A 51,670-nucleotide genomic window follows, 5' to 3' on the forward strand; every position below is an offset into this window, starting at 1 on the left:
TTTTAGCTAGGTTTCTTTAGTCCTTCGAATTTAACAAATAACCGTTACTTGGGAATTGAACAAAGAGAGAAATTTTTTTTACAATGACTTAATGATTCTCATCACAATCATAGTATTTATACTCATCATTACACATGCATGTGATCTGTTAGTTACAAGTTTGTTAGAATAGAAGCTTCTATTGACTGAAGACAATAACTAATTCTAGTTTATCTTCATTGTAGTATTTACTCTAATACACCCCCTCAAGCTATTGTGATTGAGCAATGAGCTTGATTAAGAAGCACCCCCTGAATCTGAAAGTTTCTTGACTGAGAGTTGCTTCTGAAGCATTTCAAATCTTGTAGAGCTTAAACCTTTAGTAAATATGTCAGTGATTTGATCTTGAGTACAAATATATTGAAGTTTGAAAACTCTGTTAGTGACTTGATCTCTGATGAAGTGAAAGTTGACTTCGATATGTTTAGATCTACCATGAAATACTGGATTCATAGAAAGTGCAATGACACTTAAATTATCACACCATAGTATTGGTGGTTGATGTAAAAAAATCTGCAGATACTTTAGAAGAGTGCACAACCAAGCAATTTCAGTAGTTGTATATGCTAAAGATCTGTATTCTGCTTCAATAGAACTTCTTGCAACTGTATTCTGTTTCCTTGAACTCCAAGCAATAGGACTAGAGCCAAAAAACAGACAGAATCCACTTGTTGATCTCCTGCTGAATGGGCAACCAGCCCAGTCAGCATCAGAATATGCAGTAATAGTTTGTGATCCTTTTTGTAAATGAATCCCATAAGTGTACCTTTAAGGTACCTGAGTATCCTTTTAACTGCAACTAAATGACTTGTTCTGGGTTGATGCATAAAATGACATATCTGATTCACTGCAAAACTCAAATCTGGTCTTGTCCAGGACAAATACTGAAGACCTCCCACTAAAGACCTATACTCTGTTGGATCAGATAGTAAGTCTCCTGAGTGTAAATCAAATTTCTGAGATGTAAGGCAAGGTGTGAGACATGGCTTTGAATCCTCCATATGAGCTCGTTTCAACAAATCCAAAGCATACATAGTTTGAGTGAGCATCATTTCTTGACTATCCCTTTTAACTTCAATGCCCAGAAAATAGTGGAGATCGCCGGCCTAGATCTTTCATAGGGAATATGGCACTAAGCTGCTTGATAAGAGTATTGCAGTAAGCCATTGAATTTCCTGTTAGAATTATGTCATCCACATAAACTAAAATATAAGTGATATCACTTGAAGTTTTTCTGGTGAATAATGATGTATCAGCTTTGGAAGCAATAAAACCAAGACCAATGAGAGTATGCATAAGCTTTTCATACCAGGCACGAGGTGCCTGCTTAAGACCATAAAGAGATTTATGCAATCTGCAAACAAAGTTTGGTCTGAGAGGATCTACATACAAACCCTGAAGGTTGAGTCATATGCACAGCTTCTTTGAGATTACCATGTAGAAATGCATTGGATACATCCAGCAGCTTGACTCCCCAATTTAGTTGAACAACCAAAGAAAGAATCAGTCTGATGGTAGTGGATTTTGCAACTGGACTGAAAGTCTCATTATAATCAACTCCTGCTTCCTGGTGATAGCCTTTAGCTACTAGCCTGGCTTTATGCTTGTCAATAGAGCCATCTGGCTTATGCTTGAGTCTAAAAACCCATTTGTGTTTAACAATATGTGGTGATGGATGATAAGGAACTAAAGTCCACGTTTGTGTCTGAAGAAGTGCATTGTATTCCGATTGCATTGCTTCCCTCCATTCCTTGGTTTTAACAGCTTGAGAGTAACAAGTGGGAACTTGAATGCTTGATTCAAGCTTGGAAGCTAATGCAGTAGGTAATTTGTGTTTTGAAGTTGAGTAAGTGAAAACTTTGTTGACTGGCAGTTTTGATATTGGTTTATGAATGCCAACTTTGGCTCTGGTTTGCATAGTATGCAAAGGAGGTTGATTAATAACATATGGGATGCTAAGTGTGGAGGTTGATTTTGTATTTGTGGAGGTGTATTTTGGACTGGTGGAGTATCTGAAGAATCATGACTAGATGTATGTGAATCAGAAGAAGTTGGAGATTGAGATGAGAGATGATGGTTTGAATTTGAAGTTTCTAACAAAGGTGGAATTTCTGAAGCAGTGTGTGGAAATAATGGAGGAACAAGAGTATAAGATTTTGATGGGAAAGATGGAATAGATGTATTTGTGTGAGACTTGAATGGAAAATGGTTTTCATTAAAAATGACACTCCTTGATGTGTAAACTCTGCGAGTGGAAATGTCAAGGCACTTGTAACCTTTATGGTTAGCACTATATCCAATGAACACACACTCTTTACTTTTAGGTTCATGTTTGGTTTTGGTGTATGGTTTTAACCAAGGGAAACACTTTCAATAGTGAATAATCAGGAGAGACATTAAAGAGTTTTTGATAAGGTGAAATAGAGAAAACTGAATGTGGTAATCTATTTATTAAAAAAATTGTAGTCATGAAGATTTCCACCCAGTATTTAGGAGGTACATATATTGCTGTGAGCAATCATAGTTCTTGCTAGTTCTAGTTAATGCCTGTGTTTCCTCTCAGCAATGTCGTTTTGCTGAGGAGTGTGAGGGTATGAATATTGAAGTGAAATGCCATTTTCTTGAAGAAATGATTTGAAAACAACACTTTTGTATTCTCCTCCTTCATCACATCTAAACACTTTAATCTTTGTGTTCAACTGATTTTCCATATTTGACTTGAAAGTTTAAAAAACTGAAAAGACTTCAGATTTCTTATGTAATGGAAAAATCCATGTGAACTTGGACCAATCATGGAAACATAGTAAAGAAAGCCATATAAAGATGGAATAGAAGAAGGCCCCAAACATCACTATGTATTAATTGTAAAGGTCTTGTAGTACAAGTGCTTGATGATGTAATTAAAAGGTAACAGTACTTTTTCCTTACAAGCATTACAGAAAGACACAGAACCACAATGACCATTTAACAACATTTTATTTGCAGACATGATTTTATACAAGTGTGAAAAGAGAAGGGTGTCCAAGCCTTTGATGCCATATGTTGGCATTTGTCTTTATTCTAGAGAAAGCAAGAGAAGGAGATGAAACTTGACCAGAAGAAACATTGAAGCAAGTAGAAGCTTTTGGAACAGATGAAATGGTTGAAGAGTTGAACTTTATTGGATATAGTCGATTCTTAGTTCTCCCTTGTATAAGAGTCTTGCCCATGACATTGTCCTTTACCACAAAATGATTTGGACAGAAAATCATAGAACAATTATTATCTTTAATAAACTTTTGAACATATAGCAAATTTTGAGAGATTTCAGGAACATGAAGTATATCATTCAAATGAAATTTAGATGTAGGAGTATGTAAAGTAGTGGAACCTGTATTTGCAATGTGAAGTCCTTGGCCATCACAAACTAGAACTTTATCATTTCCAGAGTAAGGATGATGAAGAGTGAGATTGTTTAAGTCTGCAGTGATGTGATTTGTGGCTCCAGTATCAACAATCCACTGAGATGAAGGAGTATAATCTGATGTGTAGTAGGAAGCATGTGAGTTATACTGTGTGTTAGGAAAGTAGTCTTGTGTATTTGAGTTTCCAGTTGAACTTGAAGCTTTCTGTGTTGCATTGCTTGAAGTTTTGTTTGTGGTTGACGTCCAATATAGGAATGATTCATACGATTATAGCAGTCGATTGCTGAGTGACCAAGCTTGCCACAAATTTGACATTCAATTATGCCATTTGGATTAACAGTAGGATTACAAGTCTTCTGTGTGTTCTGATTGTTTTGAAAATTTCCTACTCCTCTGTTAAAACCACCACGACCTCTAAATCTTCCTCTTCCTCTATAATTACTTGAGCCACCTCGATGAAAGTTTGAAGAGGATTCAAAACTACCAGCATTCCTTGTAGTAGCAAAGACTTGAGTAGAAACTTCATGAGCAATTTTCTGTCTTTCCAGAATGTTAATTTCTTCGCTTAAGAGTAAACCATACAACTCATCAAAGTTTGCTTCTTCAGTTCTAACTCGAAGAGATGTTGCAACTGGATCATATTCATTTGGAAGACCTCTTAGAACATGCTGAACCGTATCACCATAAGTTACTATGATATTTGCAGCAGCTAAACCATCACTTATTGATTTGATCTTCTGTAAATAGTCATGCATGGAACTATTTCCCTTTTTGATCCCTTGTGGTTGATCTTTAAGTTGATGAACATGAGCAGAGTTGCTAAAGCAAAATGCTTTTCAAGTACACTCCATAACTCAGCAGCAGAATCAATACCTATCACATAAGGGAGAATAGATTCCGAGATAGTAGCATTCATCCATATCAGCAAGGTTTGATCTTGTTTAACCCATTGTAAATACTCTGGATTTTTTGTTTGTTGACCTTCATCATTGAAGAAATTGGGGTGGACATTTACATGAACCATTAACAAAGCCAACCAGATTGTTACTTTTGAGGATTGGTTTGAACAATTGTTTCCAAAGTAGAAATTTTTCTTTAGAAAGTTTAACAGGAACGAATTGAGAGATGTTGATTGAGTTCATGTTAGTTGATGATGAAGTCATTGTAACAAGTATGTAATTAATGAGAGAACTTGAATCAATTTTGAGTAATAAGATCGAACTTGATATAAAAGAAGAAGAAAAAAAAAAACTGGATTTAACATAATTCAATTGAAAAGAACTGAGAAGAAGATGATAACTAACTCAATTGATACTTCGAGACAAACCTCCTTCAACGTGCCTCTACCATTGATATAGTTGAGTCATATGAAACACAGGACTCTTTATCACTATAGGACCAAGTGTCTTTTATGGGAGTACTCCTTTCGAAGTAAAAGCCCGGTGGTAGAGGTTTGGGAAGTACTACAGTTTCACTACTCAACATCAACACCACTGATGACATGGTTGGCCTTTGATCTGCACCTTTCTGAACACACAATAGTCCTATATGAATGCACCTTAAAATTTCCTGTGCAAGGCCGCATGAATTGCCCATCGACTCATCAACCAATTCCATGGACCTGTCTTCACTCCATAGTCTCCAAGCCTGAAACAACGAAAAGGTATATACAGTGTATTTATAAAGAGTTGTAGTATTTAGAAGAAGAAGATAGAAATTAATCATCAAATTAGGACTTACATGTCCTAAAAGATTAAGCTCATGGTCAGGATGAAAAAAGCCCCTATTCTTCTTGCCACTGATAATTTCCAAAACTAGAACTCCAAAGCTAAATACATCAGATTTTACTGAAAAGTGGCCATCAACAGCATACTCAGGCGACATGTAACCGCTACACAAAGTCAAGAATTAAGTTAATAAATATAATATATGGCATCAGAAAGTAGTTTATTCATGAACGCGTGATAAATTATTGTGAAGGTAAGATTGTTATTACTATGTCCCCATAACTCTCTCTGTATTTGCTTCGTTTTGATCTCCTCTGAAAAGTCTTGCCATGCCAAAGTCTGATATTTTGGGTAACATTTCACTATCGAGTAAGATATTGCTTGCTTTGAGATCCCTGTGTATAATCCTGAGTCTTGAATCGTGATGAAGATAAAGTATACCTCGAGCTATTCCTAAGATAATGTCCACTCGCTTCTGCTTATCAAGTAGTCTGCTCGTCGTTTCATCTGCATTGAAATGAAATTTTACATTGCTCTCTTCGTTCATTGGTTTGCTAAGATTAGGACACAGAAAATAGCTAATGACCAGTTACTCGTGATACAAAGTCAAAGTAAAGCTATATCAGTTAGGCAACATATGCAGAATAAGAAACAAACCAAATATAAATGAATCCAAGCTTTTGTTCGGCATGTACTCATAGACCAACATCTTTTCTTCTCCTTGCATGCAAAATCCAAGAAGCTTAACAAGATTTTTGTGCTGAAGTTTGGATATTAGGATCACTTCATTCTTGAACTCACTGAGACCTTGTATAGAGTTCTTTGAGAGCCGTTTCACTGCTATTTCTTGTTCTCCTTCCAACTTACCCTGCAGGATATGATAGTGCAATCACAAATAAATTATATTAGACGGGAATTCGACAGCCACTTTGCACATCTTGGCTTACAAATTACAATCAATGGAAGATGTTGAGTTGTCCCCTAGGCAGGTGATATGCTTGTCACCCTAGCATACTCAACTTCACGCAAGGAGAGACTTCCTTCTCCCCCCCCACACACACACACACACAAATGGAATCCTCCCCGTCCCTGACTTCACGACTACACGTAGTTGGATGCACGGTATATAATTTACCTTATAAACAGGACCAAATCCACCTTCACCAAGCTTATTTGCTTCTGCGAAGTTATCGGTTGCATTTTTTATTGTAGCCAAATCAAATATAGGTAATTCAAGGTCATCTTTCCCATGGTCGCCTGCGCAAAAAATGATCATTGTCGTCATACAAAAATAGTGATGTACTTACAGAGTTACAGTGAAGTATTACACCATTCCAAGTGTAAGCACTACTGCACTAGCGTGAACGGAGAACCTCATCTCTTGTAAAACCCCACCCCTACCATTAAGTAAATGAAATGATGTCTAGCTAGTGTGTTGTTTTTGAGAACAATGCATATTTGACTACAGAGATGGTGACTACGGATACAGAACAAGAGGTTTGTTTAAAAGAGACATGTCTTGGTGGAACTAGTAAGAGTTTTATCTGTTCAAAGTTGGGTTTGTTTGTGCTGCGAAATGATTTGGATTTGAACCCAAGAGGGGAAGAATCAATATGAATTTACAAACAGCTAGGGGTGTGCTTAGTCCCTCTCATAAAAAGAATACTTAAAAATAACACGGAAGGAGAAGATTAAGAATATGACATTGCACCTCTTGGACTTCTCTTCTTCCAGATGCTCCAAATGCACCAGCTCCCCAAGCCTAACACTGCCATCCCAGCAACAGCCGTAATGCTTACTATTACTACCACATGCTCCTTCGTTCTTGACTTGCTTTCAGAAACTATAAATACACATTAATCATAAATGTGGAAGATAGCATAAAAAGTAGTAAGAAGTCACAACAATGAAACAAGGTACAAATATTTGTTGTTGAGTACATTACAGAAGTTGTTCGGTTTCTTCCTATTTATTTATTTGTGTGTGTGTGTGTGGGGGGGAGACTACAATGATGAGAGGACAGATCAACGATGGAGACTCTATTTAGTGTGGAATAGTAGGTTTTGCATATACAAGGTGTAAGACAATGTCTGCCAGACTGCCAAGACCTACTGTTTTAACCATAATGTTATGTGATACTTTTTATCTAGAAACAGAGCAAATGCAATGGCTATAAATATCAAATCATAAATGAGGTAATCCTCCTTCCAATGCAGAACCTTAAAAGGGGATTATTGAACCTTAGCCGGACTCCTAAGTCCTACCGAAGGGTTGATGTTTGGAGTTTGCACAGAAATTAATGTAATGGATTGTGAAGTAAAATTGTAAGATTGTTCCTATAGGGCATTAAGCAATAAAATGTTTTGACTCGGCACAGTACCAATTTCTGTATTTAAGGAAAAACAGAATACGGAGATGTTAGACTTTGTAATAGTGCTAGTTATGCAACATAAAACGGAATACGGAATCCAAATTAACCTAGTTCAGAAGCTGCCATCCGAATGTAAAGATCTTGTCCGGCCCCATCCTCATCCATATTTCTTATATCGGTTAGATCCATAAACCACATAACACAACCACTTCCACCATTACTAATATCAGCATTAGTATAAGCCACACATGAACAGTTCGTCAAGCAAATTACCCTGCATTCCTCAAGGTCCATACTCATGTTAGCCCATGTACCAGTTGTATCTGGCACCTTCACCCCTGTAAATTTTAGAAATTCATCTCCCTGACTGCAATTTGTAGGAGTCTTTCGTTCACATCCCTGAGACCAGTCCGTTGCATCCCATTCCAGTGGTGACTTAGGTTTGAACCCCTTCAAACACTGGCAAGCTGGTTCACTCATCACTTCACAAGTACTATAAGCACCACATAGCGCATAGTCGTCACAATGGTCTCTTGGAATTGACACAAGAACTCGCCAACTCTGTGTGTCATTAACCCAAGTGAGACGTTGAAGATGACCCTCAGTACTGGTTTGTGTCAACACCACCCTCAAAGTAACAGATTGATCAATAACTTGGTATGTGTAATATACTTCATCCGCATTGAGGACAACTTCATATTTAAAGACTCGATTGCGCACCAAATTAGGTGCGCCACTAAATTGAAGTCCATCCCATGGTCCGCTACGATAATACTTACTATACCTGTTTCGTATAACTGATTCAGGATATTTTGTAAGATCAATGGCAAAAGTGTAGTCCCCCTGAGAAGGATCATCAGAGTTCCTCCAAGATGACATGTAAGTGTTCCTACCTGTCTTTAAGTTCCACCCAAGCTTCATTCCTGGTAGTAACGTATCACCCGGGTAGTCAAAGCTCTGCCATAGATAGCTCTTAGGGTCTGCATCTTTAACATCTCTTAGAACTAAATTTCCAGAGTCTAATAACTCTACAATTGGATTTTCCACTGCATTTGACGTATTCGATGACCAAATAACACTTTGAGTTCTGTTTAAGATGACTATATTGCCTATGGAGCCTATCTTTAGAGCTCCTGATGTATCATTAAGTGGTGAATCTCTGTTAGCTACCCAAACTACTGTTTGAACTGAAACTTTTTTGTACCAAATTCCCAAGTATCGGTCTTTTGAATTGGAGGGACTGAAGAAACCTAGCTCAAAAATTGCACCTTTGGAGATTAAGGTCTGCCCATCAATGATAGATTGAGATGGTGTTAAAGTGTAGGCTGCAATGTGGATCTCTTGATAGAAAAGAGAGAATGTAAAGGAATAAAACATGACAAGATGAAGGACACCCATTATTTTTCTTTTCCTTCTTGTTGTTCCAAGCAGCCACATCAAATAGCAACCGAGTCTTCAGACAAAAAAATTCCGTTACTGGAGACTAGCCTGCACAGATATCTGTTGAAGAAAAGGATGCAAATCAGAACACACACAAGCACTAGAAGTCTAGAACAAGGCAACAAAGAACAAGTAAAGCGCGCAAGGCGCAATTACCAGAAAGCAAAGAGAGAAGAGATTTATGTTGTTCGGCCTTATTGCGTACTGTCTACAGACTGCAGGTGAAGAATATGCTTATCTCTGAAAGATGAAGGAAACCCAAGAATATGGTGTGTTCTCTCTCAGAAGTTATCTAACTTAAAAAAATGTCAGCACAAGTTTTTATCATCAACTAGAAAACATTCACGTTTGAGTTTTATATCTAACCCATAAACATATCCAAGTCTAAAGTCTAAATTTCTCATGTGTTTAAGCAATTACTTGCACCGACGATTAACCATTTAGATGGTATGACGTCTTTGTCACTGTCTTGTTGAGTTATATTCAGCAGTTAACTTGTAATCATTTTCACAATATAATTAAACAGAATAAGTGTTATCCCCGCGATTAACAATTGAACAAGAAAATGTAACAGTGAAAGTATTAGAGTTAATGGTGCTTCTCAACAGTTTCACGTACGTACTTGAAATGTGTGTTAGATATATCAGTTGTTTTGGGACCTACTTTTTCTGACTTCTGGAGCCTGGAGGACACCAGTCCATGGTCATCAAAATCACAACTCGTGAAGAACTCAGAAACCAATCATTCGCAAAAATGATTAATTGCTAATTAATGAAGTCCTTGTTTATTATATTGACCTTCTCTTCTGTAACCCAATCATTGTCAAAACACACACTGGGTAGAATAATTGCAAATATTAGCGTATTACCAATATCATATACAGACCATATACTTTTGGCATAGATATATTGAATTAACAAGGAATTGTGGGGACTTCCCCACCTATATTTCTGATTGATGTAGCCTGTTTCTTTATGCTAAACCACATTTTAGTTCCTACCATTAAATTATACATAATTCATGGGGTACAATGTCCATGCAAAATAAAGTTTAGAGGTGGTGGACAACGAAAGAATACAAGGAATAGTTATGGCATCTTCCACGTCAGATTGGTCAAAAGTCAAAATAAATATATTGCTGACTTTTGAAACACACACTCACTCACTCAATGAAGAGATAATGGAAAATTTTCCCGTCACCACCACTTCACTATTTTCTCCTCGTCCTTTTTTCCACTTCCAAACATTTGCCTTCTCCTCAAAACACTCTAGAAAACCGGACCCTTCTCTCAACACCAACATTCGCCGCCCCAAAACCCTCAAACCCGCCCCACAAGACCCGAACCATGAGCCCCCTTCAAACCCACTTAGAAACCTCTTAAACCCTAAAAAAATCGAGAAAAACTCGCATAATCTCGATAACAAGCTCTGGCTTTCCAGCAAAATATCACCACCTGTACAAGAAACGATATCGAAAGATGAACCTATGGTATTGGAGAATGTGGGAAATGAGAGTGACCCAAAAGTAGAAAGCCCACTTCCAGTTATTGAGTTTAGACAGGAGGGTAAAATTTTTGTAGGGAATTTACCATTATGGATAAAGAAAAATGAAGTGGCTGAATTTTTTCGGCAATTCGGGCCGGTGAAAAATGTGATATTAATAAAAGGGTATGAGAATCCTGAGAGGAATTTAGGATATGGGTTTGTTATATATGGTGGGCCCACTGCTGTTAATTCTGCTAATAAGGCTGTGGAATTTGATGGTGTGGAGTTTCATGGGAGAGTTTTGACTGTGAAATTAGACGATGGGAAGAAATCCAAGGCTAAGTATGAGGAAAGGAAGAAGTATTTCGAGGGGGGTGATGAGGTGGAGTATCGGTCGGATTGGCATGAGAAGAGGGAGAATGCTAGGAGGGATTTTAAGAAGGTTATTGATACTGAGCCTGAGAATTGGCAGGCTGTTGTTCGAGCTTTTGAAAGAGTTACAAAGGTATGGTATTTTGAAATGTAATGCCGTTGTGTAACTCGTGTTAATTGTTTTGATTTTGTTAGGAGCTGCCTTCTTAGAAGGTCTCGAAACTATTATAGGACTATAGGCACGACACATTATAGACCAGAAGCTACAATGCTCCTGAGCAATGTGGCAACTATCACAGCTCACAAGGGGGCTGGGTATTTTGAACTTATGGTTGAACTCAGTGTTCTATGAAACGGCCGCCTAGGTGGTCCCTAGGCCTAAATCGGTTTGAAAAACGGTGGACCAATTAGTTGGGTCTAGGCGGACTGATTAGCTGGGCTCAGCGGACTAATCGGCCTCTAGGACTAATTCCACAATATTTTCAAATACATTTTCTGACTCCTTAGGTGTGCAAAGTTACTAAATCTATAGAAAGCAAACAAGTTTGCATCAATTAATTTTACGTAAGCAACGGCACAGCCCAATCGTTTCTTGGATGTGACCAATGTTTTCTATTATAGTGTAGCAGACAAATATGGTTGAGACACTGACTTTGGACATTTGAAATAAACCTGTTGTAAGTTGTAACTACGGACACTTTTTCTTTTTTCAACTCATGTTAACATTAGGGCACAAATTCCATCATCCTTGTTTTTTTGCTCGGTAAAAAGTTATATTTCATTAATAAAGGAAAAGTAGGCTGAGAAGGCCTACATTACAAGAGAAAAATCGAAAAATAAATACTTACAAGAGATGAAACAAAACATAAGAAGAAGAAAAAAACAAAAAATCAATTTAGGGCATTCCTTATGTGCTCTTTTGCCCACTACCCACCACATAAATGATAAATCCCTCGCAATTAGTGAATGTGTTATTCTATGCTGTCAAAGGCAGCACCAAGGTCCAAGGTGGTCCAAAGCGCCAAATAGACGGCCCAAGACGACCAATCTGCCCCTGTGCCAATGCGGCAATCAAGGCTGTTATTTTTAGTGAAATTTTACAGTCATTGCCAAAGCCGTTTATAATGAGGTGCCAGGGCAGCCCAAGGCATTAGTTTAGAATCATAACAACTTGCGCCCCACCTCGCCTCTAACAACATAGCTGTTATTAAATTTTACCATTTGGAGATCTATTCATATTCTTGATTGTCTCCCATTTGTCTCTCATATCTGCTCCATCTTTTGGTCCTCAAATTACATAACAACTATAGGGGCCGTCATCATTGATAAACTAAACATAAGACATATTACGATTTTGGATGGTTATGTAATGCCATGCTAATAGTTTTCAAGTGTTTATAATGGCTGATGATTTGTGTTACATGGGTACGCCAATATTTCCTCTGTGTCCCGTGTCGTGTCGACACTGACACCGACACGATACAAATTCATGATCTGAGTAGAAGAAAAAAAAAAAACTTTTTCGGAGAGGTAGAGAGGAGAAATAGAGAGGAGAGGTAGAAATATTGATTGGAGAGTCTCCCTTGCGCAAAGTTATTCTCTTGCTTTGGTCTTCATTCTTCTCTCTCTACCTTGTTTTTTCATGGCGGCTAGATCTAGGGTTATGCAAGACAAAAGGAAGAAGATGTAGTTAAGTTGCTGATGTAAGCAACTTAAATTGGGTGGAAATGGGCGGGCCAGTCTTGAAACAAATAATATGGACTAGGCTTTTTTAGAATGGGTGTTCAAACTTCAAACTAGTAATTAATAATTGGTTCAAACTTTCAGTGCCCAATGAGCCTTGACCTGTGGATACAACCAAATTTCTGACCACAATTTCAAACATTATCATTTATAATCCAAATGCCTTGCCCTGTGTTTTTCAAGATTCAATGTTTTAGAATTAAAATAATTTCTTTATTAAACAAAATAAAATAAATAAATTATAATATTAGCCGTGTCTCCGTGTCTTGATTTTCAAACCTCACCGTGTCCAAATCGCCATACCCGTGTCCAAACCCGACACTCGTACCCGTACCCATGCAACACAGCTGATGATTATTAGTTTCGAAGAGTGAACATGCATTTTGGATTCAATGAGATTGATTTGGCTCATGTACACCATTTGAATATTTGGAGGCTGGTAACCCTGACTATATAGTTTATGTGAATCACATTTGGACTTTGAAACCAGGCTATCTATTTAATATTTTAAGAATTTATAGGGAGGTGCACCATTTTGTGGCAGAGACCACTATAGCATTGTATTAAGATCACTCTCTGCATCAACGTTTCATGAGTATGTGTATATTGTTTCCACAGGCCTGAACAATAATGGCTAGTTCACATTCAGAGTTCTGTGGTTCCTTGGCTAGAGATTTTTTCTCACTGTAGCTTACATCCCATTTGAAGCCAAATCTTTTTTCTGTGCACATTGACAGCCTTCTAGAAAAGAGTTTGGCTTGATGGTAAAATATTATGCAAAGCGAGGAGACATGCATCGAGCGCGCCAAACCTTTGAGAACATGAGAGCAAGGGGAATAGAACCGACATCACATGTCTATACGAGGTAAAGTTTTGCTCCAGGTCATCTTTAATGGTATTTTATTATTATGTATTCTCTTTTCTGATAAACCAACATCTTATTAACGATGGAGTTGGGAGAGGGAGAGATGCTCAGCAATTAGAAAAAGTAGAAGAGAAGTACAAGTGCAACTCGAAGTTGCTAATCAACATTTCCCTAATAAAAATTAAGGCTCTCCAAAGAGTAGTAGCCCACTCTCGTAACTAGTCAAGAAGTCTACGAGCAAAGAAAAGGTGTACTGTGAATAATTAGTATAATCTTGTACTGCTCCTTTATCTTTATAGATGTTGTCATTCCTTGACCGCCAAGTATACCAACCTAGCAATTGGCTCCATGGCTCCATGTTATTCCACCATAATGCCTTACCATATGCTCTTGAATCATTGAAGTAGAATATCGGTATAAAGATTCGAAAGGAACATAGCTAGTATGGAGGAGATCAGTATATCTAATAAAACCCTCGTATTTCAGTGGTCCAAGGTCTTTAAGGAGATTAGAAATTGTCGTTTTGAGTATTTTGTGTTTAGATGGGACCAATTGCTAGGTTTGTAAAAGATGTAATAGGTTTTTAGCTAAGTCACAGTAACACAGATACGCTTGTCGCTACGGAGTGTCCGATACGGTAACCTATACGAAATAGGACATGGGGACACGGCTAAAAAAAAGTGAAAACTATTACTATTCTTTAGTTATGCAACTAATTTTTGAGCTCAAGACTTTACAAAACACCTTACAATTGCAAGTGAATAACTATGAAAGTGGGATATCATGGAGTTGTAATTGTATTAATAAATTATTTTATTAGTTTTTAGGGTATAGAAGAATAGTTTGAATCATATGAACAACATGTCCATGCGTCTGACATGGATTTTTTTACGAATATGAAGTGCCCATGTTAATTAGGGGGCGCGGTATTTACACCCCACTTAATGGGATCGGCACCCCTTTGGCAAAAGGGTAGAAGAATAATGGTTATTCCAAGTATGTCCTAGCTTAAGCACCCCGTGTAAAAAGAGTTACGACAACCAAGTGCCGCGAGAACCAAATTCTCACAATACCTCTTTGCCGCGAGAACCACATTCTCACAATAACTCCTTGCCACGAGAACCACACTTTCACGGTAACTCAGTGCCGCGAGAAATTATGTGATTTTTGTTATTGTTTTGCCTACCCACGGTAGCCATATCCCGCGAGAGCTGAAACCTTGCGGCCAACCCCTACTGCGAGACACTTTAAGAGGGGGTGTTTGTGTATTTAAATTTTTGGGGTGTATTGGCAGAACTGTTGGTTATTTTTGGGGGGGGTACCAGTGAATTTTTAAAAGGGGTGCCAATCCCATTAAGTGGTGTGTAAATACCGCTGCCCTTAATTAGATTTTTAGCCGTTTGGTTGTAATGTTTACTATTGTAAATTTGTAATGTAGGATTTCTCAGCCTACCTGTCCATTGTCCAAACATCGAACAAGAAAAACATCCTCCCATTTTTTCTCTCGTCCTACATGGCAAGTATGACCCTACATAGGCTGCACCCTTACTTGCTATTAACCTGTCCAACCCATTAAGAGAACATGTTGAATCATAAAGTAATTTATTTTTACTTTGCCAAAACAAAAAATAAAACTGTTTTGGAACTTGGGATATATTTTCGATTAATTTTTGGGTCCAATATCTTCTAGTTTCATCACAAATTTTTATTGAGCATTGCACAGTTCTAATAATCTCCTTTTTATCCTTTTTTTTTTTTGTTAAAATCTCTCATTCTATATGTGCTTTCCGGAGTATCCAAGTTTAAAATTCTTTGTTCTTTATTTTTCTTTTTACTTGCAGTATGTTGATAGGAGTTCATTTCATGCAGCCTTATTCATGCCTATGCAGTTGCTAGAGACATGGTGGAAGCGTTATCTTGTGTGAGAAAGATGAAGCAAGAGGGCATTGAAATGAGTTTGGTGACATATAGTATAATTGTGGTGGGATTCGCCAAAATTGGTGATGCTGAGTAAGTGATACGTAGAGTTTCAGTTTTTGCTTCACTTTTCTAACTTATGTGGTTATATAGATTCTCTCCCTGCTATATATCTATTATTCCCCATAGACAGTGTCTTCGTTCGCTAGGATTGTGGAAGCGAATTTTTTTGATAACCTAGAGTCCTATATGTGTGGATGTTTACTCTACTTCTGATGATCACACACACACACACACACACACACACCTTTTTCTTTGATGAATTTCTTTTTTTAAAAGGTTTAGGTTTGGCACCGTTTGATAAAATTAATGAATTTGTGTTTTAGATCTATATCCTGTCTAATACTCTTTCATATTGCTTTGGAAGAGCTGCAGATAGATGGTTCAAGGAGGCAAAAAAGAGGTTGGCGTCCTTGAATGACACAATATACGCGAACATAATCTATGCTCATAGGTGACTGAGTTCCTGACTTCATTTAGCTTTCTATGTACTTGTTTCTTTTTTGGGTAGTTTTCCAATTTATGTAGGTGAGCGACACTCGTGGCTAGGATTATGATTAATCCCTGGATTTGGAAATTCTAAATGCCATGTTGGGAACCGTGCCAATGTTACTTAGCATAATTTACATTGCTTTTGGGGCAGGGTATTGCCTCCAGTTAAGATTTTACTAATTTTTTGGAAAACAAAATGCAGTCAAACCCGCAACATGGACCGAGCGGAGGACTTAGTGAGAGAGATGGAAGAAGAAGGGATTGATGCTCCCATTGACATATATCACACAATGATGGATGGTTATACAAACATTGGCGATGAGGAAAAGGCTCTAGTTGTGTTTGACAGGCTTAAGGTACTCTTCAGAAAGTAGTTTTTGATAAAGCTCATAATCTGTGAATTTTTATGCTAATTGGGATGATTAGCCGATTAGGTATTGCAATTTGGCTCCTCTAGCATCTTGCTGCAGGGTGAATTACTTTTTCTTTGCCTGAAGTGTTTATATTTGTAAATGATAGTCATAGGTCATGTTTAAGTAGCCATGAATTGCTCCTGGAAAAGTGCTTCTGGGTCTAAGAGTTGATAGTGTAAAGTTATTATTTTTGATTGATATATTGCATTCTTGTTATGTTTGTGTTTTCCTATGAATCTTTCAAATGGGGTAAACAGATACAATGATCAACAGTCTTTTCAGTTGGAAGTTAATATCTGAAAGTTAATTACGTTTTAAGTTTGTCTTTTTAGCATTTCTCATAGCTTGTGGTGTAACGGTCCCGTTCTTATGTGTGTTCTGTTGTAGATATTTGAATTAGAATGATTGGACATTCAATAGTCTTGGATGGAAATGATTTTGTGTCCAGAAACTGCTCAATATGTAGGAAGTAGTACAATGTCGAGTAGTAAATGTTATAAGAGGGTAACATTTCACTATTGTCATGGTAAGAAAAAGATTCTTGTCCATAATATCGAATTATTAAAACTGTAAATTAAGGGCATTATGAGAATAATTGCGCCCTTACAAATCACTAATTGATTAAAACATTAACTTGTCTAGCCTTTTAAAAAAAAAAAAAAAAAAAAAAAAAATCCTAATAGTCTATTGCCAGTATTCTTGGGAGGTGTGGTGTCTCAGTTTGGGTGGTTTCTTGGGTGTTCAAGGAGCTGTTCACTATCCTTCATTCAAAGAGTTCAATCTTCTGAGGTGAGCAATTTGTGGACTATCATACCCTCTGCCACTGTGTGGGGCCTCTGGCTGGAGAGAAACAATAGACATCTTGATGACGGAGTCTTAAATTGGTGGAGGAGGTGATTCATCTTGATTAAAGGACTGATATTCCTTTGGGATGAGGGAGGGATACTCCTTTAGGGAGCTTTGTTTTTCTATGATATTTTTCTCAAGGGCACGAGCTAGCGTGTTTACTTGTGGCTTTTTTTGTAAGTTTTTGAAACTTTTCTCACACTTGTACCATAGGATATCTCATCCTATACTGTGTATTCGTTTTGATTGTATATTATATACCTGTACTTTTTACTGATAAAAAAGAATTAAGAGTTGTGTTTAACATGACATATTGCTAAACAGCAATGTAGTAAATTTATTGTCTAGAGTCCATCGCCGCTGCTTGCTATTATAAATTACACGATGGTGTTCTCGAGAGAATGCTTTTCATTCCTTGATATATTTTCCGAATCAATTATTTTTTGTTGACAAAGTCCCATGCATTATTAGTCAGGAAAGTATGCTGTCAAAGAATAGTGAGCTTGATTTGCTAGTTGGTTTGGGTGGTTCCTTGGGCGTTGAAGGAGCTAATTTGCTAGTTATTTCAAAGTAGTATTACTAAATTTCTAATTTATCTGTTTAATTTTGTGGTTTGTTTTTCTGCTCATTTATATGGTTATCTGCAGGAATGCGGTTTTGTACCTTCAGTGGTCAGCTATGGCTGTCTTATTAATCTTTATACAAAGGTAATGTTCGTTTTGTATCTTGAGGTTTATGTTCTACAGTGTTTTTACAATTTCATTGTATTGTTACTGCAATGGTGCATCTTGCTTTCCTTAGTTACAAACTTACAATATCGATAACATGCCTAGGTTTTCTGGGCTATGTAATTATTCAGGTTCCTAGATAACACGCATGCCAGTCAAGCACCTTACGGACTTGGAAAACATTCATCTGTGGTAGTCTAACACTAATCTGTGTGCCATATTTTTTGGGGAATTGCGATTTTCTTTGCATTGCAATATGGCAAGCCATGGAGATCACCATGATAACGCAGCTCAGATCGTTCTCATTGTTTCAACTTAAACATTGGCCATAGATTATGAAGTCATTTTGTCATTGGAACAAATGTAAATAGAACGCGGTGAAGGACGAAGGAACAATGATAGAAGGTACATAACATGTGGCTATAAGTGACTGGTACACATGATATAAATGCCGTAAGTCATAACATTTGTTCCGGAAGTTGGATTTCTACAAAATTATGTTTTTGAACAGCTTTTAACGAGACTTTTCAAAGCAAAATAAAATAAAAAAAAGCTGGGAATAGGTAAGCGGAATTGCGTAGAAAACATGGCCTCCTTTAGACAAGTTGTCTTGAAGGCATGGCCTCCTCTGGGCGTGGTGCCTTGAGGGCATGGCCTTCATGGGTGCTCCTAGGCATTAGCACTGGACGCAAAGGATTACCACTAGTATAGATAAACTGTAGTGTTTGTTCTGGTAGTTTCCTATGCATATGGTGTTCCACATGACATATTACCCATAAAACAACTTTTTGCATGTTGAGCTTTCAGGACACTGCTTAGCAGTCAATATGTGTATACATCCTTCATGAAACTGTCGACGTGCATGGACATGTCAGCATGTCTCTTGCATGTCCCGACGTCCCGTGCCAATTTTATTATTTCCATGTACCACCAAGGCATCAACTGCCAAGTATGACTCATACTTCATCTTGTAGTGTTCTCAAAAACTGATCGTATTCTTTCTTCTCTTGTTTTTTAAGTAGATCTACAGTCTATGAAATTTGAGTAATTTCATTAACGTCTCGAATGTTTATTCTTGCAGATGGGAAAGGTCTCCAAAGCCCTAGAGGTTAGCAAAACAATGCAATTAAGTGGGATTAAACACAACTTAAAGACCTACTCAATGTTGATCAATGGGTTTCTAAAACTGAATGATTGGGCCAATGCATTTACTGTTTTTGAGGATGTGCTGAAAGAAGGCATGAAGCCTGATGCTGTGCTCTATAATAATGTAGTTACAGCATTTTGCGGGATGGGTAACATGGATCGAGCTATTTGTACAGTTGAAGAAATGCATAGACAGAGAATTAGGCCTACCTCACGGACATTTATGCCCATCATACATGGATTTGCAAAAGCTGGAGAAATGAAGAGAGCCCTTGAGATTTTTGATATGATGAGGCGGAACGGCTGCATTCCAACTGTGCACACTTTTAATGCACTAATTCTTGGCCTTGTTGAAAAGCGCCAGGTACACATTTTTTATGAGGAAAGTGATTAATGGCCTTTCTAATCAATATAGAAGATTGCCCTGAAGTCTAAGTGTCTATAGTCAGTAGCGTATTTTGTTACAAAGAATTCATGAGAAAGCCAAATTAAAGGAATATACATGGCTATTCAGCAAAGGCTATGTTGTATGGACAATTTGTATTTTGGAATAATTAAGGCAAGCGTTTGCATGTTCCAGTAAATCCACACGTACATCAAATTTTGTTGGAAGGGTGGGTTGAAAGGACCAAAAAACTTCCCTTCTTCATCTCTGTTTCTTCTACCCTTTATCTCTTTTTCATATTCCCTTTTTGGTCTTGCTTATATTTCAACTTTTCTTTTCTGCCACTTTTCTTCCCCCAATCCTTCATTTCCTTCCGATTTTCCTCTCCTTTTCCTGTAACATTATTAGCAGAGACAAAAAGCAGCTGCAGCTTCTTCTCGCCACCTTCTCTGCTTCGCCCACTAATGTACTAAGAACATTGGTAGAGAGCATGTTGAGGATGGTCCTCAGAAAGATGATATCTTATAGCATGTATATAATTTATCAAAGGAGAGTTATTAGGAAGTCTCTATAATCATTTTCTTTGTTGTTGTCTGCCTGAGCGGAGCGAATTTTTTTGAAGTCTACGAGTCAACTATTCATCCTTTTTTCCTATCCAATCTATGGCCTTTTTCTATTGCTTGTAACCAAGTTTAGAATGGATTTGAGCCATCTTCTTGTTGCTAGAATTCCATTTTGGTTAAACCAGGAATATATTCGTTATAAAATTATTAGAAGTGGGTCACCCCATACAGTGGTCAAAATTAATCTGTTCCTCGTGTTCTTTGCAGATGGAGAAAGCTGTTGAAATATTAAATGAGATGTCGCTCGCTGGCATAACTCCTAATGAGCATACATATACGAGTATTATGCATGGTTATGCTTCTCTTGGAGACACTGGAAGAGCATTTCAGTATTTCAGTAGAATAAAAAATGAAGGACTGGAGCTTGATGTGTTTTCGTATGAGGCGCTACTGAAAGCGTGCTGCAAGTCGGGCAGGATGCAGAGTGCTTTAGCTGTCACAAGAGAAATGTCTTCTAGGAACATGCCCCGAAATACATTTGTCTACAATATATTGATTGATGGGTATGATCTATATAACATTATGGACTTTTATACGTTTGTGAAGGTTGGCATGAATATTGTATTCCTGTATCTATCACTCCAATCTTGAATGGTGTTACTGATTTCCACTGTTCTTATCCTCTTGTTTCCTTACACGTATCATGTTGGTTTCCTTGTTTACTTTTTCCGTCTTCTGCAACTTGTCTGCCTAAAGACTGACCATTTATCATGTAGATGGGCTCGAAGAGGGGATGTGTGGGAGGCTGCTGACCTGATGCAACAAATGAAGCAAGATGGGGTTCTTCCTGATATCCACACTTATACGTCTTTTATAAATGCGTGTTGCAAAGCTGGGGATATGCTGGTATGTTTCATTTGTTTCTTCTGATTAGATTTATAATTTATTGACTAGAAATTTATGTCATGCATGCTTTGACTAAAAAAATTCTTTTGCTCAGAGAGCAACAAAGACGATTCAGGAAATGGAATTTGTCGGCGTGAAGCCTAACATAAAAACTTATACCACGTTGATACATGGGTGGGCCCGTGCCTCACTCCCGGAGAAGGCGTTACATTGCTTTGAAGAGATGAAGTCGTATGGGTTGAAGCCGGACAAAGCTGTATATCACTGCCTGATGACATCATTACTATCAAGGGCTAACTTCAGTGAAGAATATATTTATTCAGGAATCCTATCTATATGTAGAGAGATGATAGACTTTGGTTTGATTGTTGATATGGGAACTGCAGTTCACTGGTCAAAGTGCCTGCGCAAGATTGAGAGGACAGGGGGTGAGCTTACAGAAGCGCTGCAGAAGACATTTCCTCCTACTTGGAATTCGTACAAAATTCTCGAGGCAAACTCCAAACAGGTGGATAAAGAGGATGACATTGATACTGACTTTGATGATGATGTTTACAATGAGGATGAGAGTGATGAAGATAGTGATGGTTATGAAGACGCAGATCAAATTGATGACCATAGATCATGGTTCTGACCATTTAGTTAGAAATTGAATTGGGCATGTTGGCTGTGGATAGTTTAGAGGTGGTTGTTACAGGAACTATCCATTGTGGCTCAAAATTTGGTGCAAAGCTGAAAGCCATGGTCTCTGATTTTCTTGTGAGTTGGTTTTACTCTAACCCTGTTAATTGTTATTCTTTTTAACCTTTTGTTTTGTTTTCTTTTAGAATTACCATTATTTTTCCTATGACCTTAATATAGGCGATGAACTTTTCTTTTCAATATCAGCTATATCAAACATGAAACTAATACTAATGCTAAAATTTTGATATGATGACGCTGGCTGTCTTACTAAAATCTAAGTCCACAGGGCCCTAAGACATAGTCTAATGTTTAGGTCAGATTTTGTTTATAGTAGTCTCTGATATTAACTGCCTCATTGAAAATGAGCTCACTCTGAAGTTCTTAAAGGCTGGAGGTTGAGAACTAAAATAGCAGGAGTTTAATATAGTTGGTGGGAATGTAAATTAGAAGAAGATAGAAATGGCTATAGCTTGTACCCCTATATGACGTCAAACCGATTGATACACTTCTCTGATTAGGAATGGCACCTAATAGTAAGAACATAAAGTAGATGTAGATGGTATGGATGTGTACAACGACGTACCGATGCACTTGTATATCTAGGATGATTAGTTTATGTAGCATATAACAGACAAAAGGGCGACCAAAATTAGTATGGGATGAAGTTAGTAGAAATGATTTTATGAAGTTAACCATAATTGGTGAGATGCCTTATGCTCTAAAAGATTGGAAAAAGAACTCATACGTCGAGCCCACTCACATATGAGTAAGCATTGACGATGATGAAATATTTCTTGTACTGATGTAACAACATAGAAGGTGCCTAAGTAATTATTTTATGGTCGTTATATGTTGGTGTTTTTTCCTAGTCTTCTGATAGAAACAAACAAACAAACAAAAAAATTGTCTCGCGTTTGTCAGTCCTCTATTTGGTAGTGCATCTCAAAACTCATTTTTTTTTTACTGGTGTTGCATAATGCCTATCGTAATGTCAGATCTAAGGAGATATTTTAAGGAAGAGACTGTAGACTGACTCGTTTTCAATCTGCCGGAGGGAGGTTTAAGAGCGGAAACTAATACCTCTAGGAGGATAGGATTGTGGATGTAGAAAGAGGAAAGTTATTCCCTTTTTGGTATTCTTCCTAAATCATTTCCCCGTCCTATATTTGAGCTTGAACTCGAGGCCACTGACAACAACTTCTGAAGCTCTTGCCAGTATAATGTGAAAACTTTAGAATGTAAATACGCTGTTGCAATCTTGTATTCCTGTCAACGTATGAGGAAGTTGTGTATCTCTCTAGATCCTCTTTGAATGTGGAGGAATAAATAATGGCTCCTGGTACAATCTAGCGATCCAGCCACACATGAATATTGGTCGTGTGAGATTTTGAATATTGGTCGTCTGAGATTTGAGCCACGATAAATCACATTGATATTGTATTGTTATTTGGTTGCACCTTCCTCTTCCTCTTCCCTGTGGTTTCTTCAAAGACGAAAATAGTCAAAATACTGTCAATTTACGCACAACTGAGTACTTGGCAATGGCATAACACAGATTCCTCTGAGGAAATTCTTCTTAGCTTCCCAGTTAAAGTTTTCTGGTACATCGATTTTATTATATTATCATTTAAACAAATATTACATTAGTAAGTATGGGCGCTCATAAATTCAAATTTTATAATTTTTGGTACTTTTATTCTTCCCTTGATAATCATTCATTGACCCGGAACGGTCATACCTTAAAATTCTAATTAGTATCAGTTTATTGAAAGTAGAGCAAGCAAATTAAAAGGTGGAATCATACTGATGAGTGATAACTAAATCTTGGAATTTTTTTTTTCCCCATAATACCATTTCATTTCTATTAAGTTTCAAAATATGAAAGATTACATCTTAAGAACGATGGTGAGGCTCTATACTATTAAAAGTAGATGCCCATTTGGCTAATGCATGAGCCTCTCCATTACCAGTTCTGTTAATCCAACCGTATTTTACAGAAAAAGAGAGATTATTACAAATACTTATAATATTTCCTAATATAGAGTTACTAATCCATTCAACATCATTTGAACTGGTCTTCTGCAGAGAGTTGATAACTGAGATAACCTTAATCAATGATAGAAAATCGGTAGCAATCAACATTTGTTACGGTACAAGTGTACAACGGCTACATGCCCACTAGATTTCAATGGTAGTAAAGATTGCATGGATCTGGCGCATTGTGGTTGAGTCAACAAACTTGAACATTTTAATAAGAACAGACTAACATCTGGAAATTAGATTACTACATCTCTCCTACAATCCAATTTGTATAGCACTCAAAGCTCTCAACTGATTGAGATACAAACAAATAGTTAAAGTGAAATTCAAAGTGTTCTTTAATTTTTCACTTGGTTTTGTTGACACATAAACACACCGACTATGTAAGCAATGAATGAAGAAGCCCTGTACTTGTAATGGATTATTTACTCCAATTTACTCCTGCATGCATAATCCTTTGGAGTTTTTCCACACAATTAATACAATTTCTGGTCTCAATTACGCTCATTTTCAACCAATTCTTCAATTCCATTCAATCCCCTCTTTAACTTTTTCTCTCTTCATCTTTATATCGTCCACCTCTCCCCATTAATAAGCTAAAATTTAAGGAAAACCCATCCATCTCCTTCAATTCCCCCTTATATAATAATGGCCTTACGGGATCAACAACACCAACAACAAGTTCATGTTTGTGGTGGGGTTACTTCTGGTTTGGGTACTAGGAATCACAAGCCTGTAAAGGTTTGTGGGGATGTTTTCTCTGGTTTTAGCCTAGTCCATGTTTTTCAAACCGCCTCATTCACTCTTGAACACATTTTGAAGTCTTTTCATTACCAGTAGAAGTTGATGGTACATGTCCTCTGCCTTTAGGTTGGCAAAGGATTCTTGACCTTAAAGGTAACATATCAACTTATACTGTTGTTGCATGTGTCTGCAAAGTGTGAATATCTTTTTATTTCCTTATTTTAATTCTTAATATAAACTTTACTGTTTCGTTGATATTATTGTGTCTTACAGCTTCTCTTTTTTCCCTTTGTTTTTGCAAACTGATATAGAGTGGATCAATCTGCTATCAGAAGGATAAGCAAAAGGAGTGCAACAAAACCATGAGTCGAAAAGGAAAGCGACGTGAGCTCGACTTAAGGCTGAACTTGTCACCACCAAGAGCAAACCAAGAAAATGAATCACCAAGAAGATCACCAACTCCACCACCAACATCGTCACCAAGTTCATGTGTTTCTTCGGAGCATACTGATGCAAACAGTCCCGAAGCGACTTCTATGATATTAGTCGGATGCCCGCGTTGCTTAATGTATGTGATGTTAGCAGAAGAAGACCCCAAGTGTCCAAAATGCAAGAGCACTGTTTTGCTCGACTTTTTGCATGAAAGTAACACCAAGAAGTCTAGGAAGAATTAGACATCTTCTACTGTTGGTTTAGGATCTTAATTGTATTGCTATCTAGCTTTAATATGGTATGTTTTAACTGTTTCTTCAGAAAAAAGATCTATCGTTCTGTTTCATTGTACGTGCTTCTCTTTTAGTTTTTGGATTTCATCGCTTTAACTGAAAACAATGTTAACGATGCTGACTTCCAGTCCATCTGCCTTTTGTGACACAAAATCTACAATAAAATATTATTCCAACATATGCCCCTAAATAATCATATGCAGTAAGCAGTCCGCAGAAATTACCCGGATTGGGAAAAGATAAATATGCAATGATTTGTTCGAGTTCAGAATTTTCATTTGTAGCATATTTTTCTGGTAGCTATATACTAGAAAAGATATGCAAGGAACTGGTGCCGAGTTTTTTCTATGGCAATGAACTCATCAGTAATTCAGAAATGAATATTTGTCTTGTCAAGTACTCAAGTTGTCATATTAGCATTCTTATATGATGATGATTGAACAGGGATTAAGCCGGTCTGTCTAAAACTTGAAGGATCCTTTGAAACACAAAGAACCCTGGATAGGAGTTATCTACTTTTTTGAATAATGTGGAGTGTTTACGCGTCTAGTTTTCGGACAGGCAGTGATCTATTTCTTGTTCATGTTTCATGATGAAAAATATCATAACATTAATTCTCTGAAATCTAAGCCAAACGTACACTTGAGTTTAAGCAAAACATTTAAAACAGCATTCCTTCTGTTGTTTTCGATCATTTTGAAATAATAAAGACAACAATTTAAACTCTGTTTCTTAAAAAAAAAAAAAAAAAAACACACTCTGCTTACAAGGACATGAGTCATGAGTGGCATCAGTCGAGAGCATCACTTTGGTTCTGTGAAGCTCGTGCACTGGCATGTTCATGCCCTGTATTGTATGGTCTCTTGCTCTTGATTGTTTATTGTGCCCTTCTTTGTATATCATTTCATAGCAATACCGTCCTAAGCTCCTAATCTACTGAAAATACAATTATCTAGGTACTCCGCTGCAGTTTGATATGCGTATATAGTTAGGAAAATTAGAAAAATAGGTGGAAAATAGGCACACTAATATAAGTGCAAACTCAAAATTACAAAACTTAAATATTAGAAAAACCTAGGAAATATTTCAGCCACTTTATACGTCGGAAATTGGCCAAAATTTCGAAGTTTGAAGATACCAACCGTTTGCCCTTAAACTTCCCTTTGTACTTGGTCGAAAGTGTTTTGGATTAGCTATAATTAAATTTGCGCGGAATGGCCATGGGACCTTGTTCGAGCACTATAAAGAAGGGACTGTATTTGGATTGAATTTACAATAAAAACAATTAAATGCAAATAGTAATTGAGACAGTTGAGAATAATTAAGGATATTCCGTCAGATGATAAATACCAATTTATTTAGACCTCTTTCGTCACTATATGTCATCTCTCTTTGCCAAATCTTTATTGAGTTTGAATATTCCCCGAGTGTCATGTTCCAAAGGAAAATTGAGACTCTCTAGTGTCGCAGTTCCGTTGGCCAGCATTCATATACATAAACTCTTTGAAACAGGTGACCTAGGTCTTTCTCAAGTGGCTTGACAAGTACACTGATCTGACCCATACATAGCTTCTGCTACCAAGGATTTTGGGTAAGAGTGATCCAATATGTCACGGAACTACTCTTGTAATCAAGTCTCAACGCTGCTCATGTTCAATGTCTTAGGGCATCTCCAATGGGGGTGTAAACCGTATAGAGTGGAAATTTTACACCCCAAATATAAAAAAAACTCTCTCCAATGGGGGTGCTATACCGTAGGTAATAGTATATTAGCTAATAGAGAGGGTGGGAAATTCCCCCTCTCGCTATTAGTTAATAAAAAGCCCGGACGTCACTTAAAATAACGTCTGTTTAACTTAAAAACTCGGACGTCACTTCAACACACGTTTGAAGCTTTATTTTTTAACTCGGACGTCACTCCAAGTGACATCCCAGTTTAAATTAAAGAGGGACGTCACTTGGAGTGATGTCCGAGTTTAAAATCTATTTTTTTTACACTCTTCCATTGGAGAGTATAGAGTGTGAATATTTATGAGCTATACAATACTATACAATTAGAGGTGTAAAATCCTAATGGCACCTACGTGGAGCCTAGGTGGAGGTGTAATTTTACACCCCCCATTGGAGATGCCCTTACCATAATACCCCATATTACTTGGGTACACAGTGACACGGCGTATAGAAGTATGAGTTTGCCTCTCAGCTTGGGTCTTGGACCGAGCGACGAGCGAGGATTGTGCCCCTGCGCATGTCTTACCCAATGTAGTAAAGGCGTTAAAGCGCACCTAAGGCGCAACACCCTCTTGTGTCTTAGGCGCGTGGCGCGCGCCTGATTGAAGTGAGGCGCGTAGTAATAAAAAAATAGATATATCAAATAAAAAATAAAATAAATATTAAATATGACATGAATTATTACTGATTTGCTTAGCCAAATTTTAAAATTAATTTTATGTGATTGTAAACATAAACCATTGTAGTCATTTAAAAGAAAAATCTTAAACAATAAGTAAAAAGCAAAATAAAACTCGTATCTCTCAATACAATCTAGCTTAACTTCAATAAACTAAAATAATGAACCGATCGAATTGAGTTAAATGAGTTCTTCATAAAATAGAACACTTGATTCAATTTTAGAATCCCGTAAAATTTCATTTAAAATTTAATCCATCTTTGTGTCTTCTCTCAATCCATACAACTTAACAAAAAATAGTCAAAATTAAGTTTAAAGTGTACTCTACAATGAAACTTACTAAATTTGTACAATTTCTTATATCATACAACAATTGGGTCGAGTGTAAATGTGTCACGTATAGCAAAAATTGTAAAAAAAACGAAAAAACTATAAAAATTGATAAGGCGCGCGCCTTGTGCGCCTCGACAAAAAGCACGACTTATGTTACCTCTCGCGCCTTGGTCAAGGCGAGGCACTAAAAGTGCGTCTTGCGCTTTAAGCGCACGCCTTGACTACACTAGTCTTACCTATTGTACTAACTTTGGAAGAACCCTCGACATGCACCCACGCGAAGCCCAAATGCACCCCCCTGCACGCGTCACCTCCCCCGAGAGCCCCCAAACCAAGATAGCATTGTATGCGCGTGAGCATCTCCTTATATCTTTCTATACTATCCCTCCATAAAGACACAAAACAATACAAACTTAAGAGTTTTAACCTTAGTAACCAATATGGGACTAAAGCCCCTCACATTAGAGTGTAGTAGATACATAAGGTCATGGGTTCATGGGTTCAAACCCATGAGGACACAAATTCATTCAAGTTTCCAACAGTTCTGATTCAAAGTTTTATGGGACACAAATTCATTCAAGTTTCCAACAGTTCTGATTCAAAGTTTTATGGGATTCCTGTTAGTCTGTTACCTAATGGGCCACGTCGTAGGTGCCCTCGTGCTCTCATGTGTCCAATCTAGGGGTGGGCAATGGGCCGGGTCGGGCTAGCCCGGCCCTAAACATTTAAAGCCCTTAAGATATTAGGGTTGGGTTGGCCCGGCCCTAAAGTCAAGAGGCGGGTCGGTCGGGCGGGTCACAAGTCGAAACCTCAAGTTCTAAACCCGACCCCTAGCCCTCTTTAAAGGCTTTAGGGGTCGGGCTTTAGGGCCGCCTATATATTTTCTTTTTTTTTACTACATGGGTTTTAAAACTCATTTATATTACAAAAATGTACAATAATCTACAAACTCAAAGTTCAACCAATCTAAGTAATAATCCTCAGATAAGTCCAAAATTTAAAATGCACATCCACAATCTAATGAATCAAGACATCGAGAGTTCGAATTTGTTCTTCCTCAGACTCAAACCTCACTAAAATTACATTTAACATTGAAATACAAAGACAAATAATTATATTATCATTTTAAAGGAAGAAGTAATATATATAAAGAAGAAACATAATAGTTTTTGGTATGGTCATGGAAGTTGTTAAACTATTTGTAATATCATAAATTATTTCTATAATAGATTCAAACAAATATAATATTACCTTTCTTCTAATTTAAAAGTGATTCAAGCTTTCAGATATGGAAATGAAAATATTGGCTTTTGAACAAGTGATGGAGAAAGGTTTGAGATTACAAATGTCATTTTTTTGACAAAGGTTGTTTTTGGTTTCTATGTTACAAATGTCCGCCTCAGATTTTTGCTTTAATGGTGTGGAAGGAAATATTTAGTTTTAGACTTGGCTTTGATGTGAATAAAAATATAATTTATAAGAAATAAGTGAGAAAAGAAAATCGGAATAATAAATTATGACTTTGACTTGATGATCAAAGGAATAAAGTCTTCTTTATTTTATTAAGCTAAAGTGCTTTCATTCTTCACTCATAGGCACGCTAAGACAAGTTTTTGTTATATAAAACAAGTTATTGGAATCTTCTTGGGTAGTGTAAGTGATAAATTCAAAAAGACAATGTTATTTTAATTGAAAATATTTAACAAAATGAGTTGGACAATTATGGATGTGTATTTATATGAAAGTATGAAGTTACGGTTATTAAATTGTTAGGCTTTGGTTAGGGTCGGGCCTATGTTTTAGAATCTTATTCTATTGCGCTCTCTGAGAGAAGGCATTCCACGGCCGGCCCTAAACTCGTGGAGGGCTTTATGGTATTTAGGATCGCCGGTCGGTCGATAGGATTAGGGTCGTTAGGGCCAAATTCCCACCCCTAGTCCAATCTAGTAGTGGAAGGAATGAAGGATAAATTATTTGCAACAATCTTGTAGGTGACCATATGTAAGAAGATTAACATTACACTAATCTTCTAGAAGTTTAGAACGTACGGAAAGACGAACCATTATTTATTGATATATACTAGACAAGAATGATTTATAGATAGCGACCCAGTCGAAGAACCTTACAAAGGTCAAAGTCGAAGTGATTTCTTACAATGATTTAGAATGAGTTTGATTCTATGGACACCAGAAAAGCTCAAACAAAATGGAACCGAGGCCCTTGCTCAAAAGCATGGACCCAAATATCGCCGATATATCCGATATATCGCCGATATATATCGGTATTACACGACATCGATAACATATAGAATATAACGGAAAGACGAACCTTTATTTATTGATATAATCGATATTTCGATATAAAGAATATATTTGACTTTTGACCATTTTAAAATATAAAGCGATATTTTCAATATATTTCGAATATAACCGATATTTTCGATATTAATTTCGATATATGATTTCCGATATTTTAAATATGATTTACAAAAAAATGGATATATCCAAATATTCGATATATCAGATATAAGCTCAAATTGAAAATGGAACCGAGGCCCTTGCTCAAAAGAATAGATATGTCTTAATAAACTAAAACGTATAACGGCAAGGGATCCATTTAGTCTCCCACATTTAATGGTGTAATTTGAGCTAATTAAGCCGAACTTCACTATTTTTAAGTTTGGCTTATTTATTAAGGGAGTTTTTTTCCACTCAAATTTGACTCATATAATATATAAACTAGCCCAAGCCCAAATAATTTGTTTATCGAGCCGAGCTTCATCAAGCTCATTTGTTATATGAGCTATACTATAGGCTCAAACTTGGCTCATTTATTAAATGAACGAGTTCGAGCCGAGCCCGAGCTACTCGGCTCAAATTCCACCCTTATCCACATTTACCCTTTTTTGTACTCTCCACAACAACCACTAGATTAGACCATCCAACACCTCTACAATTTGTTGACGTGTCAATCTAAAAGCAAGAAATGAGAGAATTTGACTTGCTCAAGCTAAGCCATTTAAAACTTACCAAAAACTTTATTTCCACTTTTAAGGATTAGAGTGCTACACGAACCTACTTTTTAGACCTACTACTACGACTCATTATTTGGATAACGTTGGTTTGTATTGCAATTATAGTTCGTGATTCCGAACGAAATTTTGAAATTTCGTCTGGAATTTCGGTTTTTCAAAAAAACGGAATTCCGAATAAAGAGTCGAAATATCTGAAATTCCGAAATCATCCGAAATTCCGAATGTGATAGGGGTCGAAATTTAATAAATTTCAAATTTTGGATTTGTCGGAATTTCAAAAATTCAAAATTCGAACTATGATTGCAATACACACGGACACGTATCTCTATGTAATTCAATGACACATCAGTAGGTTCAAATAGTAGGTCAAATAAATGGGTCGGTGTAGCATTATTAACTTTAAGACACGTTCGTTGCCATTAACAATCCATTTTCATTCTCTATCATCTCTCTCGCAACAAATCGATTTACATCTTTGAAATACATCTCGGCAACTTAAACCACTGAACCAAAGAATTTCGGAGAAGCGGACACGTCTCTTTCTGTTTGTAAGCATTTTAAAATTGATCTTGTATGATATGCCAAGAAAGTGTTTGACTAAATGCAAAGATGTTTTGAAGTATTTTTTTCATGGTCGTTTTCTTGTTTGTAGTTGACAAAACGTTTACCAATACGCTCATTGGACTTTTGAATCATAATCATTAATGTTTAGTCACCATTCCAATCTAGCCTTATTCCAATCCAGCCTTGATTATTTGTAGTCTTGCATATTAGAATTTTTCAAACCAAAGAAAAATAAATTGAAAGAGACAGATATTAGTAATAGAGAAAAATAAATTGAAACATTGGATACAGCCCCACAATTGAAAGAGAAGGAGATTAGTAGATTACCTACATGAATGATAAAGAAAAATAAATTGAAAGATTTGCATCTTCTTCTTTCCAACTAGGTGTCTTCTTCACGAAATCAAAACTGACTTCATATTGCTAACAATGGTCTCTCCCATAATTATGCAAAGTTTTTCACCCAAACATCCAGAGAAAGGTGGGAGTGTAGAATGACCATACAAGGTTTGGAACGTAACATGTTCAAGTCGCAATCACTTGCCCTAAACAAAAAAGTTAGTACAAAACATAAAAAAAAAAATCTTTGAATTCGATTATGTTATATCTAAATGGATTTGTGATCAATCCATATCCAGCCTTGATTATTTGTAGTCTTGCATATTAGAATTTTTCAAACCAAAGAAAAATAAATTGAAAGAGACGGATATTAGTAATAGAGAAAAATAAATTGAAACATTGGATACAGCCCCACAATTGAAAGAGAAGGAGATTAGTAGATTACCTACATGAATGATAAAGAAAAATAAATTGAAAGATTTGCATCTTCTTCTTTCCAATTAGGTGTCTTCTTCACGAAATCAAAACTGACTTCATATTGCTAACAATGGTCTCTCCCATAATTATGTAAAGTTTTTCACCCAAACATCCAGAGAAAGGTGGGAGTGTAGAATGACCATACAAGGTTTGGAACGTAACATGTTCAAGTCGCAATCACTTGCACTAAACAAAAAAGTTAGTACAAAACATAAAAAAAAAATCTTTGAATTCGATTATGTTATATCTAAATGGATTTGTGATCAATCCATACTTGCTAATAATTAACGCTCCATATATAGTCATCGAATTTGGAATTATGCAAGGCTTTTGGTACACAACCAAATAAAACTTCAACCATCAGTACTTTTAACTTATTTGTATATACTTCTCATCTTTGGACTATTTCCTAATTACAAAAGCCAAGTTGGCAAAGGTTTCATCAATTGATCAATTGTGCTTGTTGTTTGGACGTTTGGTCCCACGGGATAATTTAATGAATCTAATCCTTCAGATGAGACACATTCAGGTAAGTTTGCGATTCGCTGAGGGGAATCTCTCTGATTAATATCCAGTGACGAGTTCATTTCGTTGAGTCAAATAAGTATCTATAGCATGATCTCCTACAAAATAGTGGGGCACTTAAAAAATTTGACAAATTGGTGATCGAATGTAAACATAAATTTTGGGGAAATCATTGGCATGCAAATAGAAGTGGCTTTGTATGAATGTATTGTTGGAGTTATCCTTCATATGAGGAGAGAAAGAAGTTCAATTTGTGTGAATAAGTCTGAGTGCACGCGCGCTCAGATTGGTCTTGCCTAAGGCGCGCCCGCGCCCATACTGTGAACAACTTACAGTACATTGAGGGCACACGTGCTCAACATTGGCCTTGCCCAAGGCGCGCCCATGTCTATTTTTCGTAGTTTCTGGTTGCTACAGTAACCGCGAGATTGTGGGTTACTATATAAACAGAAACAAGGTTTTGGAAAACATAACCAACACGAACCAAGACAACACAAGAGAGAGAAAATCCAATCTTGAAAGTAATCAAGATTGAGAGATAACCTTTACAGAGAGACAAGCCTATGAAGAGAGATGAGTGATCTAGTAAGGTGAGAGACAAAAAGGAATGATTGTAATCTTCTTTCCCACTTTATAAAATGATTAGCACTTGTGGAAGTAGACACCATTGGCCGAACCACAGTATATTTTTGTATTGTGGTATGCTTTTACTTTTTTGCATTATTATCTGTTGTTAATAGTTATTTAGAGAGTTGGGCATGTTAGGTTGGTTGTAGTTGATATTTAAAATTTGTCTAGAGTAGAAGTGTTTCATATTACAAGTTATCTTTGTAGTGGGGATCGATTGGTATTGGTATTAATCCCAACAAGTGGTATCAGGGCCTTGGTTAGATTAACCTAGGTGTTATCCAAATTTTGCTCGGAAGTTGTTTGACAAAATTCCTGAGAGAAGGTTTGAGTTAAAATAACTTGTAAAGATGGACCATTCTATGAACACTCGCATGACTAGTCTGAATAGAGATAACTACACCTTGTGGAAAGCCAGGATGGGAGACTTACTCTATTGCAAGGACCTAGCACAACCCATTGAAAATGGAGGAGTAAAACCAGACGCAATTGCCACGACTGAGTGGAAGACGCTTGATGAAAAAGCGATTGGGTGCATTAGACAACAGATTGACAACAATGTAATCCGCCTTGTATCCTAAGAGACCACAGCTTTCAACCTGTGGACGACTTTAGAAGACCTCTACGAGAAGACAAGAAAGGACGCACAGAATAACTCCTGTCACTCAGAGATCCTTGTTACAGAAAAGCAAGAGAGAGGGCAAAAGCAGAAAACCATCTGATTCTAGAGGTGAGGACAAAAGAAAATCTAGGAGCGCGAGCAAACCTCCTAAGAAAGATTTTTCATGTAATCATTGTGGTATCCATGACCACTTCAAGTATGAATGCATAGAATTGAAGAGGGATGAGAAGACTAGTACCATACATAAAGACAAGTTAGAGTTAAAAGAAAGCACTGCCAGTAGAGACGCCACAAATATCGCTTCACATGGTGAAGTAGGAATTGTGTCAGATGGTGACGAGTTATGTTTGAGCACTTCAGGCCAGGGTACAGAGTGGGTGGTAGATACAGGTGCTTCCTACCACGTCACACCCTAGAAGAGTTTCTTCACTACCTACAAATCGGGTGATTTTGGTGAGGTGAAGATGGACAACAATGGAGTCTCGAAGATTGTAGGCATTGGTGATGTTCATGTAGAAACCAATGTCGGCTACACCTTGACACTCAAGGATGTAAGACATGTCCCTGACATTCAGCTAAGCCTAATTTCCGCTGGAAGTTAGATGATGATGGCTTTCTAAACTCGTTTGGTAACGAGGTATGAAAACTGAGCAGAGGTTCCATTGTAGCAGCCAAAGGGAAGAAAATTTGCTCTCTTTACAAGACACATGCTAGTTTGTGTAAAGCAGAAGTAAATGCGGCAGAAAAAGAAACTTCCTCTGAACTATGGCACAAGAGACTGTATCATATAGGCGAAAAAGGCATGGAAGTTCTTGCCAATCAAAAGGCCTTGCTAGACATCAAAGATACACATTTAAATAGATGTACTTATTATGGGTAGGAAAGCAACACAGGGTGTCTTTCTAAAGATTCTCGTCTCACAGAAAGGACAATGTCCTTGAGCTAGTTCACACTGACTTATGTGGTCCTATGAAAGTAAAGTTCTACGGGGGAGCTTTGTACTTCTTGACTTTCATTGATGATGCATCAAGAAAGATATGGGCATATAGTCTGAAGACCAAGGATGAAGTACTTGGCGTGTTCAAGACTTTCCATAGCATGGTGGAAAGAAAGACAGGGAAGCCTTTGAAGTGTATTCACTCAGACAATGGGGGTGAGTACATAAGGCCGTTTGAAGAGTATTGCAAGAGTCATGGGATTCGTCATGAGCAGACAGTTCCCAAGACACCGCAACAGAATGGTATAGCCGAGAGAATGAACCAGACCATTGCAGAGAGGGTGAGATGCATGCTGTCTCACTCTAAGTTATATAGAAGTTATTGAGTAGAAGCAATGCGTACAGCCGTACATGTGATCAACCTATCGCCGTCAAAGCCTCTGAATTGTGATTATCCAGAGAGAGTATGGTCAGGTAGATATGTTGATTATGGATACTTGAGGGTATTTGGGTGCAGGGCATTTGTTCATATTCCCAAGGATAAGAGATCCAAGCTTGACGACAAAGCCAAGCAGTGCATTTTTTTGGGTTATGGGGATGAGAAATTTGGCTACAAACTCTATGATCCGATTAACAAGAAGGTAATCCGAAGTCGAGATATTGTGTTCTTGGAAGACCAAACTATAGCAGATTGTGAGGAGGGTGAGAAGCTACAAGCTTTCACTAATGATCTTGTTGATTCATAACCAGAAGTTCCTACTGTGGAACATGTAGAAGGTATTGAGAATGCAGAGAACTATGGGTTTGAAGCTAATGATGATGATCCTATTGATCATGATAGGATAAAACCTATTGATATAGAAGATGCAGATGAAGTGCATGAACCACCACCTGAGCAAGCAGAAGTGCATCCTCCTGAGGCACCAGCAGATGGGGCAAGGAGGTCTGACAGAGAGAAACAAGCTTCAACCAAGTATCCACCACATACATATGTTTTACTATCTGATGGTGGAGAACCTATGTACTACCAAGAGGCTCTTAAAGGTACAGACAAAGAGAAGTGGTTGAAGGCCATACATGATGAGATAGATTCTTTGCATAAGAATCACACTTATGAGTTAGTTGAGAAACTGAAAGGAAGAAAAATTCTCAAGAATAAGTGGATCTACAAAGTTAAACATGAGGAGAACAATCCACACCCAAGGCACAAAGCTCGCCTTTTTGTGAAGGGATTCCTTTATGGCGAAGTAAGGATACAAGAAGTTTGCTTCCGATCATTGTGTGTTTGTTCAAAAATTTCCAGATGGAGATTTTATAGTGCTCTTGTTGTATGTGGATGATATGTTGATAGTTGGCCCAAATATCAACAAGATATCCAAGTTGAAGAAAGACTTGAGTAAGTCCTTTAAGATGAAGGATTTAGGTCAAGCAAAACAGATACTTGGGATGCGGATCACTCATGACAGAAAGAGTGAGAAGTTGTGGCTTTCTCAAGAAAGTTACATTGAGAAGGTGTTAAAGAGATTTAACATAGATTAAGCGAAGCCAGTCAGTTGTCCGCTTGGTGGCCAGTTTCGCATGACCAAAGAGATGTGTCCTAAGGGTGAACATGAGTAGAATCAGATGGAAAAGATTCTTTATGCATCCACAGTGGGCAGCTTGATGTATGCAATGGTGTGTATAAGACTGGATATTGCTTTCGTCGTTGGTGTTGTAAGCCGATTTCTGTCAAATTTGGGTAAAGAGCATTGGGAAGGTGTTAAGTGGATATTGAGATATCTCAAGGGCACTTCCAAATTGTGTTTGTGTTTTGGTGGAAGTAAGCCCTTACTTGAAGGCTACACTGATGCAGACATGGCAGGTGATGTTGACTCGATGAAGTCCACCTCTGGTTATCTGGTTACTTTTGTAGGGGGAGCAGTTTCTTGGCAATCTAAATTGCAAAAGTGTGTTGCCCTCTCCACTACAAAAGCCGAGTATATTGTAGCCATTGAGTGTTACAAAGAGATGCTATGGATGAAGAGATTCTTCGACGAACTAGGGATAAAGCAGAAACAGTTTGTAGTTCTATGTGACAGTCAGAGCGCCATCCATTTGAGCAAGAATCTGAGTTTTCATTCTAGATCCAAGCACATACATGTGCGTTATCATTGGACTAGAGAAGTACTCAAAGACAATCATTTGTGTATCGAGAAGATCCATACCGACAAGAATGGGTCGGATATGATGACCAAAGTCTTATCGAAAGGTAAGTTTGATGTTTGTTGTGCTACCACCAGAATGGTAGCACACTCCTCCTGTTGATTTGGAAATTGCATGGAGGTAGCCCCCTCACTGTTCCGGAGGGGGAGATTGTTGGAGTTATCCCTCATATGAAGAGAGAAAAAAGTTCAGTTTACGTGAAGAGGTCTGAGCACGCGTGCACTCAGATTGGTCTTGCCCAAGGTGCGCCCGCGCTCATGTCGTGAACAACTTACAGTACATTGAGGGCGCGCGCGCTCGACATTGGCCTTACCCAAGGCGCGCCCGCGCCCATGTCTATTTTTCGTAGTTTATGGTTGCTACAGTAACCGCGAGATTGTGGGTTACTATATAAATAGAAACAAAGTTTTGGAAAACCTAACCAACACGAACTAAGGCAACACAAGAGAGAGACAACCTAATCTTGAAAACAATAAAGATTGAGAGATAACATTTACAGAGAGACAAGCTTGTGAAGAGAGAGGAGTGATCTAGTAAGGTGAGAGACAGAAATGAGTGATTGTAATCTTCCTTCCCACTTTATAAAAGGATTAGCTCTTGTGGAAGTAGGCATCATTAGCCGAACCACGGTATATCTTTGTGTTGTGGGCTTTTACTTCTTTGTATTACTATATGTTGTTAATAGTTGTTTAGAGAGTTGGGCATGTTAGGTTGGTTGTAGTTGATATTTAGAATTTGTCTGGAGTAGAAGTGTTTCATATTATAAGTTATCTGTGTAGTGGGGATCGATTGGTATTGGTATTAACCCCAGCATATATAAGGAAAGAAAGCTCTCTGCCCCGACAAGCTTAAACCAAACACCTCTTATATCTTATTGCACAACCGAGGATGAGTTATTAGGCGGTTGTTTAGTTTAGTCTCATACTTCATTAAGTCTGGATGCAATGCAATGCAATGTATTGGCTATTAAGAAATGTCTACTCTACATGTCTACAAGATTGAGAAGAAAAACACACATACGTAGTACTTGTATTGTAGTACTTTTTCAGAACTTTATGCATACTTGAGAGAAATATTACAAACGAAAAAATAAAGAAAAAAAAAAAAAATCGACTTCATTGAAGGTTGTATTATAATTAGACGACACATAGATAAAGGACCTGTGGCACTGTATAGTGTGGAAGGTTTTTTCTTTAATTATAAACATCTAACGGCTTCCATTTTGTTTACAAGAAATGAAAAGAGTACTAAATTTTCTAGGCAAAATTACCTAAAAATGTAATGTACTTCGATGTTTTTTTACAATTAATGCGATATATTTTGAATACAATTGATACATCCTGCTTGTTTTCTGTCAAATCCAGGGGCGGAACCAACATCTCAAGTAGGGGGCGGGGAAAGAGAGAGAGAATTTCACTTCAACTATATATGTCCAACAAACCATGAAGATCACCTCCACAAAATTTTAGCTCATTTGATGGTGTTTAACAATGTAAATAGGTTATTGCAAAATTGAAAAATCTGGACCGTTAAAAAAAATTCAAAGTTGTCAACAATTTTTAAATAGGTTAGAAATTTCCAAATAAGCCGAATTTTTTGTAGAGTATCTATCCATAGTTAGTAAATCATATCCACAAAATATTAGTTTTTAACTCATCTTGTAAAGGGGCGTGATATAAACCATGGTATAAAAAACCATGGTAAACGGATCCCTCCCTATATATATATATCGCATATCAATATCACCTCTCTCTATATTAAAACATAGTATATATAAGGCGGATATTTTCTTTCCTAATACGTGGCACTTTCCTAGTACTTGGTTCTGCCACATGGATCACTTAAATTGTGAGAAGTTTCCTAATACAACTTAAACTAATAGGAAACCAGTTCGTAGTGAGATTAACTTCCTTAAGCAATTGTCCATTAATAAGAAATCTTATTTGAGCAAAATCTTACACTCTTATCCAGTTTACAATCGAAAATCTTCCTATTAAGAAATCCATAACATATTTACAAAAATCTTCCTGTAGGACTTGGGAGAAGGAAAGAAAAATTGAAGAACTAATTAACTAACACGTAAAGATAAATCGTTTGTATTAAGGTGCCAATCATCAATCATCAGGCTAGGTAATAGTTATGTAGTCTAGGAATATAGAATGCAGCCCTGAAACATATAATCCATTCACCGATCCCAACTACAGGTGTACTGTGTACTTTTATATAAAGTCATGTGAATACCTAATTATATTTAATGATATTTTCTTGAATTTTGTTGATGCATGGTAGGAATAATCTCAGCCTATGAATAGATGTAGTGCTATCAATTTCTCTACTTTCACCGTGTTGTGAATGAGTTTTTTTTAGTTGTGTAAAAGATTCAATTCACAAGTTAAAAAGAGATTAGGGTCGAAGTGATAGAGTTGTAGATGGTGCGGTTGCCTGAAATATTACGTTAAAAAATAGTGTTGGATCCTAATTGCAAACAAAAAGAACTAGAACATGTGTATAAATGGATTTGTAAACAAAAACAAATCTTAACACTAAGTTGGTGAAAAGCTAGGCGAATAAACTCAATTCAAATTGAGTTTTTCATATGATAAGAGAGTTTTACTCTCATCAATAATTCTTTCTAATGGAACTAAAATATGTAGTTTTCATATAGTCTGATGTACGTAGTTATGGTTGGCATAGGCAAGGAAGTTTTGTTGAAAAGATATATATTCATTGCTATGAGTTCATTGATATTATTTTCAAATTGCTACAAGTTCTTTGCATGTACGTGATTCACTTTGATATATATGTACTTTCATGCTGCTTTTAATACAAATGAAAGTGAATTGAAAAATCAATATATATGTGATGTTGTTAAGTGAATCGTTTGAAAGTTTGAGGTAAAAACCTTTGCAAGACTTAGTGTACGTTATCAATAAATATATAGTACTATGGTACAAAACCTCTTAAGACTAATCATATTGCTAATTTTATTGTCGTATGGTCGTGACAAATAAACACTAGCTCTAGCCAACAAACCATTTTTAAGTACTCAAAAAGTTATTGAGGCCATAGAACATTGAAACAAATAAGCATTGTATATAGAGGGGCCAGGACTATAGTTGCTTTTGCACTGTAAAATTACTTCATTTACTTGATGGTTGTCCGATCCGATTGCCTTTGAACCAAGGATAAAGGTTATAGAAAAGATTGTATCAGTGAAATATATTTCCCTATGTCACTACCTTATTAAGTAATGCTTCTCATGAAAATATTTAGAGTCTACTTAGATTGTTTGTTTATTTTACTAGGTTAACAAGGCTAGGATAAGGAAACATATTGGCCAAAAACTACTGATCTTTACATTGAGGGATTGGAAGGGACTTGGCAATTTTTATTTGCATATCACTTCAAGTATCAACTTCATTCCTCAATGAGAATGACACCTGAACCATGTACTAGGGCGGTTATAGTGGATTTGAAGCAGCAACTTAGTTCCGAAAATGATATATGTCAGTGTATAATCTTGGCATCTTGCTTGGTTAATATACACTTTTGAAAACATCATATGTGCTTCTTCTCCAACATCAGAATTTCAATACGAAGGGAATTTTTACTTTAAAATATCTAATATATGCATATTGCATACATAATTCTAGAAGCAATCATTGCCAAAGTCGTACTTACACATTCCCTTACCGCAAATTACGCACCACTGTAACTACTCCCCATCATTACAAACTTCTTACCAACACCATTCATACACTCCTCCTCAATCTTAACCATACATTTGTGCTTGTCAGTACACGTGTTGGGTAGATCTCCACGCTTATCAGCTATAAATACCCCCTACATGAACTACGTCAGACCTAATTCTACTCTCCCCCTAGAAGTGAGAGATAGATACGTAAGCAGTTCGCTCAACAACGAACTTGGTCTTTCCTATTTCCAAACCCATTCTCTTCTCTTTTCACATTTGTAAGGTTGAACTGTATAGGATATGGAGCCTGGTAGCTCGAGTGAGCGTGGTAGCTTAAGAAAGCATGTTGCTCGCGGAGAGTGTGTTAGCTTAAGAAAGTGTGTTACTTGTGGAGAGCGTGTTAGCTTAAGAAAGCGTGTTGCTCGCGGAGAGCGTGTTCGCTTAAGAAAGTGTGTTGCTCGTGGAGAGCGTGTTAGCTTAAGAAAGTGTATTGCTCGCGGAGAGCGTGTTAGCTTAAGAAAGTTTGCTCGCGTAGAGCGTGTTAGCTTAAGAAAGCGTGTTGCTCGCAGAGAGCATGTTAGCTTAAGAAAGTGTGTTGCTTGTGGAGAGCGTGTTAGCTTAAGAAAGCGTGTTGCTCGCAGAGAGCGTGTTAGCTTAAGAAAGTGTGTTGCTCGTGGAGAGCATGTTAGCTTAAGAAAGTGTGTTGCCGTGGAGAGCGTTTGAACTCATGAGAGTGTTTGTGGTTCACGTATGCTGGTGGCTCTTTCAGTGCGAGTTCCTTGTCTGTCGGTGAACTTGAATGGAGTAGATTGCAATAATAAACCTAAGTAAAGTATACCTAAATTTGCATTAAATAGAAACATGGATTGCAACATATTACACTTTTATTGATAAAATTTCTTTAATAAATAAGTGTTCCAAGGACATGGTAATGGTTTCCCCTATTGGGTCTTGATCCAGTACGCTCCATTGCCGACGATGCATTCCACTATGTACGAACCGCCCATTAGGGGTGGGAATTTGGCCCTAAGCTTAGAGTCATCTTGAGCCTTTTTCATAACTATAAAGGTCACAACTAAAGTTGAAAGGATTGAGGATTGACTTACTTATTGTATGACTTTTTAGATTCTAAATGATAAGCCGCTACTAACGATGGCTAACTAAGGTCTAACCGACGTTTCTTCTATAGTAAGTCGTCAACTCTTTGTTAAATATTTTCAATTAAAATAAGTCATCCTTTGTAATTTAGATTCGACGAGGGTACTTCCAATAACTTGTTTTATATAACAAAACTGGTGGACTTAGCGGCCCGATAGGAATAAAGACTTTATTCCTTTGATCATCAAGTCAAAGTCCGTTGAAAATGGCAACTCAATTTCCTTTTCTCACTTATTTCTTATAAATTATATTTTTATTCACATCCAAGCCGAGCTAAAATAAAGATGTTTTCCAACTAATTGTAACGCCAAAAAAATTGACTTTTGTTCATTTTTTCAAACCTTTCTTTTCAAATTTTCCGAATTTCCATATTTGAATCACTTTTAAATTAGAAGAAAGTAATATTATATTTGTTTGAATCTATTATGCCATTGCTTCATTTCTTCCTTTAAAATGATAATATAATGGGTATTTCAATGTTAAAAATGTAATTTTAGTGAGGTTTGAGTACAAGGAATAAGTGGAAAATGCATGAACGATCTTCCACTTGGCTAGAAACTCCTTGACTATTTTTCCCTTGAACTGGGAACCGTTGTCCATCACCAGTGTGTGTGGCAAGCTAAATTTGGTGATAAGGCGTGTCCAGATGAAGTTTTTGACGTGGGACTCTTTGACATGAGTTAAGGGGATTGCTTCGATCCACTTAGTAAAGTAATCAGTTGCAGCCAAGACGAACCGAAAGCCAATACTTTTTTGTGGGATGAATGGTCCCATGATATCCAAACCCCACATGTGAAATGGCCATAAGATGTTTTCCAACGGCCAATGTTCTTTTCAATTAACTTTTCAAACGAAATTGGTTGAATGATATTGTGGCCAAAAGTCTAGCATTTGATGCACTTAAGAAACTCCTTGACTATTTTTAGCATCGAACCTGCGCATTCGTGGCCTAAATTTGGTGATACGTGTCGGTAGATCGTGGGCTTTGTGAGCCAAGGAGCGATCCTAGTAAAAGATGGTTCCCGTGATTCACCCTCATGGATTGGTCGCAAAAATCAAAACCAACCTTGTGAAGGGATTATGCACCTCAATGAATGTTGACTTAACTGAATAGTTTGTTGTTGACTAGGTAGTAATTGTAGGATATTGAACTTAGCATCGACCTGCATTCATGGCGGGTAGATGGTATGTTCGATCGACCGTATGGTTCCGATGATTACCCTCATCCATGTTTGATTCATAAATCAACCGTCGAGAGAGTGGGCAATGTCGTCGTTGATTTCTAGGATGTGTTCGATTTGGTAAGCAGGTAGGTCTTACTTCGATGAGTAATTATCTAGAGGCGCAGTTCGGTGTTTGAGTAGCCAGATAAGCTAAACTGTCTGCGTGACGGTTCTCGTCACGCAAGAAGTGGTGTATGGTGGCTTTCTTAAAAGAAAAAGTAATTGATAAACAACTTGAAGGTATTTAGAAAGGTTACCTTCATGGGTAGTGTACTCTTTAGCAATCTGGCGAACAACTAGTTGCGAGTCACTAAAGACTTGAAGTTTCTGTACACCGAGTTGTAGGGCCATTTTGAGTCCCATGATTAGTGCCTCGTACTCCGCCTCATTGTTAGAGGTCGCGAAGTCGATGCGAACTGACTTCTCAACCATAGTTCCATCTGGGGATACTAAGATGACTCGATTCCACTTCCTCCGGGGTTGTTAGAACCATCCACAAAGAGTGACCAGATGAACTTGTCTTGTTTTTTTTATTGAATGGGATGTCTGTTTCTGGTTTCTAATTCAGGTCGTCAATGGGAAAATCTGCTAGAAAATCTGCAACGACCTGCCCTTTCTGAGAAGTGTGCTGGACGAACTCGATTTGATGTTCCCTGAGCTCTACTGCCCATATTGTCATGCGAGTTGTCTTGTTTTCTTTAAGAAGGATTTTCTTCAATGGGAGGTCGGTGAGTACTTTGATTGGGTGTGCTTGAAAATAAGGCCTGAACTTCCTTGCAGAGTATAGCAACGCGAGTATTGCTCTTTCAATGTAAGAGTAGTTCTTTTCAGCTGATGTTAATGTCTTACTTGTGAAGTAGATCGGCTTCTCTGAGTTGTTGTCCTCCTTCAAGAGAACCGAACTGATAGCAAAGTCTGACACCGCAAGGTAGAGCCCCAACGTTTCACCATCTGTTGGTTTTGCTAAGACGAGCGGTGTTGTCAGGTATTCTTTGAGAGTAGAGAATGTTTGGTGGCACTGGTCGCTCCATGAGAACTGATCACCTTTTTTGAGAAGGTACAGGAAAGGGTTGGCATTTGTCTGACGCCCTTGATATAAATCGGTTGAGTGTTGTAACCATTCCTGATAGTTTATGTATTTGCTTCTTTGTCTTTGGGTTGGGCATTTCCAAGAATGCTCTGATCTAGTCTGGATTAGCCTTGATCCCTCGTTGTGATACCTGATACCCAAGAAACTTCCCGGAGGACGCTCCAAAAAGACATTTTTCGGGATTCAGCTTCATCTGAGTTCGGCGTAATATGGAGAACGCCTGCTCAAGGTGCGTGAGGTGGTCAGCCGCTTTCTTGCTCTTGACCACCATGTCATCGATATAGACTTCCATGGTGTCACCCAACATGTCCTGGAACATATCAGTGACGAGTCATTAGTAGGTCGCTCCAGCGTTCTTGAAGCCGAACGGGAGGACGTTATAGCAGTAGATTCCCTGTTCTGTGATGAATGAAGTTTTCTCTTGATCTTCTTCAGCGAGTGGGATCTGGTTGTACCCATTGTATGCATCCATAAATGACAAGAGTTCATGGCCACAGGTCTAGTCCACAAGTCGGTCGATTCTAGGTAAAGGGAAGCTATCTTTAAGTGTTTCATGGTTGACATTAGTGAAGTCGACGCGGAGGCGAACTATGCCATTCTTTTTTAGGACTGCTACTATGTTAGCGATCCAGTCTGGGTAATCGACCTTCCTGATGAAGCCGACTTGCTTGAGTTTGTCGACCTCATCATTGATTGCTTTTTGAAATATCAGGGATAGCTTCCTAGGTCGTTATCGAACTGGCCTAGCATTAGGATTGACATTTAACCTATGACATGCAACACTAGGATCTATACCGGGTACATCGATGTACGACCAAACAAAAACATCTTTATTCAATGATAAAAAGTTTACAAGGTGTGCTTTGAGTGTGGGGTCGAGGTTTGCCCCTACATAGACAAACTTGGGATCATCTTCAGTCCCTAGGTTCACTCGCTCCTTTTCTTCGGTTTGAACTGGTGCTTTAGAGTCCAAAGCGACCTCCATGGAGCTGGTCGCAGGTGTTGCTTTGTCGATCTGAGGCATGTAGATCTTAGCCATGGGAGTTGGAGCGACCTCTGTGGTTACGACAACAGGGGTTGATGCGACCTTTGTGGTCATGACAACAGAGGTTGGTGCGACCTTTGGGATCTTGACTAGTAGACTAACAGGAGATGGAACAACCTTTGGGATCTTAACTGGGACGACCTCTGGGATTATGACTGGTGGATTAACATGAGCTGGGATGACCTCTGGGATCTTGACTGGTGGATTGACTTTTTTGATAAAGCCTCAACGTTCTACTTTGGTACTTTAGATTTGACCTTAGCAATTAAATCTCTAGCCATCGTGTAGCTAGTGGGCTCGCTCTTAGTGCTGATAGAAAGGCCAGCGGACTTGTTCGCTAAGAGGATTTGATTGCAGTGATAAGCCTCGAGCTGATTGCTGCGAAGCTCCATCATACCCCTAGGGCCAGGAAAGCAGACTACCTGATGTAGTGTTGATGGTATAGCTTGCAATTGGTGGATCCAGCGCTGTCCTAGGATGGCATTGTAGGACGAGTGGATGTCTAGAATGCTGAAACGTGTATTGAAGCTGACTTTGTCCTCCATGGATCTAACAGAGACTGGGAGTATGATGTCACCAATTGGGTAGGCTCTAGAGCCATTGAACCCATAGAGAGGAGCTATTGGATCTATGAAGACCGATTTGGGCAGGTTCATCTCTTTGATGGTATGGTAGAACAAGATGTCACACGAACTACCAGGATCTATCAGGACACATTTGACTGTCCAATCGCTGATTTTGACATGGACCACTAGGGCATCATTATGAGGGAGGCAAACCTTGTTGAGGTCGGCCTCTGTGAAAGTTATATCACCTAAACTACAACTTGAACTGCGTGGGGCAGGTGCGGCCTATGAAGAGAACTAGTATACTTCTTGGAGAGTGCCTACGCGCCTTCTTTTTTCTCAAGAGGATAGATGTAATAGAATCATCCTGGAACATGATCATGTGTATCGTTTTGTCATTATCTCTGTTTGACGAGTGTTGACGGCGTTCATGACGGGAATGGTCGCTGGGGCGTCCTCTGCTATGGGAGTGAGCTTGGACACTATGGCGATTATGGCGAGCTGGAGATCTACTATGCTCTCTGCGAGCCATGAGCTTATGGCGCAGGTCGTCATCAACAATATTGATATAATACTTGATATGTCCTGACTCGATGAGGTATTGGAGGTAGTGCTTGAGCCCCCAGCATTCATCAGTTTCATGACATTTTATTTGCTCGGTGGAAGGCACAGTAAGGCTTGCCAGGTGGATCTTCTGGTTGCCGCACATCAGTTCGGTAATAGGCAGCTCTCTTGATTTTTTTCAATATGTAACTGGGAGATCGGGTGAGTACAGCGGCAAACTTGTGGCTATTATTCGTTATGTTTCCCGACTTCTGTCCTTGCTGTCTGGGTCGCTTTTTTGAAGCTGGGGGGTCATCAGAGATAGCTGCCACTTCTTGTTCTTATGTTAAGCCATGACGCTTCAGGCCTTCTTGTAACTTGATGTACTTGTCTACTCGAGCGTACAACTCATACAAAGTTTTTGGTCGTTCTTTCATGAGTGATCTAGAGAGCGTTGTGTTGCGCACGCGGCAGGCGTTAGAGAATGCCAATGTTACGAATGACTCTTTGAGGCCGCTTTCCATGCCAAGTAGTTCGGTTTTGAACCGACCTAAGAAGGCACGGATGGTTTCATTTTCGCCAAGTGGAGCTAGAACAGTGAATCTAGATCTGCTTTTTTACGCCTATTGTGGACGTACTGACTAGCAAATAGGTTAGTGAGATTCTCGAAGTTCTTTATCGAGTCTGGCTAGAGTGAAAAGAACCAATCGAGAGCGCCATCTTGCAGGCTGGCAGGAAATAGATGACAATGGAGATGATCGAACTCTTGGGCACTATAGAGTGCAAGGTTCTGAATGTAGCGAGCTACGTGTTGACCTGGACACGTGCTGCCATCGTACATTGCAAAGTTTGGTTGGACAAAGTACCTTAGCAGTGAAATGGGATGCGCGGTACGTTTTTAGCATCTTCTGAACGATCTGGGTGGCATCCTTCTTGAATGCGCTCTGGTCTATTCTTTGTGACAGCTCGTTAATCTACTGATTGACCTCGTTGATACCGTCCTCTGGTAAAGCACCAGGTGGAGTTTGCGCATCCACTTGTGCTTTTAAAGAAACATTCTCCTGCCTGAGCAGGGTGATGTGCTCATTTATTGTACCTAATTGGCTTGCTAAGCCTTGGATTTGAGCTCGAGGCTTGTCATGCTTTGTGGGCTTGATTATTTTTGTTTTTGTAAAGTGGGTTTCTCAAGAAATCGAGACCACAAACGACGCCAATGTAAAGGAGTGTTTTAGTTCTACCTTACAAATGTGATAAGAGAAGAGAATGGGTTTGGAAATAGGAAAGACCGAGTTCGTTGTTAAGCGAACTGCCTACGTATCTATCTTTCACTTCTGGGGAGAGAGTAGAATCAGGTCTGATGTAGTTCATGTAGGGGGTATTTATAGCTGATGAGCATAGAGGTCTACCCAACATGTGTACTGATAAGCACAAATGTATGGTTGAGATTGAGGAGTGTATGAATGGTGTTGGTAGGAAGTTTGTAATGATGGGGAGTAGTTACAGTAGTTCGTAATTTGCGGTAAGGGAATGTGTAAGTACGGCTTTGGCAATGATTGCTTATAGAAGAAGAATGATGTCATGAGATGGATCGATCTGCTTGAGATCGTTATGTTCGACCTGCCTCACCCTGGAACGAGCTTGTATGACAAACATCTTAGATCGAGTAATGATGTTGCTGCTTGTCGTACGAGCTGAAGTAGATCACCTACATGAAACGAGCTCGGTATCTCTGCTTATGCTGGACACGTGCCTGATATTCCTAAAAGAGAATATCACTCCCTCACAATGGCCTTGGACAAAGATGCTTCTGAAATTATTAGCACTTTGAAAACTAAGACCACTGATGTAGTTTTTAAGTTGCAAAGCTCTTAAGTTTTGGGTACTTACATTTAGCTCATTATCATGCATTATTGCTTCTAAATATTCCATAGTCCTTTCCTAATTTTGCGGAATTATTTCTTATTGCTATAGCCCATGGTAAAAGGTTCACATTATAGTACTTTCGAAGGATTTTTTTTTTTTTTTTTTTTTTTGTGATATCTAAAAGAGTTCAACCGTATGGCTGGGTAAAAAACCTTGTATTAATATTAAACTCCCACAAGGGGTATTTTTCGAGCTCTCTTAAAATTCCACATCATTAACTCCTATTAAAATGAGAATTTCTCTCCTATTGAAAAGATAAATTCTAGCATTTCTAATTAAAACATGAATCCTTCTCCTATTATAATAGAAATTCATCCCCTATTGAAAAAGAAAAATCTAACACTTCTAATTAAAATGGGAATCACTTTCCTATTAAAAACGGGAATCACACTTCTAAATTAAAACGGGATCCCTCAACCAATTTAAAAACGGGTTTTTAAAACTAATTAAAACAATTTGTTGAGAAATGAAAATGGGTTTTTGAGACTTGATTAAAACAATTTATTAAGAAATTAAAATGGGTTAGCGACGACAACAGGAATCACGATTTGTTAGAAAATTTCTATATGTATAGTTATGATTGTTGAGCAAGTTTTTAAAAGAGTCGGTGCGTATACACAGTTCTACTTTCTATTTTATATATATATATATATATATATATATATATATATATATATATATATATATTAATACTAAAGCTCCCACAATGGGTATTTTTCTAGCTCTCTTAAAACTCCACATCATCAACTCCTATTAAAACGAGAATTCCTCTCCTATTGAAAAGAGAAAACAGGAATTCCTCTTCTATTAAAAAGAGAAATTCTAGCACTTCTAATTAAAATGGGAATCATTCTCCTATTATAGCAGGAATTCCTCTCCTATTGAAAAAGAAATATCTATCACTTCTAATTAAAATGGGAATCACACTTCTAAATTAAAACGGGAATCATACTTCTTAATTAAAACGGGATCTCCCTCATCCAATTAAAAAATAGGAATTATTCTCCTATTATAATGGGAATTCCTCCCCGCCCTATTGAAAAAAGAAAAATCGCACTTCCTATTAAAAGTGGGAATCACACTTCTAAATTAAAACGAGATCCCTCCAGCAATTAAAAAGCGGGTTTTTAAAACTTAATTAAAATAATTTGTTGAGAAATGAAAATGGGTTTTTAAAACTTGATTAAAACAATTTGTTAGGAAATTAAAACGGGTTAGCGACGAAAATGGGAATCACAATTTGTTAGAAAATTTATATATGTATAGTTATGATTGTTGAGCAAGTTTTTAAAAGAGTCTGTGCATATGCACGGGTTTATTTTCTAGTATTAATATTAAAACTCCCACAAGGGGTATTTTCTAGCTCTCTTAAAATTACATGTCATCAACTCCTATTAAAACGATAATTCCTCTCTTATTGAAAAAAAAAATCTAGCATTTCTAATTAAAACGGGAATTATTCTCCTATTATAATGAGAATTCCCCTCCTATTATTGAAAAAGAAAAATGTAGCACTTCTAATTAAAACGGGAATCCTATTACAAACGGGAATCACACTTCTAAATTAAAATGGGATCCCTCATCCAATTAAAAAATGAGAATCATTCTCCTATTATAATGGGAATTTCTTTCCTATTGAAAAAGAAAAATCTAGCACTTCCAATTAAAACCATTGTCACCAAGTACGGTACGAGTTTAAAATGGTGTATTTGAAAAAAACTTAGTTCGTGTTTTAAACAGAACGTCTCGAAAAAAAAACGGAAAAAAAAAAGCATAAAAATACGTGGGGCATAAAAAACGGGTTTAAAACGGTAAAACGGATTTAAAACGTATAATACGTAAAGGAAATGGTAAAAACCGATGATAAAGAATATAATAGATAAGGAGTTTGATTTTTTATAAGAGTGGAAAAAAGAATAGGCACATAAAATAAAAATAATAAAAAAACAAATGAAAGACAATTCAAATACATGAAAGTATCAAATTATCATTACTCATCCAAATACTATAAGTTTTAGATTTTGTACCAAAACACAACTCTAAATAAGATACTACTAATTACCAACTATAATGGCATAATCAAGTACTACAAATAAGTTAATAATTTTCAATTTTCAATTATTAATAGTCCAAAGCAAAATCTAATTGTCTCAATAAATCAATCTAACACCCACTCTTCAAAAAGCTAAACTCCAAAACCCCTTTTTCTTCTCGCGTTTTCTTTTAGATTAAAAAAAAAATTAAATGGGAGATTTTCAAAATCTCGGGGTTTAAACGTTTTTTAACTTTAAAACGCGTTTTTTTGAAAAACTTGGGTTTTAAACTGGAACAAGACGCCTTGCCAATATCTCGGGTTTAAAATGCGTTTTTTTTCAAAAAAAACGCCGAATTTGGTGATAATGATTAAAACTGGAATAATTTGATATCGTATAATATATATATATCAATATTTATATATTAATATTAAAGCTCTCACAAGGGGTATTTTTCTAGTTATCTTAAAATTTCACATCATCAACTCTTATTAAAACGAGAATTCCTCTCTTATTGAAAAAATAAAAAATAAAAAATCTAACACTTCTAATTAAAACGAGAATCATTTTTCTATTATAATAGGAATTTCTCTCCTATTAAAAAAGAAAAATTTATCACTTCTAATTAAAACGGGAATCATTCTCCTATTATAATGGGAATTCCCCTCATATTAAAAAAGAACAATGTAGAACTTCTAATTAAAACGGGAATCCTTCTCCTATTAAAAACGGGAATCACACTTCTAAATTAAAACAGGATCCCTCATCCAATTAAAAAATGGGAATCATTCTCCTAGTATAATGGGAATTTCTCTCCTATTGAAAAAGAAAAATCTAGCACTTCTAATTAAAATGTGAATCATTCTCCTATTAAAAATGGGAATCATACTTCTAAATTAAAATGGGACCCCTCCTCCAATTTAAAAGCATTAATCATTCTCCTATTATAATATGAATTCCGATCCTCTCCTATTGAAAAAAGAAAAAAATCTAGCACTTTTAATTAAAACAGGAATCATTCTCCTATTAAAAACGAGAAGCACACTTCTAAATTAAAACGGGATGCATCTTCCAATTAAAAAATGAGGTTTTAATTAAAACAATTTGTTGGGAAATTAAAATGGGTTTTAAAGACTTGATTAAAATAATTTGTTAGGAAATTAAAACGGGTTAGCAACGAAAACAAGAATCACAATTTATTAGAAAATTTCTATATGTATTGTTATGATTA

General features: G+C 37.3%; 3 protein-coding genes and 2 long non-coding RNA genes across 8 annotated transcripts; 2 read left to right on the forward strand and 3 right to left on the reverse strand.

Annotated features, from left to right (window-relative positions):
* Positions 1-3,585: 3,585 nt before the first annotated feature.
* On the reverse strand, positions 3,586-4,198 carry LOC147489407 (uncharacterized). The gene is made up of 2 exons (XM_086574633.1): positions 3,709-4,198; positions 3,586-3,590 (listed from the first exon to the last, which is right to left on the reverse strand). The coding sequence occupies exons 1-2, from the start codon at positions 4,196-4,198 to the stop codon at positions 3,586-3,588; spliced, it is 495 nt and encodes a 164-aa protein (XP_086430759.1).
* Positions 4,199-4,605: 407 nt separating this feature from the next.
* Positions 4,606-9,713, reverse strand: LOC147489408 (G-type lectin S-receptor-like serine/threonine-protein kinase At4g27290). The gene is made up of 8 exons (XM_086574863.1): positions 9,138-9,713; positions 7,649-9,041; positions 6,882-7,013; positions 6,306-6,427; positions 5,828-6,038; positions 5,440-5,677; positions 5,184-5,334; positions 4,606-5,090 (listed from the first exon to the last, which is right to left on the reverse strand). Exons 2-8 carry the CDS (start codon positions 8,976-8,978, stop codon positions 4,776-4,778), a joined length of 2,499 nt encoding a protein of 832 aa, XP_086430989.1. The 5' UTR covers positions 8,979-9,041; positions 9,138-9,713; the 3' UTR covers positions 4,606-4,775.
* A 416-nt stretch (positions 9,714-10,129) lies between these two features.
* Positions 10,130-23,044, forward strand: LOC147489409 (pentatricopeptide (PPR) repeat-containing protein). Of its 4 annotated transcripts, XR_015202911.1 has the most exons (11): positions 10,130-10,970; positions 13,318-13,445; positions 15,315-15,455; positions 15,790-15,876; positions 16,117-16,270; positions 17,821-17,880; positions 18,983-19,411; positions 20,263-20,558; positions 20,772-20,901; positions 20,996-21,660; positions 22,581-23,044. XR_015202911.1 is itself a non-coding variant. In XM_086574860.1 (10 exons), the coding sequence occupies exons 1-10, from the start codon at positions 10,161-10,163 to the stop codon at positions 21,533-21,535; spliced, it is 2,775 nt and encodes a 924-aa protein (XP_086430986.1). In that variant the 5' UTR covers positions 10,141-10,160; the 3' UTR covers positions 21,536-21,783. The 4 variants fall into 4 exon arrangements, 3 of the variants coding, with proteins under 3 accessions (XP_086430986.1, XP_086430987.1, XP_086430988.1); XM_086574860.1 differs by lacking the exon at positions 22,581-23,044 and having other exon boundaries at positions 10,141-10,970; positions 20,996-21,783; XM_086574861.1 differs by lacking the exon at positions 22,581-23,044 and having other exon boundaries at positions 10,733-10,970; positions 13,199-13,445; positions 20,996-21,783.
* A 1,251-nt stretch (positions 23,045-24,295) lies between these two features.
* Positions 24,296-25,147, forward strand: LOC147489410 (uncharacterized). The gene is made up of 2 exons (XR_015201256.1): positions 24,296-24,522; positions 24,681-25,147. It is a non-coding gene; the product is annotated as an uncharacterized LOC147489410 (long non-coding RNA).
* A 6,540-nt stretch (positions 25,148-31,687) lies between these two features.
* LOC147489411 (uncharacterized) lies at positions 31,688-32,556 on the reverse strand. The gene is made up of 2 exons (XR_015202070.1): positions 32,220-32,556; positions 31,688-31,980 (listed from the first exon to the last, which is right to left on the reverse strand). It is a non-coding gene; the product is annotated as an uncharacterized LOC147489411 (long non-coding RNA).
* Positions 32,557-51,670: the final 19,114 nt, after the last annotated feature.

This window comes from Coptis chinensis, chromosome 7 (assembly GCF_015680905.1).
Source record: "Coptis chinensis isolate HL-2020 chromosome 7, ASM1568090v1, whole genome shotgun sequence".
In the NCBI taxonomy this organism is placed as follows: domain Eukaryota; kingdom Viridiplantae; phylum Streptophyta; class Magnoliopsida; order Ranunculales; family Ranunculaceae; genus Coptis; species Coptis chinensis.

Bases quoted from the DNA above. Each gene is read 5' to 3' on its own strand.
- LOC147489408 (XM_086574863.1), bottom strand. From the start codon at position 8,978: ATGTGGCTGCTTGGAACAACAAGAAGGAAAAGAAAAATAATGGGTGTC. The intron at 6,428-6,881 runs GTGCAATGTCAT...TTTTTTGCGCAG, and splicing joins GAAGAAGAGAAGTCCAAGAG to GCGACCATGGGAAAGATGAC. The intron at 5,678-5,827 runs GTTTGTTTCTTA...ATTTCAATGCAG, and splicing joins CTTGGATTCATTTATATTTG to ATGAAACGACGAGCAGACTA.
- LOC147489407 (XM_086574633.1), bottom strand. From the start codon at position 4,198: ATGCATGACTATTTACAGAAGATCAAATCAATAAGTGATGGTTTAGCT.
- LOC147489409 (XM_086574860.1), top strand. From the start codon at position 10,161: ATGGAAAATTTTCCCGTCACCACCACTTCACTATTTTCTCCTCGTCCT. The intron at 15,877-16,116 runs GTGACTGAGTTC...AACAAAATGCAG, and splicing joins AACATAATCTATGCTCATAG to TCAAACCCGCAACATGGACC. The intron at 16,271-17,820 runs GTACTCTTCAGA...GGTTATCTGCAG, and splicing joins TTGTGTTTGACAGGCTTAAG to GAATGCGGTTTTGTACCTTC.